This window comes from Tripterygium wilfordii, chromosome 11 (assembly GCF_013401445.1).
Source record: "Tripterygium wilfordii isolate XIE 37 chromosome 11, ASM1340144v1, whole genome shotgun sequence".
Lineage (NCBI taxonomy): Eukaryota > Viridiplantae > Streptophyta > Magnoliopsida > Celastrales > Celastraceae > Tripterygium > Tripterygium wilfordii.
Window position 1 is genome coordinate 4,512,391 of NC_052242.1, and position 72,089 is coordinate 4,584,479.

The 72,089-nt window shown below is 36.9% G+C and overlaps 3 protein-coding genes across 3 annotated transcripts; 2 read left to right on the plus strand and 1 right to left on the minus strand.

Moving 5' to 3' along the window:
* Positions 1–21,715: 21,715 nt before the first annotated feature.
* On the minus strand, positions 21,716–25,087 carry LOC120009001 (probable leucine-rich repeat receptor-like protein kinase At1g35710). Its single transcript, XM_038859421.1, has 2 exons — positions 22,355–25,087; positions 21,716–22,280 (listed from the first exon to the last, which is right to left on the minus strand). The coding sequence occupies exons 1-2, from the start codon at positions 25,020–25,022 to the stop codon at positions 21,985–21,987; spliced, it is 2,964 nt and encodes a 987-aa protein (XP_038715349.1). The 5' UTR covers positions 25,023–25,087; the 3' UTR covers positions 21,716–21,984.
* A 7,136-nt stretch (positions 25,088–32,223) lies between these two features.
* Positions 32,224–48,834, plus strand: LOC120008611 (probable leucine-rich repeat receptor-like protein kinase At1g35710). Its single transcript, XM_038858985.1, has 2 exons — positions 32,224–33,277; positions 48,579–48,834. Exon 1 carries the CDS (start codon positions 32,553–32,555, stop codon positions 33,255–33,257), a length of 705 nt encoding a protein of 234 aa, XP_038714913.1. The 5' UTR covers positions 32,224–32,552; the 3' UTR covers positions 33,258–33,277; positions 48,579–48,834.
* A 157-nt stretch (positions 48,835–48,991) lies between these two features.
* Positions 48,992–50,941, plus strand: LOC120008696 (MDIS1-interacting receptor like kinase 2-like). The gene is made up of 3 exons (XM_038859079.1): positions 48,992–49,105; positions 49,473–50,568; positions 50,643–50,941. Exons 1-3 carry the CDS (start codon positions 48,992–48,994, stop codon positions 50,939–50,941), a joined length of 1,509 nt encoding a protein of 502 aa, XP_038715007.1.
* The last annotated feature ends 21,148 nt before the right edge of the window (positions 50,942–72,089 follow it).

The window sequence follows — 72,089 nt, forward strand, 5'->3', positions numbered from 1 at the left end:
TCATCAAAGTTCTAACCGGGGCATTGCAAAAGTGAGACCCACCATCACTTATGATGGCTCGAGGCATCCCAAATCTTGAGAAAATGTTTTCTTTTAAAAATTTTATCACAACTTGGTGATCATTTGTTCGAGAAGGGATAGCCTCTACCCACTTTGACACATAATCCACACCAACCAAGATATACAAATAACCAAATGAATTAGGGAAAGGTCCCATGAAATCAATGGCCCAACAATCAAAAATTTCCAAGATGTTAATAGGTTGGAGGGGCATCATCTCACGTTTTCCTAAATTACCTAACCTTTGGCAATTGTCACAAGATAGGCAATAAGCATGGACATCTTTGTGCAAAGAAGGCCAATATAAGCCACTTTGAAGAATTTTGGCCGCGGTCTTTTTGGAGGAAAAATGGCCTCCACAAGCATATTTATGGCAAAAGGCCATGACACTTTCAAATTCATTATTGGGGATGCATCTCCGAATCACTTGATCGGAACAATACTTGAACAAATATGGGTCATCCCAAAAGAAGTTTCGCACATTGCGAAGGAATTTGGATCTATCAATCTTGCTCCAATGAGATGGCATTTTTCCGGACACCAAAAAGTTGGCGATGTCCGCATACCATGGAGTCAATTTGGATGAGATGGCATTGGTGAGGAAGAGTTGTTCATCCGGGAAATGTTCATTGATGGGTATGCCATGTGAAATCAAATTTTGTCCGGGAAGTCTAGATAAATGGTCGGCTACTACATTCTCCACTCCTTTCTTATCTTTAATTTCAAGGTCAAATTCTTGAAGTAAGAGAATCCATCTTAACAACCTAGGCTTGGCATTCGCTTTTGAAAGCAAATACTTCAAAGCCGCATGGTCGGTAAAGATGATGACTTTCGAGCCAACCAAATAAGATCTAAACTTGTCCAAAGCAAAGACTATAGCTAGTAATTCCTTTTCAGTGGTGGTATAATTCACTTGAGCATCATTCAAAGTCTTACTAGCATAGTATATAACATGAGCATTTTTTTCTTTTCTTTGTCCTAGGACCGCCCCAACCGCCACATCACTTGCATCACACATGAGTTCAAAGGGCATACTCCAATCGGGAGTTTGCATAATGGGTGCGGTGGTTAGGGCACCTTTCAAATCATCAAAGGCTTTTTGACATTGTGGTGTCCATTCAAAAGAGACTTCTTGAGCAAGCAAGTTACTTAAAGGTTTGGCAATGGCACTAAAAGAATTAATGAACCTTCTATAGAAACCCGCATGACCCAAAAAAGATCTCACATCTTTAACACATGTAGGGGGAGGTAACTTTTGAATTAATTCAATTTTTGCCTTGTCAACCTCTATCCCTTTGGATGACACAATGTGTCCCAATACAATTCCATGTGTCACCATGAAATGACACTTTTCCCAATTGAGAACCAATTGGCTCTCCTCACATCTTTTTAACACACTTGCCAAATTAGCAAGGCATTGATCATAGGTATCTCCATAAACCGAGAAATCATCCATAAAGACCTCCACAATTTTCTCAACCATGTCACTAAAGATACTCATCATGCACCTTTGAAAGGTAGCCGGAGCATTGCATAACCCAAAAGGCATGCGTCTATAAGCAAAAGTTCCAAATGGACATGTAAATGTGGTCTTGTCTTGGTCTTCTAAGGCTATCTCTATTTGATTATATCCGGAATACCCATCAAGGAAGCAATAATAGGCTCTACCCGCTACTCTCTCAAGGACTTGATCAAGGAAGGGTAAGGGGAAATGGTCTTTTCGAGTAACCATATTGAGTCTACGGTAGTCAATGCACATGCGCCACCCGGTTTGAATTCGAGTGGGAACCAATTCGTTCTTGTCATTCTTAACTACCGTAATTCCGGACTTTTTGGGGACCACTTGGGTAGGAGATACCCATTTGGAATCCGCAATGGGATAAACTATCCCCGGCAACGGCGCCAAAAACTTGACCGACACCAAAGTGTGTGTGTGTACTTACCCCAAGTGTAGGGTATCGTCAAGTAATAAACCGGTGAGTCCGGTATCGATCCACGAGGAAGCAATGCAAATTTGAAGTGAATGATATGCAAATGACTAGCTAACACTAATAAACACAATGAATATCAAATAAAAGCAAGTAAAAGAAATGGGCCGAATGACTCGGTAGCATGAGCGATTTTGTGATCAAAGTAAGCACAAATTGGACTTAAAACAATTAATTAAAAACCTAGTCTCTAGTCCGTCCCGGTGGTTACTCGGTTCTCATACTCAAGGTATTATTGCAAACACACACAACCATACACAATGCATTGTGTGATACTATCAATCATGCATATGCAAAGAGAATTGGGATATAAGACTTCAATTCATACATGTAGGCCATCGGGTCTCTTAATCTACGATGAACGCAAAGGGATAAGCACCTAATATTATGGATTAATGTTCCCCCTTGGGGCTTGGCTTGGCTAACACCCTAGTTTCACACTCAAAGATCAATTAACCATAACTCTCTCATGCACATTCCTAAATTAACCCAAAACTCCATCATCAATACACATAATTAATAGCTATGCTATGGAAAACTCAATTAATTAAGAAAATCATGCAATGGGTTTAACAATTCTCAATCAAACACATTAGATGCAATCCCTAGACTAGACAATCCAAAGATACAATCAAATATGTCATCTCCATAGATCCAATCACACAACCACGAAATTAAAAGAGCAAAATCAAAACTACAATTCCATGAACATACCTTGAGTAATTGAAACCAAGCACCCACCGTTTGGGACTAGAAACTAGAAAGAGAACTTAGCCACTCATCATAATGGGTATAAACATCAATTTTATAGATGAAAATCAATGTTTACAAACAAAATCACGAAAAACCAAGAAAAACTTAGAGAGAGAAGTAGAGAGAAAACAATGGAGGCAAGAACTTGGAGAAGATGAATTGTGTGAAGGAAGAAGAAATCTTAGGGTTTTCTCCTCCTTTTACCATTGAAAATACCTAACTGCCCTTATACAAACGTTCCCCATTGGTTATATACATGATTTACCCCAAATGCCCTTGAAATGTTGTGCAGAAAAGTTGCAGTTCCGCGGTGGTGTCCGGACAGGTGTCCGGACGGGTGTCCGGACGGGTGTCCGGACACTTCATGCTTCCATCAACTTTGAAGCCTCTGTCTCAATTTGTGAAGAAAGTGTCCGGACGGCACTTGAGGCGTCCGGACACACTGTCCGGACAGGTGTCCGGACACCTGCTGAGTCCCAGCTTCTTCTTTCAGCTCTAAAGGTGCCCAATTCAGTCATTTAAGCCCGATTTCCTGCAAAACCAACGGGAAACATGTATAAGGGTAAAATTACTTTATTTAAACACAAATGAATTACTATAAACACTAGAACCTCCTAATTAGATAGTATTAGGACCTCAAAATAGAGGTCCGGTCACACCCCCCAACTTAGACGTTGCTAGTCCCTAGCAATGCAAACACTTCTAAAAATAAAATCCTAACTCACTGACGTAGGCATCACGGTTGCATTTAGCATATGCAACAAGCCTTTAAACCCCTAGGTCATCCTAGTGGACGAGTTGTAGTCTCGTGAGGGCTTATCAGAGCGATACCCACAAACACTTGCCAAGGGATCCACTATTACTTTGAAAGCACCATAAATGATTCTTAAGTTCTTACATGCAAGAAATAGAGCTAATCCCCCAATTTCCCCGCTAGTTGAAGACATGCAAAATCTTTAGAAAATCAATCTCAAATCCCCTCAAAGATGACTAAGAACATTTTTATACTATGAAAAATATAAGTGCAATCAAGCAAGACAACTCAATACATTCACACAAGTAAAACCTTGTTACGGAACCTTTTGGTGTTCATAAATCCCCAATCCCAAATGTACACAAAAACATAAAAACATTGTGCTAAGTAAATGACTTACACAATTGAATTAAATATATGTGTTTATAAAAGATAATTTGGATGGGCATAGCTTTGAGAAAGAAATCACCTACAAGAGCAATTAATGCATCCGCCAACTCACTTGCTTACCTTGAATCAAATTCATCAAAAGGTTAAATGGTTTGTAATGTGGCTAAGGGACAAGGTAGGAAGAATTTGGAACTAGGTAACAAGTTGCAAGGTTAAGTTCAAACATGTGAGCTAAATTCTCATTTTGTCACCCCTTCCATTGCACCACAAATTCAAACACTTCTCATCCTTTACACACAAAGGATTAACTTTATTGCATACACCTCTTTTTGATTTCTTTCTATGCATTTTTTTTTCTTTTCTTCTCGAAAATGAACAACATTTGAACAACCACCCTCAATGTTTTTCAACATAAGAAAGGGTAATATCACTACCAACTTTTTTTTTTTTTTTTTTTTTTTTTTTTTTTTTTAAGCTCCTACTCAACCTTGCAACCAAAAGTGGGAAGTATTTAAGGAAGTGGTGCACACAAGGCTTGTAAGTGAAATAAAAAGGCTTAAAGAAATTTAGGCTTATAATCACTCACAAAGGAATAGGCTAAGCTCAAATCTCTCAACCTAATGAATTATTCAATCCTAAGTTCACAGGCAAGTGGCAAAATACAAAAATTACACTTCTCAGTAATCAAATGTAATGGATGCAAAGCTATTGAAGAACACGTACATAAGATGTCAAATGAATATCAATGAATAGCATCACCCAGAACCCAATGTATATCAAGGAAGAATGGCTCAAAAGATTGAGAAGGGATAAAAGGTAGTTTTCTAGACAAAAGGATCCAAAAACGTAGTCATACAAATGCTTCAATGCCAAGATGCCCACTTAATCATAGTTTTGATATCAAACTAGGTCCCAATCATCCCAAGAAAGATTGATCATAGTCATCCTACTCAATCACATGCTTCGACTTCACAAAAGAAATCAAGAAACCTACTCTACACTTGCACGTTCGAACAAGAATAAGAAATTAACGTTGAAATTGGTAGTGAATCCCAAAAGCATCTACCCTTCCCTTCCTAAAGTCCATTTAGCATGTATGAACAACAAAGCACAACACAATAGGATAGAGGGTAGGAAATCATACCATACTCTTCAAAAGTGATCGGAATCGTGAGAAACGAAGCGTATCCTGAAAAAGTTAATACCAACCACACTATCCAAGCATGACACAACAAGATTTTTTATTTTTTTTATTTTTTATTTTTAAATATTCACAAAAGCACACCAAAATAAAGCAAGTTTCACAATGAATTCACAATTCCCTCACCCCCCAACTTAAATGAGACATTGTCCTCAATGTCAAGCATGATAAACAAGGCAAGAACAAATTGTAAAATGCATTGTGAACATACAAAAACACACCAAAAATGAATGAAAAATAATCTAACACTACATATTTACAAGAGAGCTCTTTTCACGCACACTAGGAAGGGGTGGGATCCACAAGGTCCCATTCTTCGGCCAATTCATTAAAATTTTCCAAGTATGGTTTCAATCGTTGGCCATTAACCTTAAAAGTTTTTCCACTCCTAGGATCATCAATGTCAATGCTTCCATATGGGGAAACCTTGCGGACAATAAAAGGTCCGGTCCATTTGGTACGTAACTTCCCGGGAAACAAGTGTAACCGAGAGTTGTATAAAAGAACCTTTTGTCCCTCATGAAAAACTTTCCTCACAATGTGCTTGTCATGGTATCTTTTCATTTTGAGCTTAGCAATTTTGGCATTTTCGAAAGCATCATTCCTCAACTCCTCAATCTCTTGGATTTGGAGTTTGCGATGCCCCCCAACTTGATCGGTGGAGTCATTCAAAGTGCGAATGGCCCAATAGGCCTTGTGCTCCAATTCCACCGGCAAGTGGCAAGCCTTGCCATAGACAAGTCTATAAGGAGACATTCCAAGGGCAGTCTTATATGCAGTACGGTAAGCCCACAAAGCATCAATCAATTTGGAAGACCAATCTTTTCTATTGGGACCAACCGTTTTTTCAAGAATACGTTTAATCTCCCTATTTGCCAATTCCGCTTGGCCACTTGTTTGTGGATGATATGGGGTGCCAACTTTGTGCAAAATGCCATATCGTTTCATCAAAGTTCTAACCGGGGCATTGCAAAAGTGAGACCCACCATCACTTATGATGGCTCGAGGCATCCCAAATCTTGAGAAAATGTTTTCTTTTAAAAATTTTATCACAACTTGGTGATCATTTGTTCGAGAAGGGATAGCCTCTACCCACTTTGACACATAATCCACACCAACCAAGATATACAAATAACCAAATGAATTAGGGAAAGGTCCCATGAAATCAATGGCCCAACAATCAAAAATTTCCAAGATGTTAATAGGTTGGAGGGGCATCATCTCACGTTTTCCTAAATTACCTAACCTTTGGCAATTGTCACAAGATAGGCAATAAGCATGGACATCTTTGTGCAAAGAAGGCCAATATAAGCCACTTTGAAGAATTTTGGCCGCGGTCTTTTTGGAGGAAAAATGGCCTCCACAAGCATATTTATGGCAAAAGGCCATGACACTTTCAAAATCATTATTGGGGATGCATCTCCGAATCACTTGATCGGAACAATACTTGAACAAATATGGGTCATCCCAAAAGAAGTTTCGCACATTGCGAAGGAATTTGGATCTATCAATCTTGCTCCAATGAGATGGCATTTTTCCGGACACCAAAAAGTTGGCGATGTCCGCATACCATGGAGTCAATTTGGATGAGATGGCATTGGTGAGGAAGAGTTGTTCATCCGGGAAATGTTCATTGATGGGTATGCCATGTGAAATCAAATTTTGTCCGGGAAGTCTAGATAAATGGTCGGCTACTACATTCTCCACTCCTTTCTTATCTTTAATTTCAAGGTCAAATTCTTGAAGTAAGAGAATCCATCTTAACAACCTAGGCTTGGCATTCGCTTTTGAAAGCAAATACTTCAAAGCCGCATGGTCGGTAAAGATGATGACTTTCGAGCCAACCAAATAAGATCTAAACTTGTCCAAAGCAAAGACTATAGCTAGTAATTCCTTTTCAGTGGTGGTATAATTCACTTGAGCATCATTCAAAGTCTTACTAGCATAGTATATAACATGAGCATTTTTTTCTTTTCTTTGTCCTAGGACCGCCCCAACCGCCACATCACTTGCATCACACATGAGTTCAAAGGGCATACTCCAATCGGGAGTTTGCATAATGGGTGCGGTGGTTAGGGCACCTTTCAAATCATCAAAGGCTTTTTGACATTGTGGTGTCCATTCAAAAGAGACTTCTTGAGCAAGCAAGTTACTTAAAGGTTTGGCAATGGCACTAAAAGAATTAATGAACCTTCTATAGAAACCCGCATGACCCAAAAAAGATCTCACATCTTTAACACATGTAGGGGGAGGTAACTTTTGAATTAATTCAATTTTTGCCTTGTCAACCTCTATCCCTTTGGATGACACAATGTGTCCCAATACAATTCCATGTGTCACCATGAAATGACACTTTTCCCAATTGAGAACCAATTGGCTCTCCTCACATCTTTTTAACACACTTGCCAAATTAGCAAGGCATTGATCATAGGTATCTCCATAAACCGAGAAATCATCCATAAAGACCTCCACAATTTTCTCAACCATGTCACTAAAGATACTCATCATGCACCTTTGAAAGGTAGCCGGAGCATTGCATAACCCAAAAGGCATGCGTCTATAAGCAAAAGTTCCAAATGGACATGTAAATGTGGTCTTGTCTTGGTCTTCTAAGGCTATCTCTATTTGATTATATCCGGAATACCCATCAAGGAAGCAATAATAGGCTCTACCCGCTACTCTCTCAAGGACTTGATCAAGGAAGGGTAAGGGGAAATGGTCTTTTCGAGTAACCATATTGAGTCTACGGTAGTCAATGCACATGCGCCACCCGGTTTGAATTCGAGTGGGAACCAATTCGTTCTTGTCATTCTTAACTACCGTAATTCCGGACTTTTTGGGGACCACTTGGGTAGGAGATACCCATTTGGAATCCGCAATGGGATAAACTATCCCCGGCAACGGCGCCAAAAACTTGACCGACACCAAAGTGTGTGTGTGTACTTACCCCAAGTGTAGGGTATCGTCAAGTAATAAACCGGTGAGTCCGGTATCGATCCACGAGGAAGCAATGCAAATTTGAAGTGAATGATATGCAAATGACTAGCTAACACTAATAAACACAATGAATATCAAATAAAAGCAAGTAAAAGAAATGGGCCGAATGACTCGGTAGCATGAGCGATTTTGTGATCAAAGTAAGCACAAATTGGACTTAAAACAATTAATTAAAAACCTAGTCTCTAGTCCGTCCCGGTGGTTACTCGGTTCTCATACTCAAGGTATTATTGCAAACACACACAACCATACACAATGCATTGTGTGATACTATCAATCATGCATATGCAAAGAGAATTGGGATATAAGACTTCAATTCATACATGTAGGCCATCGGGTCTCTTAATCTACGATGAACGCAAAGGGATAAGCACCTAATATTATGGATTAATGTTCCCCCTTGGGGCTTGGCTTGGCTAACACCCTAGTTTCACACTCAAAGATCAATTAACCATAACTCTCTCATGCACATTCCTAAATTAACCCAAAACTCCATCATCAATACACATAATTAATAGCTATGCTATGGAAAACTCAATTAATTAAGAAAATCATGCAATGGGTTTAACAATTCTCAATCAAACACATTAGATGCAATCCCTAGACTAGACAATCCAAAGATACAATCAAATATGTCATCTCCATAGATCCAATCACACAACCACGAAATTAAAAGAGCAAAATCAAAACTACAATTCCATGAACATACCTTGAGTAATTGAAACCAAGCACCCACCGTTTGGGACTAGAAACTAGAAAGAGAACTTAGCCACTCATCATAATGGGTATAAACATCAATTTTATAGATGAAAATCAATGTTTACAAACAAAATCACGAAAAACCAAGAAAAACTTAGAGAGAGAAGTAGAGAGAAAACAATGGAGGCAAGAACTTGGAGAAGATGAATTGTGTGAAGGAAGAAGAAATCTTAGGGTTTTCTCCTCCTTTTACCATTGAAAATACCTAACTGCCCTTATACAAACGTTCCCCATTGGTTATATACATGATTTACCCCAAATGCCCTTGAAATGTTGTGCAGAAAAGTTGCAGTTCCGCGGTGGTGTCCGGACAGGTGTCCGGACGGGTGTCCGGACGGGTGTCCGGACACTTCATGCTTCCATCAACTTTGAAGCCTCTGTCTCAATTTGTGAAGAAAGTGTCCGGACGGCACTTGAGGCGTCCGGACACACTGTCCGGACAGGTGTCCGGACACCTGCTGAGTCCCAGCTTCTTCTTTCAGCTCTAAAGGTGCCCAATTCAGTCATTTAAGCCCGATTTCCTGCAAAACCAACGGGAAACATGTATAAGGGTAAAATTACTTTATTTAAACACAAATGAATTACTATAAACACTAGAACCTCCTAATTAGATAGTATTAGGACCTCAAAATAGAGGTCCGGTCACCCACCTGGAGCCCCCACCTGTTCTGCCGCAATCGACCTCTGTTCAGTTCCACCAACACCCACAGCAATAGTGAGACAAGAACCATGGGAGAAGATGAAGAATCGGTAGAGAAAATAAAGAGAGAAGCGACGAGTACCGTCCATGGGAGAAGAAAAATTTGGGGAAGAGATAAACATGCAAAATATATTACAATTTCAATATATTTAAACATAGTAGATAAATAATATTAAATATATGCCTTCTTTTAATTTCTATTTAATTAGTTTAATCTACATAAAAAATGTTTGTCATATTCCTTTTATTATTTTAAAAATCTAAATTTTTTATTTTCAGAATCATTTGTTATTTATTTTTGTATTTATTTATATTTGTTACAACTAAAATGCGTCATACCCCTGCACGTAATTTGTCACAATGTTACCCAGCATAAATGTTACCAACAAAAGTTGAACCAAACACTAGCAACCATTCATGTAGCATATCTGCTACTTAAATTGTCGAGCATTTCTGCTACCACCATTTCTGCTAGCATATCTGCTACTTTACAAATGATTTACCAAACTAGGTCGTTCTCTGTTTCGATTAATTTGACATCTATCATAATGTTATTTGTGTTGCTAAATGTTATTTATCTTGTTAAAATGTTATCTATCCTTAATGAAATGTTATCTATTTGAAGTTCCAAAAGGATCAAAATCGATAACATATCAGAACAGATCTAAAACAGATATAATATTTGCATATTCAGATTCGATTTCAAAGGAATATTTACAAATAAAAAACATATATAATATTGACAGATACAAAACAGATATAATATCATATACGAAACATATATAATATCTACAAATTCAGATCTGATTTCAGATGAAAAAAAATAGTTTGAAAAAGCAATAAAACTTCAAAGGTGATGCGTCTAAGTCCGTGGAGTTTATTGGTGGTGTTGATAGTCACCGAAGTTGGCTGTATTGGCCGGATTTAGTTCTTTTTCAAAGGTGGCCGTGATTTCAAAAAGCTTTTTCGACAAATCAAGTGATAATTGATGGCTGGTGATGACTAGGCTTTGATTGGACTGACCAAGAGCTTTACTTCGGTAGTTCGTTCGTCTAAAAGTATGGCCGGAAGGCCATTTTCCGGTGGTCGGTGTGAAGGAAGAAGAAGAGAGAGAAAAAAGGAGAAAGAAGAATCATAGCACGCGCATGACAATAAAATGGATCTTAGGGATATTTTTATCAACTTAACACAAATGTACTTTTTTGTAACGATTTTCCTGCTTTGTCATTTTTGAAATATATAAGTCTTAAAATGTCCTTTTACCTAATTTCCTCTTAATTGATTCCTATCTAAATTCCTAATCCCAATACAATTTGAATTATCTAGAGAAGAGATTAGTAATTCAAATCAATTAAAAGACTAATTGATATATTCTATTATAAGACTTAAGCCTTTCACTTAGCAATTTAAGTATATTTCTCAAGTAGGTGACACAAGGCCAACAAGCCTTTGGCCTCACTTCACTCAAGTGTATAAGATCAATGACATGGCATATGTAAAACATTTAAGTTAAGCACAAGCAATTATCACATGGATCATTTAGACAATAAGTAGTGCACATATATGATCATGAATCCAAGGCTTGTTATGAACAATTAAGATTAAACAATCAACATGTAGTTTAGCAAACAACCATAACTCTTAATCATTTTCTCTAGCATTTTAGCACATATTCAAGTCAAACATGCTCACACACATTTGACATACAATCATCATCAAAAGCACAATATTGACTTAGATACTAAGTCTTGGTCCAACATATAGTACCTGATGCGATGTGACCATGTCTTGTGCTAGAGTCTAAAAAATGAGATTCGTATTCCAAGTCTAGTAAAACATTTTTGCTCATATGTCTCGATGAATGATTAAGCGAACCTGTAGCCCAGTGGTAGAATTGCGGGTGCAACTTAAAAGTCATAGGTTCTATTATTCGAAACAGCCTCTCCACCAGATGCGGAGTCAGGAATTGATAATGTGGTGGGCTGATGCATTTTGATTTGTTCGAAAAAAAAATTTTGAACACTCAAATAAAATATATATAAATGTATAACTAGAGCACATTAGTATTGTTATGTATTATTGTTTAATATTAACAATAATATAATGTATAATTTCAAGGTTACTATTGTTATGTATTGTTCATTACTATTAAGTAAAAGGGAACTTTTCAAACATCATAATATAAATATATAAACATATATATACAATTACTAAAAGTTACACATAAAAAGATATATACACATAGATACACAAAGTACGTAGTATATCTTAAAAACCCCCTCCGCCCATGCTCTCCACATATTATGAAGGGTAAGGATTGAGTAAATCCTATCTATCACTGACCATCCATTGCAGGAGTCTTGTGCACGAGAGTTGGTTACCTTTCATGTCTCGATGAATAATTGGTGGTGACAAATCATGGTGCATGTAAGACAAGGCATGTGGGATACCTGACATTCACTCTTCTACACCAATTCAATTCTTTTTTGCTTAAATCATTGCTTAAAATTTTTGCCCAGCTCCCCTTTAGAAGATACCCCATAGATTAAGAGTGTATTTTGAATGCGTGCAAACTACAGAAGCCATAGAACATCACAATATTCTGATGCCTTATCTCTGTTAAATCCTTGACCCCGTTTTGAAATTCCTTTTAATATGTCATAATGTCAAAATCATATAACCGTGGAATCTCTTTAAAGCGACAATATCCAAAGCCGGCCCTAGTCATTTTAGTTCCCAAAGCAACAATGTATAGTGTTGATCTATTGTAAAAAAATTTTTGCAACTACATCAATCTTGAAATTCTCAATATCACAACAGCAACCTGGTGCCCCATGAGAATAATATTCAGTAGCTTTCACAATTTTCAACTAACATGCAAGATTGCAAATGGCATCTGTAATGGATTAACAGAGAATGTCCTATGCCCTCATAACCTACATATCAATACCCCTATCAGGTTCTGTTAATATGTAAACAGGGGGTTGGGGAACTTAAACATCTGTCCTGAAACAAAGCACATATCCTCCATTGACTAGGCTAATTTTTGGGTATACTAAAACAAATTTAGTTAATTGTGGTGTCCTTGGGCCGGTTGGTGCCCAAAGCCCTAACTTTGGTTGCTTTGGGCTAGGGCCGGCCTTGACAATATCATCTGATGGAAGCTTAACAAATATATCATTGGATCACATGTTTACCTATCATATTTCTAGTTCATTTTGTAAATTATATATATATGGAATGTGCTAGCAGCAAAGACCAAGAAGACTTGGAAAAGTCTACCACTTAGCTTTTCCTCATAATTTCCTAGAATACATGCCATAACTCCCTGCCACTACTTGCACTCTGCACCAATATTGTTAGTACATGTTGAACGAAAATGCATTAACAGAGTCAATAGTAGTAGAAAGTAAATGACCGGTGTGGATGGTGTATCCTCCAAGAAGGGAATTGCTAAATATGCACAAGCGTTTTTTTTTGTTAAATACACATAATAAAGTTGTGATGGGACATAATTAAATGATAACAATCGTTTTGATTATCCAAGCGCCTGTCAGTTCAGTCAATCAAAGATTTGGAAAAAGTATTCTTATAACGGCGCTTCTTTATACACCCACATTTTTTACTCGGCGCGACTATTTGCACCCACAGTTTTACATTTTACACCCCTAGTCTATAAAGAGACAAAACATGATTTATTATTACGTACTCTGCAAAGCTGTTGGGGAGAGAGAAATGGTGATGATGCAAATAGTGACCTCGAAAGATGCAAAAGCAGATTAAATTATTTGTGTTTGATTTGATATTGACGTATCAGTCAGTTATATTGTTTGAGTCAGATAATTTTGAGGCATATGGAGCCGAAATCCAAGTTGTTCTTATATCATGATATTCAAACTCAAATTATTTGTATTTGGTTTGATACGTTATTATTAATATTTTAAGTAATCATTTTAATTTTAAAATTATTTATAATAAAAATTATCTTTATTATATTAAATTTAATAACAAAATTTAGTATAACAATCATGAAATCTAATATTATAATATTTTAATTTATCGACATTTTCGCTAGCATGAAAAAATCAATCTTTCCGCTCTATCAAACGGATACATAAAAAGGCTACCCCAAACGCTGAGCACAAATGGACTAGTTTCATGCAATCTCACTCTCATTAAATGGGGAGTGGAAAACACGCACCAAAACCTAAGCCAAATTAGGTCCCGTGAAACTACAAGCACTATATACATAATTCATCCACATTACATTATTGAAGGGTCCCCAAGACTAATTTTTAATCTTTTTAATATCATGGTGTAAGATTACTGTTACAGCTATAATAAAATAATATAATGATCACCGGAATTTGAATGTCATGTCAGCATTTTTGTCGGAGTCAACATCGAAAAGCTGACTCAGGATAGAAAGGATGTGCAAAACAATAGTTTGAGGATAGAAGGAAGGAAAAAATTAGTTTAAGGACATAATTGAGAAAAATATAATAATCTAAGGACATATATAATAATTTAGCCGAAATTTATGTGCGCGCAAGTCTTACGATCAAAGTTTAAATCCATATCCAACCTCCCCACAAATCATGTAATAATAATTAAAATTTTCTATGCCAATGACTAAGGCTTAGCACACAAATGACTGTATCATGCCAGTCATGACTTTATGAATGAGACAAGAATGGATAGGATTTTGGACAAAAGGCAAAAATCAAAGGAAAATAAAGAGAGATTGCAAAAGCAAATTTTACCCAAAAAAAAAAAAAAAATTGGTTGAATTTTGGCTAATCAGATAACATTAATGTTCAATAAATCCTATCATAATATAATATTTCATAAAATAAAATAAAATGGTCTAATCAAATTATCTATAACTTTTGTGGGAATTTTACACTCTCATAATCTCACTTCTCAAAAATCCAATTTTAAACATCCGCGTTGCTATTTACCCCCTATCTCACTTCTCAAAATCGTATTTATAGCTCTGACTTACACTCTCTCATTTGTCATCATGTCAATCCTTTTAAAATAATGCTTGAGACCCCAAAAATTGACCCCTAAAAGACCCCCATTTAATGTGGAGTATTGGATGTGAAGTGGACCCTATATATGTGTTTTTAATCAATGACTATTTTAATGTCACATAAATTTGAGGGACTTTTGGGGGTCTCTAGCATTATCCATCATTTTATACATATATATGTTTTAATGCACTCATTGATTTCACTAATAAAATGACTCTCTTTGTCAAATATTCAACTAAAACACAAACAAATAACATTTCAATACTCAAACAAATGGTATTAGCTCAAATGGCTTTATCACACTCCACCACGAATGGTATTGGCTCAAATGGCTTAATGACTTGAGAAAGTTGAAAGCCGTGTGCTAGGCTTCAACTATCTTTAATTTTTAATTTTTGTATTTTTTTAATAGTATTATTGTATTTGGAGAAGTGTCACTGTCAAGATGCATCTTAGTCAATCGGCGGGGCCCATCTCAGAGAGGGATAAAATAGAATAAATATAAAATTGGGGACCACTTGTTTCGCTTTCTTTCTTCCTTCCTCGGGATCTGATAGATAACAACTGGACAAAACTTTCTTTTACCAGTTGGGTTTTTCACTTCAATTCCCAAAGATCTTTTTTGAAACACTGAAGGCTCCCATCCCAAGGACAGGGGGTGTGAAAAGTGATAATGGGAGTGCATATAGCAGCACCCTTTTTACTTCCTACACCCCTGTCAGATTGTTGTCTAATCGCAATCCATATGTCACCTTTATATGAAAAGAGGAGGTTCGAACGAAATGACCATTTGGCCCAAAAGTCAGAGAAAAGTTGACAAAAACGCAGAAACTTTCATATCAACTGTGAAAGCATTCATGTGCACAGAACCCCATAAAAACATCTATTTGAACAAATAACTTTTTGATTCTGGGTTGAAAAAGATAGTAAATATCACATTTAACATTTTTTTTTAACTTTTTTTTCCCTGTTTTCCTTTCACTATGACAGCCTTAAAAAAACATTTATTATGCAGTACACACACGGTATTTATGTTCTACTTTGGTTGTATTTGGAATCCGTATATGATAAAAAGAGTATAAAAATATTGTTTATTTTTTGATAATTAAATGTTTGTGTCAAAAATTTCCAAAAGGGTCAAAAACCATAGGAGGAAGTGCTGTTCCATTTAATGCAAAAGGCCTGACTGTCTGAGTCCCCCAATTATGAATGTGTGTCCTATACATATATATAGTCTACATACATAGTTTATACATACACACATATAGTCCACATACGTCCTCATCCTAATCTATGCAATTTGGTGTGTGGTTATAACTTATAAGCACACACAATGTATGACTGTAGATAACATTAAAATAGTTTCCCATTAAAATAGTTTCCTATTCAAATAAAACTCCCTCATTGTAATGGATGTGGACCAACTTGTCCCAATTACAGATAAGCTTTTGAAAGGAACATTTAGAAAAAATAATAGAGGGGGTTTATAAATATAATATCAAATTTAAAAATTATATTAATTTTTTTATCATTACATTTTATTTCATATGAGGTTATATTTAAGGTGTATTTTTAATTGTTTACAAATATTAAATTTAATTTTATATTTAAAGTGTATTTGTTTCAATAGTGGTTTAAATAGTAAAAATGAGAGTGTCAATAGCATTATCCTTTTTAAATCGTGGTATTTGTTTTAACAGCTACATACTTACAAACTTTATATTCATGCCTAAATCACTTGTTGTGTTTATATCTATGTGTCATCCAAAAGCAATTAATGTGATTTTTTTACAAAATTTTTGTTTAGATTGGGCTTATGCTAAATGTTGCAGCTCCACATTTTCTTTACCTTTTTGCCAATATTTTAAAAAATTCTCAAAAATATTATACATTTCAATGATTTTGAATCTAATTTTGTATTTTATGTTGAATAAAAAACTAAATTCATCAAAGAAGATGCATGAAAAACTTAAATGGACTATCAAATTAGAATTGGTGTCAAATTAGCTATAACAGATGAGAGTGAGTCATCAACAATGGTCTTTGAAGAAATATGCGAAAGATCCTAGAAACGCAAGAAGAAATCTTATAGTGCACCGAACCTACACCAATCAATATACTATAAACCCTGTCTATTTTGGGATTTATTCACAAATCATATTATTAGGCTAGCTAAAACAAAATTCTTCAAACACTACCAAAAAGAAGAAGAAAAAAAAAGGTCAGAGACCCTTCATTTTAAATAGCAAGACCCCAATAAATTATAAGACCGTCCATTACTTACACGTAAAAAAACTTTTTGGCATAGATTTTGTAATATATTTTTTGAAAAGAAAAATTCTCTTGTCTAGCACTTTATTAACACCTGACAGACACGTGGCATAATGGCCATTGGATTTGCTTGTTGTGTACCTTATCCCAATCCACACCCACCGTATTAGAAAGAAATTTGGCAATGTAATGTAAGGTTGTGATTGCATCAAAAGTATGTCAATCACTGACAATCAAATATCCACCTTTAATAAGTTATATTTCTCATGTGTTTATTTGTTATGTCATAATGCATTCATTTGTGAATGATTGCTTCCTTAAAGTTTGGGCTTGTCTTTTCAAAGGGGGTTTAAATAGAAAAAAAAGTGGTGCTCATAGCAGAACCCTTATAAGAATAATTTGACTGACAACTGACAATCACAGGACTATTATACAAAAATATCCTTGACCTTATTTCTTGACTACATGTTCCTGCACTAGAAAACCAAAAAATATTCAGATTTCTTAGTCCGATCTGGGAGCTCATCTCAACCTCATTGACTTATTTCTTCCACTATGTATTCATGTGCCTAGTCAAATTGAAAATTCTAAATTAATTCCAAACGTTCAATATAGTTGAATTAGGGCAAAAATAACATTTGATCCCTTAATTATACCATTGATTTCATTTTTTTCCTTAAAGGTTTTTTTCTCTTAAAGTCGTCCCTCGACTATTCAAAGGTATCTCGTTCATTCCTCAAATGATTTCGGCATCAGAAAAATCATATGTTGCATTCCAATTGACGTAATTTTTTACACCTGTCATCTCCCTTGATTTAAATTTTACACATGTCATCTCACAAAATCCTCAAAATATCTAACTCTTCAAAATCCCCAAACTATTTTGTTGTATAGTCTAAAAAAGGGCACATTAATAGTTTAGGGATATTATCATTCACATTTGTCAAAATTTATCAACTTGGATTACTTCGATACGCCAAATAGATGTCATGTTGGATTTCTACTCTCTCACTTGAAGGACGACATAAATATCTTTCAATAGTTGAAGGACGAAGTTAAGAGAAAAAAAGTTTAAGGACGAAAGTGAAACTAAGGGTATAGTTGAGGGATAAAATGTTATATTTTGGCGTTGAAGTAGTCCAATATGGCTTGATAATACATCAAATGAAAACGTTTCAAAGATGCTGAAATTAATTCTTTCTTATTATCATTATTATAATTATAATTATTATCAATTGGTGATTTAATTTTTACACATGATTTTTTCATGCGTTGAATGAGAAAATAAATATGTCTTTTTAGTGTTTATGCGTCATATTCATTGGATTTGAGAGAGTCTTTGTTACCTTGTTGCTTGGCATGGTAGGTAGGTTGGATATAATATACTAAATATAGAGCTTGTCATTTGTTTGCTACTTATAGTAATATATTTTTGTTGATGATGACTTAAGAAATTTTTTTAATATTAATTTCAAGGACTTTGCATGATCATTTAATTCAAACTAAATCTAATTAATTATAATATCTGCCTCAATTGACCTAAACAATAAAAATAATGTACAAAAAAATAAACAAAGGAAAATCTAGGGAAAAAGAGGTATGGGGTGAATGAATATATCTGCCTGTTTGGCAGAGCAAATAACGTAGCGTTTTCGCTTAGCGAAACGTTGGTGTCCGATGCTCTGTCAAACGGTAGAGCGATGACAGCGGATCTGCTAGCATCTAATAAGCTCCAAATAGGAGCTTATTTGATGCTACCGCCTTCGTTAAAGACGGAAATAAAAAAAATCTCACTCATTTGTTACATACTCTTCTCTCTCCTCTCTCTACACCCACCGGATGTCCATCTTTTTCATCTCTTTCGATCTAGTCAAGCGACGAGCTCCATCTTCCCAAGCCTCAATCAAGCTTCTTACTTGATTCGAGTTCTGTTTCATCTTCTGAAGAAACGTGTGGTTTCTTTCCTCCTCGCGAGTAAGGTAAGCGTCCCGATTATCTTTTCTTCGGTCAAATTCGATTTTTGGTTTTCTATTATCTCATACTGGATTTGATTGTATCTGTTATCCCATAATAGTTATCTCATTAGCAAAACTGCAATTGATTTCTAAAATTACTTGATCTGTGGCCATTTTGAGTTTATTAGGGTTATGCACGTACAGAAAGAACCTAGGCAAGAGTACTGCTCGTAAAGCCTGTGTTAGTAATTTGCAGTTCTATGTAAAATGTAATTGAGAAACCTAGTTTTGCTTGGAAAATAAAATATTATGATCCTTGGTTTTAGATTTGTATTAAGCAACCAAATGTGCCTCTGTTATGGGAGGTTTGCTATGGAAGTACTTTTTACTTCATAATTGCTTGGTAATATATGTATTTGATGCTTGGTATTGCTTTGGTAATAAGCCTATGTTATTGATGTTCAACTCAGTTGCAATGCCCATCTTTTGGTATTACAAAAAGTTAATTATAATGCATATTGAAGTCTGTTTGCTTCAAGCTAGTTAAGGGCATTTCTAACACATATTTTCTATTTTTGAAGAAGTAGTTGCATTCTTTATGACTATTATTTGGTTCATACAGTTATGGAAGAGCTAATATAAGGATTAGTGGTGGATAATGATCAAACCATTTGTATTGTTTGGTGTTGTTTAAACATAACTTTTGTTAAATATGTCTTTGGTTAAGCATAAATATTTTACTGCTTATTGAAATAGCTTTTCCTTCTCTGTAGATAAATTTATTGCATTCTTTGTTCACTACACAGAATGTGATGGCCGCGTGCGACTTTGAACTGTTGTACATTTTTGTCTTGGCTGGTTGGGAGGGATTTACGCACGATGCACGGGTATTTCAGGATGCAATTACAGATGAATCATTACACTTTCCGCATCCACTGCTTGGTACAACAAACTCATACTACTATAAAGTCGTTTAAAGCATAAATGAGTTTATTTTAATTATTTTAATTGTTGCAGGAAAGTATTATCTAGTAGATGCGGGATATCCTAACAGGATTAGTTATCTTGCCCCATATAGAGGTGAAAGATATCATTCGTCTCAATTTGAAAATGGCCGCAGAGCGTCGGGACCTCAGGAGGTATTCAACCATGCACACTCGAAATGTGATAGAAAGAACTTTTGGGGTAGCAAAAAATAGGTGGCCGATGCTGAGAAATATGCGGTCATTCCCGTTCCCGATTCAAGTGGAAATTGTGATAGCGTGCATGGCGCTTCACAATTTTATTCGATTAAGGGTGACAGATGATGAGGAGTTCGCGGACATAGATGAAGAACCAAGTTGTTCATATGAATAAGGTCCTAGTGACGCTACTGTAGCAGGGGATTCGGATTTACGTGACGACAATACAATGACGCGTGTTCGGGATCTTATTGCAAACAAACTTGTCAGTCGGAGGGAGGGTAATTGAGATTGTGGGCATATGTAAACAATATTTTAAGTGTTAAATATTTCGAGTTGTGAGATTGTAATATGATACTTACTATTATGTGTAATATCAAATATGCATTTAAATATGGTTAAATTAGTAATTATGTTTACATTAGGAAAATTATAGAAATTAATTTAAAAGAGAGATTATTTATATATTTGTTGGACTAAAATGCAAAATAAAATTAATTAAAGTTGTTAAGACTAAAATTAAATTCATTACAACAATTATTTACGTAGTTTTATTAATTAAACAGCATAACCGCTAGTGTCAGCTCTTTTGTGCACCAAACACCTCACAACATATTTCACAGCATAACCACTAGCGTCAGTTCTTTTGTGCACCAAACACCTCACAGCATATTTAACAGCTTAAAGCTCAACTTTTTTCCTACAACATTTCCGTTAGAATTGAAAATCAAATTTTTCGTTCTACTAAACAGAGCCTATGTGCGATACTTTTTCAATGAGAGGGAGAGGTTTGACGGGGTTTTGATATATATATTTGTGTGTATACTTATATAGAGAGAGGGGGGAGAGAGAGATGGAGAGACATGACACGCCCACACATCACATCCATGTAAGGCAACGACCAAAGACACAAAGTATTGGCCTCTCTCTCATCTCTTCTCTCTCTATATCTGATTCGGAATTCCGGATTATGTGTGCATTTAGCAAAAAAGCTTGTGCATTTAGATATACCCCTCCAACAAATGGCAATCCGTTGTCACTGTCACTGTCACTGTTTAAAACTTGACGTTGTTAACTTTATTATTTTGATCGTGAGGATCATTTGTAGTCCATATACACATTCGTTAATCGTGAGTATCATTTTCAGTCCATATACACATCAACAATATTGTCGGCTTTGGATTATCCGGTTTCGGTGGATACAATGAGTCTGCATGACTTTGCCTTCCAGAAGGTCACCCATCCCAATAGTGCTCTTCTTGTCAAATTATTAGTGATGACTTTTGAAGTTTTATTGAAGACCTTTTCTTGTTACTGAATCTCCGTTTTCTTGTAATACCTCGCTAGCAATAATCATTTCTGATTGCCAGAACTACCTGCCACCACTTGAACTCTGCACCAACACTGTTAATGCATTGATAGTGTATCCTCCAACCAATGGCACTCACGTTGTCACTCTCATTGTTTAAAACATCATGTTGTTTACTTCATTCTTTTGATCTATATAAGAAGATACGAAATTCGTGAGCATCATCTACATCAAGTGAAAGAGGGATGGCTCAAGTTTAGCTGAGATGCTTATTATGAGAGTATCAATAGGATTTTTAATATTATTATTAGAGAGAACAAATGACTTATTTTGACAAAAATTTATCTGCAAACAATGCGAAACAGGCTAATAGCGACTTTTACGTTCACTTAAACATTGATTGATGGAGTTACAATTATTTTGTTTTTAATTATAGATCACATGTCAAAGTACAAATTTATTCACTCATTACTCATTGATCATACACTATTATAGTCCCCAGCATCATTAATTTGGAGATGGAGATATTATTACATGTTATCTCATAATTTTGCTTCCTTAAACTGCACAAGACTTGAGTACAATTTTCAGAAGACAAACCTTTCACAAGCCATGATGACCTTCAAATATTCAGTTGGATAGTAACTTAGAAACGAGTTGCATCGTCGGCCTACGTTGTGGATTCACATCTATGCATAAAATGGCCACCTCTAAGATGCGGTTCAGTTTATCAAGAACCTTGTACCGTGGAGGTGAAAGGCGCTGGTCTAACAAATCATTAAGTTTAACTTGTAGAGTGGCAGAAGATGAAGATGATGCACTTGACATGATATCGCCTGGATGACTCCCTTTGAGAATTTCTAGTGTCAACACTCCAAAGCTATATACGTCACATTTTTCAGTCACTTTCATTGTATAAGCAAGCTCTGTAGATTAAAACAAAATGATGAATATGATTCTATACATTTAAAATCAAAACAATAGAAGGATGTAAATTTACCTGGTGCGATGTATCCATATGTTCCAGCTAGTTTTGACCAATTAGATGAGTCCTGCTTGAGAAGCTTAGCGGTGCCAAAGTCGGAAACATGAGCTTCGTATTCCAGGTCTAGCAAAATATTTTTGCTCGAAATGTCTCGATGAATGATTGGCAATGACAAATCATGGTGCATGTAAGACAAGGCATGCGAGACACCTTTGATGACATTCATCCTCCTATACCAATCCAATTCTTTCGCTTCCTCATCATTGCTTAGAGTTTTCGCCAGGCTACCTCTCTGAAGATAATCATAGACTAAGAATGTGTATTTTGAATGTATGCAGAAGCCATAGAGTTTCACAATATTTCGATGCTTTATCACTGTTAAGGCCTTGACCTCATTGAAAAACTCTTTTTGATATGCTGAATTGCTACTGTCAAGTAAACAGTGGAATCTCTTGACAGCTGCAATATCACCTGATGGAAGGTCAGCTTTATAGACAATTCCATGAACTCCTTCCCCAATGCAATACATGACATCAAAGTTGTTGGTTGCTTCCAAGATGTCTTCAAATTTCACTACGCTATCAAGAATAGATAATGTAAGTGATTGCTTGTTGTTCTCAGGGTCGCCCTTCCTTCGTCTTTGGAAATTACAAAACGCAATAATTATCACAAAGGATATAGCAAGTGCTCCCAAGAGAGGAAACACAACTATAAACACAATCTTATAGCTCTTCTTTGAACCATGTTTATCTTCCTTGTGTGGCAGCTGGCATGGTTGCAATTCACTCGCATTGCCACACAATCCTTTGTTTCCTTGGAATGCTTCCGTCGGAACACCTTGAAATACTTTGGTGTTTGGAATAGGACCCGAAAGATTATTGAAGGAAAGATTTAGGGTCACCAGGTCTTCCAACTTGGTGAATAGTGATGGTATTTCTCCGATAAGCATGTTATGACTCAAATCAAGTTGAGAAAGGTGAATTATTTTAGAAATTTGAATTGGAATTCTTTGGCTGAATTTGTTGCAGCTCAAATTCAAGTAATGAAGATTCGACAAAGCTCCAATGCTATCTGGCATAAAGCTCAATATGTTCCTTGATAAGTCAAGAACTTGGAGATCGGTAAGTGATTCGAGCTCAGGAGGAATACGACCAGAAAGATGATTTCCATTCAACCTCAGATTCAACAAATTAGTCAACTTTCCCAACTCTATCGGAATCTCCCCGACCATATGTTTCATAGAAAAATCAAGATCATGTAGCTGTGTCGAATTTCCAATCTCTGGAGGTATCTTACCACTAATGTTATTCCCAGTAATCCATAGAGTGGCTAGTTGTGAGCATAGACCCCATTTAGGTGAGATTTCTCCAGAAAATCGATTGCGACTCATATCAATAAAGATCAAGTTTGGATAGACTCCAAAGTCAGCATCTATATTTCCTTCTAGTTGGTTGTCATTAAGACGGACTCTAGTCAAGCTTGTGCAGTTTTTAATGTCTTTGGGTACTGAGCCTACCAAGTGGTTGTTGCTTATGCCAAAACGCTGGAGTGATCTACCGCTACAAATAATTTCCGGTAACTGACCAGAGAGCAGATTGTCAAACAAATTAAGAAATGTCAACTTCGTCAAGTTACCTATTTCTATAGGAATGGACCCAGAAAATAAATTTTGACTGAGCTGCAAATTGTCTAACCTGCTCAACTTTCCAAGAGAAGCTGGAAGTGAACCACTAAGTTGATTACTACTCAACTGCAAGTGAACAAGAGCCGTCAAGTTTCCAATCTCTTTAGGTATGCTGCCAGATAGATTGTTACCGTACAGGTAAAGATAACCGATACTTTTTAGACCATCAAATGATGTTGGAATTTGACCACTGAGTTGATTATTGCTCAGATCTAGATAATAAACAGAGCTCAGATTTCCTATTTCCCGAGGAATCGAACCGTTTAGCTGATTTTGATACAATTGAAGGAAGAAAAGCTTGGAGAGCTCGCCAAGTTCTGGTGGAATTGAACCGGATAGTGAATTATTGAAAAGATTCAAGTTAGTCAAGTTACTCATGCTACCCAAAGAATTTGGAATGGGTCCAACTAGAAAGTTATTGTGGAGGTGAAGCTCAATGAGGGACTTTAGCTCATGACCTATCTCTTGAGGAATTGAGCCATCTAGTTGATTATCATTGAGCGCAAGAGCCTCAAGATGAGTTAGCTGGACAAGTGTAGGTGGGATTTGCCCTGACAATCGATTGTGATGTAAGTGAAGGCCCTTAAGAGTACTCAACAACCAAATTGTAGGTGGAATTAACCCTGAAAGTCTATTGATTGACAACTTAAGGAAGACAAGCTTGGGGAGCTGACCAAGTTCTGGTGGGATGGAACCGGATAGTGAATTATTGTGGAGATTCAAACTAATCAACTGACTCATATTACCCAAAGAAGTTGGAATGGCTCCACCTAGAAAGTTGTTCAACAGGTCAAGCCAATTGAGGGACTTTAGCTGACCTATTTCTGGAGGAATTGAGCCGTTTAGTTGATTATCATTGAGCACAAGAGTCTCCAGATGAGTTAGCTGGGCAAGTGTAGGTGGGATCTGCCCTGAAAACTGATTCCTCGACAAATCAAGGTGGATGAGGTTGGAGAGATGATTGAGTTCAGGAGGGATGAAACCATGGAATGCATTCATGCTAAGATTAAAAGATGAGAGATTGGAAAAAGATGAGAATGAAAAGTTATAGAGCGTACCAAGTATGCCACAATTGGTAAGGTTAATCACAGTGATACTTCCAGCACTGTTGCAAGAGACACCGAACCAAGTACAATGACTCACTTTGGTTGAATTGAGAATGGACCATGAATACAAGAGAGGCTGAGTTTGATTTTGAAAACTGGCTTTCCATCTAAGAAGAGCATGTGCTTCATCTGTAGAATCAGAAGCAACAATCACAAGCAAAGTAATCAAAAGGAAAATGGAGAGGGAAACAAGTGAGAAGGCAATAGACTTCATTGTCAATGTTTTCTGAGTAATAGTTTCTTGTGTACACATATAAATAGGATGGGTTAGCACTAAAGATGATAAAGATTTGGAAAAGTCTGGCTACCTAACTACAGTTGCCCATAATTTCCCTGCCATTTTGCAGAAATTTCCCTGCCACTTACACTCTGAATTGACAGGACTGGTAGTCATCAAGATGTATAATTCTTTATACATCTTCATGACTGTAAACATTAGTGTGTCCGACACACTAATGGGCCTTTATACACAATACAAGATACATCTAATCAAAATGGATTGTTGGAATTCCATAACAGTTTTTTGATTATAGTAATCAAGTACTTATTAAGCATATAATACTAACACGCTTATCTCGTGGAATCTTGGGGATCACTGCTAATGGGCCTAATCTAGAAGGTTACGGTTCTCATGGACGACCAGTTAGAGCCCTAAAATCATAGATTTGGAAATAAAAAACTGCCCACCTAGCTTAAGCCAAGCACTTTGGATTGAGGGAGTGGTGGTGACACGTACGTCCTAAAAACAGAAACTCTTGAAGGTCTTTGTCGATTGGAATTCCCCATCCCTTCGACAATATCTTTACAAAAACAAAATTATAATTATTAAGTAGAACTAGTGGTAGATCCGCACTTTGCGCGTCTTTTATTTTGTAATTCGTTGGAACAATTCTGAAATTCGAAATCTGAAATATGGTTCATTCTTTAAATCTTTTTATGTAAATGTCAATATGATTTTGACCAACATAAACATGCATCAATGTGCCATGTAAATAAAAAATTAAGGACAATAATATATTCATTTTATATCTATTCATGAATTAACTTTGTTAAAATTTTATTTTGTTAAAAACAAAAAATGGCAGATGTCAATTTACAATAACTTGAAGAGAATAATATGGCATGAAAATACCTGAAAATTTCTCTAAGCTTCCACTTATCTATATTGTATAGAAGTGTAAAAACAAAAATGTTGGTGAATGTTCAAACAAATTCATGATTTGCAGTAGTTACTCTCGTACTTTTTTGGTGTTTTGGGACATGGGCTTCTACAAGACTACAACAAAAACAAGAAATGAATTCAATTAATCAAGCTTAATACAATCAATCAAACATTATATGATATTGATTTTGATGCATTGTTTGATTATAATGCCAGTGAATTGAATGCAACTACAATTGATGTGATTGATAAAGTTTGAGAGTCAAGTCCACGTATGATTTTTCAAAAAAAAATTCATTAATTATTTTTTTTGTGAAATGTGACTATTTTTCTTGAGTAGGATAATTAAAAAAATTTATGAGCTCACATCGAGCATGCCACCTGGATGAGGTTTAATAGTTTCCCTTTAAATAAGTTTCAGGTTAATTATACTTTTAGTCACCGAAAGATAGACGTCGTTCATTTTTAGCATCGAAAGATTTTTTTGTTACAAAGTCGTCACCCAATATTCCAAAATGAGACTTTTAAAGTGCTCAGGCAGAATTTCGCTGACATGACATTAAGTTCGGTTAGGAATTCTGTTGACGTGACATTTAATTAAAAGTCATTGACTCACTTGTGGAAAAAAATAAAAATAAATCCTTATGTATTGCCACATAAGTCTCCAAAGTATAAGATTAAAAATCTTAAAGTATAAATATTTTATTTGTATTTTTAATTATTAATTATTTTATTTCAATACTAAACTTATTGTTATAATAATTATAAATACATAAATATAATTAATTTATACTTTTTATTAAAATATAATTATATTTAAATCATTAAATAATAATACTTTATATAAAGGTATGGGACCCACACATTAAATAAGGGAGTCTCTTGATCCGCTGGTTTCGTTGTGCTGTTTGGCACAGCGGAAGTCGGTCCACTTCTGCTGCTGTGCCAAACAGGGAGAATATGTGACATGTTTATGTTGCGGTAGATCTGCCATCCAGTACACAACTGTCGGTGAAGTAGCAAGCAATGGTGTTCTGCCGCGGTGGTGTTTTCTGTGAATCTGACATCGACGAAGATTGGTTAGAAAATGTGATGCTTCATTAAAGATCGTAGAGAGAGAGACGACCTGGTGAATGGGTTTTTCAATTGTTCCTAATCTATCGAAGAGAAAGATTAGGGAGTTGAGGTCCGTGGAGAGAGAGAGACAACCTGGTTATTGGTTTCGAATATTCACAGTTTTTCAACTTTCATTGAATCATTAATGATGTTGCAGGGTATGGCACTGCAGTGGATTCATGAGAGGTATTCTTCGGAGACGATGGAATTCTTCATTATTTTTTAAATTTATTTTTAATTTCTGGTTTTTTCATACCGGATATTCCAACTCATTTTCATTAATTTTGTAAATGACGTGTAATTGTTATTATGAATCTCACATCAGCTATTAAGGTTCCACCGTGGCGAAATTATGACATGTAAGCAATTTTTGCCTGAAAATTAACCGGAGTTAAGTGATCTAACTGAAAAAGTTTTTCAAACAGTGACCCAATTGCAAATGTCTTCAGTGACCTATCCGTCCTTTACTCCGATGATGAATGCGTCATACTTTGTTTCTATTCAATGGTAGTTGATGATCAATGTCAAAAAAAAAAGGATTGACCTAAGTGACGAATCAATTGGTCAGGCCATCTTTCTTGGATATTGTTTGGCTGCCTGCATATATAGTAGAAAACGTAAACTATAGGGGGCTCGAGGATGTGCTCAGAAGAACCTTTCCAACGCTCAAGTTAGTATGAGATGTCGTTGAGAAGTGCTCAGTGTTCGAAGCGCTCTCTTTCTCCAAACTAGCAATTGAAAGTTCAGAGTTCATAATTAATTTATCGATAATTTATCGACCATTTGAGGTCCCCTATTAAATGAGCAAGAAAGTTCTAATAGTAGTAAGAGTAGATCTCTCTCCTTCTGATCTTTAAGAGGATTTTTTGAATACCTGATTTTAACGAGGAGCATCCTCAATCTATTACCAAGGTGTTTCCTTGGGTTGGTACCGAAGTGTCTCTTCGGGTGCCTCGATTCGAATATACGTTTGTTAGAATTTTGGTGAGAATTATTCGGTCTTTGGTACTCCCTCATCTTTGGCATCTTATGTGTCACGTATTATTATTTTATTGGAGGAGTTATTTTGATATTATCCGTGGTAGTATTTTATTTGATCGCTATCAAATTGAATTTATAATTGGATGATGAATGCATCATACTTGGTTTGTATTCAATGGTGATAGTATTTTATGGGTCCTGCTATACACACCCCCTTTTTTGCTTCATAAACCCCCTTATTATTCCTCTAATCAAATCACTTATCATTCACACTCTTCTGTCACTCCATCAGACACTAAAATGGGTACTAGGCTAACAATTATTCACTGTCAGCAATTAAAGATTAGGCCAGAGATATAAAGTGGGACATATAAACCACGTAAGCATACAACTATAGTCAACGGAGAGTGAAGTCATGGTATGCCCATGTCACATCATTCTGGCTTTTGTCTTTGATTTGTCCCCTAGTAAAATACGTCGTCGTTTTAAATGTCAGTTGATGCAGTTATGTCAGTTCTTAAAATAATTTAACCTCCTATGGTAACATCTTATTGTAACTGCTCTTGCCTAATTGTAATTGTAGGATAATTGATCTGTCTTGGAACTGCTTGAACTGTAGGATAAATTACTTTTGAATAAAGCTCTTTTGTCTGAGAGTTACCAATATTCTGGAATCGTATTGACATGTATATGAAATAAATTATTTTTATTCATCAATAATAATTAATACAATCAAAATAAATTATTTTTATTTGACGTTATTATTTTATTTTTACTCAATAGCTTTTTCAATGCGATGAGTTTGAAAATGAAGTTATAGGGAGCTCATTTCACTCTCAATGCAACGCGAAAGGGTAAGACCCATTTGGTTGGACTTTGATCCGCTTTTTTTGAGTTTTCCTACTTGTGGAGTACCTACCTACTCATCCTTACTCTCTCTAGCCATAACTACAGCTAAAACAATCTAAGTTAATATTTTTTAATCTATCACTCTAAGCCTATGTGGCAAACTAACCCTGAATACTTGTCTACTTTTCACTCAAATATCACACTAACTTAAATGTTTATGTACCATTTGTACTTGACTCATGAGACTTACATAAATTTGTCTTGTCAGACTTTTAGTCTCTCTCTAAAATGATTGTGATTTCATATCATATAAATGTTTACATAAAAAAATGAAAGCTTTTGAAACAAAGTATCCAAAAGAAATTAATTGATTATCCTTACTTTACATTTTAAATTAAATATAAATAAGATATAATTAAATGACAGCCCAATACCACTAAGGCCGGTTTGGGCAACAATTTTACATAACAATATATTGTTTTAGTACAATATATTGTTTTGACTCACCGAACAGTAATTATTGGTTTAGAATTCCTAGACAATTTTTTAGTATTCCAAGACCATTTTATTGTCCTTTTGAAATTGTTCCAAATTGAACAATTCTCAAACCATTTTGAGTGTGTTTTCCTATTATGTCCTTATGTTATTTGGACTTTTATTATTAATATTATTAAAATTTTATTATTAATATTATAAATTAATAAATTAATGTTAGAGCATCCACAATGGAATGATTTTAGAGTACTTGAGATGTTACTTTCTTGATAAATTAAGTGCAGATTGTGGTAATTGATGAATAGTGAAGAGAGATGATGAAAAAGGAAGAAAGATGTGATGAAAAGTAAGAGAGAGATGATGGAAAGAAAGAGAGAAGATGAAAAGGAAGAGAGAGGTGATGGAAAATAAAAGATAGATGATGAAAAGGAGAGAGAAAATAAAGAAAATGAGTATAGAGTATTGAAATATATAGAATGTTGATGAATCTTGCAGATTGTGGGACCCACTCATCTAATTAAATTGTGCCACCTAAGAGAGAGGAGAAGAGAGAGAATATAATTTAGGGAAATTTGGAGTATGTGCACAAGTTTTATCACTGTGGATGCTCTTATGTCCTCACCTAGATAATGGGACTTTTATTATTAATATTATAAATAAAAATTAATTAATAAATGAATATTATGTCCTCGGTGAGATAATGGTACTTTTATTATTAGTATTATAAATAAAAATCTTAAAATTAATTTCATTGTTTTTATTAATATAATAAATTATTTGTTATGTATTTTCCTATTTATTTGAAAATGTTACCACTTCATTGTATAATACCCCTACACGTAATTTGTCACAACAATTTTAACACTAATATGGTACCAGCAAAAACACAACCAAACACCCATCAGCATTACATGAACCATATATGTCACTATTTTTTACCAGCATATATTGTAGACAATATATACTATAATATATGCTACTGTCAAAATTGTTTACCAAACGGACCCTAAATAGTCTTTAGTTATTAATCATTCTACATAATATTTATAAGGAAAATGTTATCTAGTGCCCTTAGACATTGGATAAATGACGTAAAGGTGCTTTAGAGTTTTAAAAAAATTTATTGGATTATGTATTTTAAGTTTAAAAAATTATGTGATAGAGTGTTGATCACATATGAGATGATGTGGTGAATTTTTAACCATTGCATTGCCGTTAGAGCATTGATTAAGAAATTTTAATTTTAATTTTGTTTTTGAATATACATATTGTCAAAGGGGTCTAGAATTCTATACATGCTCTAGAGCCTAGATGATGATGGATGAGAATAGGGGTGGCAAAAATCCGGTTCCGGATCGGTTTCAGGTCAGACAATGCTACATGTTTATGAAATATTTACATGTTCGGACCCTAACCCGGATTGAAATTCGGACGTATTTAATTGACCAAACCCACATTGATTTAAATCCAAACAACTAAATCGGACAATAACCTAATCCGGGTTAGGGTCCGGACAAGTAAATTAGACAAAATTTATGTGTTTGGACCCTAACCTTATTTTAAATTGGAGAAAAAATTTGTGTTTGGACTCAGATTTCGGACATATAACTTATATCTAAACTTGATTTAATCCGGATCGGACAAATTTGGTCATCCGGTTCGGACAGAGTATTGTCACCCCTAGATGAGAACCGTTACTAGGCCCATTGGGGGTGGTCCCAAGAATTATACATCTTGAATGGTCTTGATGACTTCCTCGCTTCTATCCTCATTAATTAACAAATATTAAATATGTAAGTCCTATTGTATCCAATTAATTGTAATATTTACTTACGTCTTGATGACTTACTGGCTTCCTAGTTGAATATAATTCATTCAATGATTAGACAATTCAATTATTTTTTTAAATACAGGAGAACGGGATGGGGAGATTCAAACTCGAAACCTCTATGAGATATCACAATCATGAGTTCTATCTGAACTACTCATAGTTCTCTAGACAATTCAATAATAACGGCACTAACCACCTAATTATAAGAATAAGGATGTGTTTGGTGAATATTTTTACACTACAATATATGCTATTAGTAGTATGAGGGCGCCAAACAACAATATATGGGCGCAAATTACTAGACAATATTAGAGCAATAATATAACACTGTCAATATGATGTTTCATTGGACAATTCTGTAACATTTTTACCACAAATTTTCACTTATGTGTAACAATTTAGTTGATTGTTCCATTTTACCCTTATTAATACGTTCAAGAAATTGACCCATGCTGCATACAAAGTAAATGATGTTTACTTTGACATTTTTTAAAGTGCTAATGACTTTGCTGGACAAAAACCATCAGTTCTGGCAAATCCACAGTGCAAGTGGCAGGGGAGTTTCCGCAAGGATATTGTGGGCGGACTTTTCCAAATCTTTAGGACCATTAGTTCTAACACATTCTATTTATATGAGAACACAATGAACTAACAATATCATATACTTGAGTTATTCACAAAAAACATACACAACGAAATCTATTGCCTTCTTACTTGTTTCCTTCTCCATTTTCTTTTTGATTGTTGCTTCCGACTCCACAGAGGAAGCACATGCTCTTCTTAGATGGAAAGCCAGTTTTCAAAATCATACTCAGCCTCTCTTGTCTTCATGGTCCATTCTCAATTCAACCCATTGCACTTGGTTCGGTGTTTCTTGCAACACTGCTGGAAGTGTCACTGTGATTAACCTTACCAGTTGTGGCATACTTGGCACGCTCTATAACTTTTCGTTCTCATCTTTTTCCAATCTCTCATCTTTTAATCTTAGCATGAATGCATTCCATGGTTTCATCCCTCCTGAACTCAATCATCTCTCCAACCTCATCCACCTTGATTTGTCGAGGAATCAGTTTTCAGGGCAAATCCCACCTACACTTGCCCAGCTAACTCATCTGGAGACTCTTGTGCTCAATGATAATCAACTAAACGGCTCAATTCCTCCAGAAATAGGTCAGCTAAAGTCCCTCAATTGGCTTGACCTGTTGAACAACTTTCTAGGTGGAGCCATTCCAACTTCTTTGGGTAATATAAGTCAGTTGATTAGTTTGAATCTCCACAATAATTCACTATCCGGTTCCATCCCACCAGAACTTGGTCAGCTCTCCAAGCTTGTCTTCCTTAAGTTGTTAATCAATAGACTTTCAGGGTTAATTCCACCTACAATTTGGTTGTTGAGTACTCTTAAGGGCCTTCACTTACATCACAATCGATTGTCAGGGCAAATCCCACCTACAATTGTCCAGCTAACTCATCTTGAATCTCTTTTCCTCAATGATAATCGACTAAATGGCTCAATTCCTCAAGAAATAGGTCATATAAAGTCCCTCTTTGAGATTCACCTGCAAACTAACTTTCTAGGTGGAGCCATTCCAACTTCTGTGTGTAATTTGAGTAACTTGACTAACTTGAATCTCTTCAATAATTTACCATCCGGTTCTATGATAAGTCACCAACGTGATATGCTGCAAGAGTAGTGCCACAATCACTTCCCTAAATTGTGGCACTCAATATATTCTTTCCACAATCACTTCCTTGATTTGTGGCACTCAATATATTAGTAGTGTCACAATCACTTCCCTAAATTGTGGCACTCAATATATTCTTTCCTTACTTAAACTCTTGTAACTCATGTATATATAGGAGTGTAATATTGAGAATCAAATACAACAATTTTATTCACTCTCTCTATTTCTTCATGGTATCGGAGCCCTAGACTCCACTCTCATCTAATCTTCCAATTTTTATCTCCGGCCATGGCTGAAACAAATACAGTCACGGTTATGACCAATGGCACAAACTCTTCTTCACCGGTCTTCTCAATCAACACAAACTCCATCATCTCTCAAAAACTGTCCAAAGGTGGAAATTATTCAATGTGGAACTCGCAGATGACGAATCTTCTCCTCGGATATGATCTTATGAAATTCTTAGATGGAACTCATCCAAGTCCACCAACCAATGATCCAGAGTACAAAGCTTGGGCTCGGCAAGATCGACTACTTCTCTTAGCCATTCAAACGGCTGTCACTGGACCAGCGGAACCGCTGGTATCTCGATGCAAAAGTGCAAAGGAGGCTTGGTGCAAACTCAAAACTACCTTTGCCAACAAATCCAACACTCGGATGGTTGGACTTATCGATTCTCTCACTAAAGTCAGTCAAGAAGGTAAGAGCATATCTGAGTATATGCAATCTGTTAAAACCATTATTGACGATCTTGCTATGATTGGACATGACTTGAGTGATGGAGAAATAGTAGTTCACACACTCAATGGACTAACTGCTGACTACAAAGAGATTAAAGCTGCTCTACGTGCAAGAGAGTCTCCCATCTCCTTTGAAGAATTGATGGAAAAACTTATAGACTATGAAACTAGTCTTAAGCACTCGGATTCAACAAAAGAAAGACCCTACATCACTGCTCAATTCTTACAGAAACAATACAACAAAAAAAGGTAGAAACAACTACTCTCAGAAAGTGTCACACTATGGAGGCAATGGTGGCAATCAATTCCAACAAAACTCATTTGGAAATCGTGGGAACCAGATTCACACTAATGGTTTCTCATCAAACCAATCCAATCGTAATTGGCGGTCCACTGCTAATGGGATTCAAACCAGAATTGTTTGTCAATTGTGTGACAAACCAGGACATGTCGCTAAAGTATGTCGATCATCCCCTCGACCATTCAACTGGCCGCAAGCCAATCTCACAACTCATGATACTCAGAGCAATCAGTCAGGATGGATAGTTGACTTTGGAGCCTCTCATCACATCACTTCTGACTTGCAGAACTTATCAATCCACTCTGAGTATGGTGGTAATGAAGATATCGTGGTTGGGATGGTAATAACGTACCTATTACTCATATTGGATCTGGTACTCTTAAATCTAGTGATTCCATTTTTAAACTTAATAATGTTTTGTGTGCACCTCACATAAAAAAGAATCTTCTTTCTGTCTCGCAATTTTGTTCTCAAAATAATACCTCCGTTGAATTTTTTCCTACTTTCTTTCTTGTGAAGGATCTAGCTACGGGGGCATCCTTGGTGCGAGGCCGGAGTAGAGGAAACGTGTACGAGTGGCCAACCTCAGTGACCAGACCATTTTCCTCACCACAATACACAGCTCACCTGGCAACCACACCAAGTTCCTCCTTTCCAACTGTCACTTGTTGGCATAGTCGACTTGGTCACCCGTCCTCAAAAATTCTTCATCAAGTCATTGCTTCTCATCAACTACCAGTATCTAAGTCTAGTCCTTCTTCTAATTCCTGCAATGCATGCTTATGTAACAAAAGCCACAAACTTCCATTTGGTGTTTCTTCTTTAAAATGCTCTAGACCTCTGGAAATTCTCTTTATGGATGTTTGGGGTCCTGCCCCTCTTATTTCATTTGATAATTTTCGGTATTATGTTATTTTTGTGGATCATTTTACAAAATATACTTGGCTTTATCCACTCCAAAGAAAATCTGATGTCACTTCCATATTTGAATGTTTCAAATCTCTTGTTGAAAATTATTTTTCCACAATGATTAAAACAGTATATACAGATGGAAGTGGCGAAGCAACCACCCTCGGTCATTGTCTCTCTCGGGTTGGAATTCAACACCTCAAATCTCCTCCTCATACACCTGAACATGTTGGGACAGCTGAGCGTAAACATCGTCATATAGTTGAAACTGCTCTCACTATGCTTCATCATGCCTCAATTCCACTCAAATATTGGTCCCTAGCATTTCAAGCTGCGGTCTACCTCATTAACCGAATGCCATCACCAGTCACACGTAATAAATCTCCGTTTTTTCATCTTTTTAAACAGTCACCAAATTATTTATCATTAAAATCTTTTGGTTGTCTATGCTATCCGTGGTTACGACCTTACACCTCTCACAAACTTGAATCTCGATCTCGTCCGTGTGTGTTCGTAGGCTACTCAATTCCCCATCATGCATACTTATGTCTTGATCCATCCACAACTAAAATCTTCATGTCTAGACATGTTCTTTTTGTGGAAACCAAGTTCCCTTTTCACACCAAACCTTTACCTATAGAGTATTCCTATACACTACCATCCTTAGACACGTGGTTATCCAAACCACTTCATGAACCCATTCCCGTCATTCGTCTCACACCAACATCTACATTAACGCCACCCATCTCACAAATTACTCAACCTGAATCTGTATCTTCTTCCCTCCCCACTCCTAAGTCAAACACCCAAACAACATCTCCTTCTCGCAGATCTGTTTCTCTGAACCAGGACAACTTCGGCTCGGACTCCTCCTCTCCGTCTCACTCTCAGGATACCTCCAATCCTTCACATGTAAGTCTTCTTTCTCCTCTTTCATCTTCTCCTTCTCCCACCATCCATCCACCTCACCCTTACAACACCAGATTGCGTAATAACATCACCAAACCCAGGCGCCCACTTAATCTTCACACCACCACTACCTCTTCCACTGTTGAACCCTCTACCTTCAAACAACCCCACCAACATCATGCCTGACGTCAAGCCATGAGTGATGAATATACCGCTCTTCTTTCTAACCAAACATGGACTCTCGTTCCTCGTACTCCCACACAAAACGTTATTGGGTGCAAATGGGTCTACCGGATTAAGAAAAATCCTGATGGGTCAATAGCTCGTCACAAAGCTCGTTTAGTGGCCAAAGGGTTTCATCAACGACCAGGCATTGATTTTTCAGAAACCTATAGTCCTGTTGTCAAGCCTGCCACTGTTCGCTTATTACTTACTCTTGCTGTGACTAACGGTTGTGTTGGACCTATGGTCCTATATGTCTAATTTTGATGATATTAAATCATTTATAAATGATAATGAAACATTAAAACAATATTTGATTTATATGAATTGAATTTAAATGACTATATATTTTTGAGATAGTGCTGGAAATTAAGTTTTGAAAACAAACATACATGGACTAAGTTAGAGCATCAATTTTCCAATTATCATATCTTAACCAACTTAGGTCCAAATGACTTGAAACTTGAACCACATGCACATGAAGGTTTAATATATGTTCTAGGACTATAATCATGAGAAATTAAGTGCATCACATATATATTTGGTCATATGCTTAAATTCCGCCAAAACTAGGTTTTACCTAATTTTGTGCATATGTGTTCTTTGTGAACGTGGTGAACCAAATGAACTCCGATTTAAATGAAATTTCGTGTGCATCTTAGTTTCATCACTATGAACATATTTGATTTAGTAAAGTTCAAGAGAAAAGGTCATTTACACTGAGTTTGCAAAATGACTTTGAATTTACACTTAGAATTTATCGGTTTCACTATTAGTGATCTAATTGCTTGGTTGAGTGACCAAACGATTTCCGATTGTTATGAAATTTTACATGGACATTCTAATACATATAAAATGATTTATCATGCAGTAATATGAATTTTCTGGGTTGTTGTTCTAATGTAATTAACCTATGCGCTCTATATGAAGCTCTTTGAGCTTACATGCAATTGGGGAGTTCTACCTCCTATTTCCTTGTAGGTTAATCATCATTGTGGTCTCATATGGCTCAGAATTCAGTATGTTCAAAGAGTGGTCGAAATCATGTTTCTAAGAATGAGCTTGGAGCTCTAGGAAACTATGAAAAATCCTATATTTGCCAACTTTCCACTAAGGCACTTAATCAAGTTGAATGAATCAAACATTGAGGCTATTGGTTGTGGTCTTCATGGAGATACAACTCTTTTCAAACATGTGGGACAAACCTTGTCCTCTCTATCATTAGTGATATATTCTTGTTTGACATTTTCACTCAAGACATGTGCTACCAAGAAAGTTAGAATTGGTGCAATCAAACAAGATCCTTGACATTTTCACTCAAGACATGTGCTACCAAGAAAGTTAGGTTGGTGCAATCAAACAAGATCCTTGACTAAGAGATCACTTTTGAAGTCTTTGATTCAAAATGAAGGGACAAGATGGCATAGTACAATCTACATCCATGGTTGAGAATTAAAGAGAGTTTGAATGGTCAAGATTTGAAGACATACATTGATCAAAGGGTTGTGCTTGTGACAACACTTATGGAAGAAAGGTACAACTTGACTTCTCTCAAGCTTCCAACGTCTATATGCTCTATGGTGGAGATTTGTTTGCTCAAATCATCAATGACCAAGATTAGGAGCTGCAATGGATGGTAGAGATCAACTCTTGAAGTTTGATCCAATGGCTGCAAGCATAGGAGAGAATTGCCTTTAAAAGAGGATCTTCCCTTTCATACAACTTGGAGAAGCAAATTGAAAATTATCCTTGAGAGAAACCTCTTGCTATCAAGTACATCAATCATCAAGCTTTCTTGCTATTTGCTACAACAATCTTCTCCAATACAAGCCTCTACAATCAAGGACTTCTCACTACTCTTGCTTTTGCAAAAGGGAAGTTCCTATATCCTTTAGGCTTTGTTTACTTACAATCTAAACCTCTCTTGTTCTTAAAATCCTATCTTTGAGAGTGTTGCTGTAATCTTGAGAGTTCCACACCAAATACCTTTGAGGTAACCTGTGAGAACCTTGGCTGAAAATCCCATTGAGAAATTCCCTTTGTTAGGGGAAATTGTAAACATTGAAGTTTGAGGGAGTTCTTAGAAACCCTTGGTGTAAGGAGTTTTGTGGGTCTCTTAAAACCACACCTTAGTGGAGTTGGGAAAATCCTAGGTTGGTGAATCTAGGTAGTAGACGTAGGAGAAGGGTCTCCGAACTACTATAAATCGCTGTGTTGATTTCTTTGTTTACTTGTTTATATTTACTACTTGTTTCAAACTGCAGGATTTTCAAAACCCTAATCTGTCCGAGATTAGCAGACTGCCTTAAACTTTGAATTTTGATCTGAAATTTTGATATAGTGTTTATTAAGGTGTTGTGACATTGCATATAAAATTTCGTTGCATTTCGACATCATTTGATAGGTAAAATCTGAGTTGAAAAATCTGTGTGCAGTGTGTTGCTTGAAAATCTGTTTTGTACAATTCTTGATTATTTGATATTTGGTCATTCACTATATTGTATCACATCTTGCATTGGATTGAATATTGATTAGGAAAATCATTAGAGTCCAAATTTGTGTGCTACTTGTTAATTGCCATTAATTTGTTTAAATTGAAAAAGGGATTCCAATTGGAATTTGGGGACACAATTCACCCCCCCCTCTTGTGTTAAACTCGATCCGTCAATTGGTATCGGAGCAGGTTAGCTAAGACTAGGAGTTATATCCTATTTGGCATATTTATGGCAAATATAAATTCTTATGGTGAGGCCGAAGGCCTATCCATGAATAGACCACCATTTTTCAATGGCTTGCAATACGGTTTTTGGAAAAATAGGATGAAAATTTTTATAAATTCCATTGATTATGATTTGTGGGAAGTTGTAGAGAATGGTCCTTATGTTCCTAAGAAACTTTTGGGTGATGAGATGGTAGATAAGGAAAAGAGTGAGTTTACTAAGGAAGATAAGAGATTACTTAGCCTAAATAATAAGGCAATCAACACTTTGCACATTGCACTTATTAGGAGTGAGTTTGATTACATAGCTCAATGTAAGAGTGCAAAGGAGATTTGGGATATGTTAGAATTGAAGCATGAAGGAACAAGTCAAGTGAAGGACTCTAAGATAAACATGCTAGTCACCGAGTTTGAGACCTTTAGAATGAAGAAGGGTGAGAGCATTAGGGAGATGTTTTCTAGACTTACTTGCATATGTAATGAATTAGAAGCCTTGAACAAACCATATGAGGAAGTTGATAAGGTCCAAAAGATCCTTAGGAGTTTACCTAGGATTTGGAAAGATAAGGTAGTAGCCATTAAAGAGGCTAAAGACCTTAGGAAGCTTAAGATAGAGGAATTAATAGGAAGTCTAATGACACATGAGTTGGAGATGTCAAGATTAGATGAGGAAGATGCACCACCTAAGAAAAATGGCTTAGCTCTTAGGATCAATAGTGACACTAGTTCGGATTCTAGTGATGATGATAGTGAAATAGGGGCAGCCCTATTAGCTAAGCATTTCAAGAAGTTCTTGAAGATGAACAAACGTGGAGGATTCAAGAATATAAAGGCTTTTAAAGAAAAGAGAGAGGAGAAAGAGAAAGAAAAGAGTACTTGCTTTAAGTGTGGCAAAGTAGGTCACTTTATGGCCGATTGCCCTAAGCTTCAAAAGAAGAAGCATAAGGAATATAGAGAGAAAGAGAAGAAGAAGGAAAAAGGGAAGAAGGAGAAGAAGGCATTCAAGGCCACTTGGGATGATTCTTCATCATCATCTTCAAGTGATAGTGAAGAGGAACTCCAAGCCAACTTGTGTCTCATGGCAAATGAGGAAGAGGAAGTGTCCTCATCAAATTCGGATGAGATGGTAACATCTTCTAAACCTTCTTATGATGAGCTCTCTTGTGTTTATGATGAACTTTATATTGCTTATGAGAAATTGATGCATAAACACAAGCATGCTAAGAAAGAAGTTAGTAGACTTTCTAAAGTAGAAAAAATGCATCTAAGTGAGTGTTGTGATTTGAAATCTAAATATGATCATGTATGTTTTTCACTTGATGCATTAGTTCAAGAAAATGAGAATTTAAAAGATCAATTGAAAACATGTGTTAATTCTAGTAACATTGCATCATCTAGCAATTCACATGACTTAGATGCTTTGCATGCTAGGATTCATGAGCTAGAAGGTGAGTTGGATACATGGGATGATCATGAGTGCATTATTATGCCTAACTCTTCTTCTCTACAAAAGGAGCTTGATATGGCCAATGAGAAATACAATATGCTTGAGAAACAATTTTCAAAATTTTCTATGAGTTCTTCTAAATTGGATGAACTTCTTGCATCTCAAAGACATTATCTTGACAAGAGTGGATTAGGATATGATCCTATGAAACTTAAGGACACCCTAGAGGCTAAGGAGGCCACGGTCAACGTGAACAAAAATGGTACCTACCCTAAGGGTAAGGCTAATGTTCCTAAGGGAACTACACCTAGGAAGAGGAAAGTTTATGTGAAGAAGGTTTGGGTGCCTAAAGGGTTGAATGACTTTGAAAAGAAAGCATATGTGATGAGAACTTTCAAAATTGATGCATATGCCTTTATTGCTACTAACCCCAAAGGATCCAAAGTTTGGATACCTAAGGTATATTAAACATGTGTTTATCTAGGTGTGCTTAAAATCCAAATCCGAGTCATGCAAATGGTATTTGGATAGTGGTTGTTCTAGACACATGACGGGAGATGCTTCATTATTCACATCCTTTGAAGCAAAGAAGAATGGAGGATTTGTGACCTTTGGAGACAAGGTCAAAGGTAAGATCCTAGGCTTGGGATCCATAGGTAACTCTTCTTTCTCCCTTAGTGAAGTAAGATTGGTTGAAAATTTATCTTTTAATTTATTGAGTGTTAGTCATTTAGCTGATAAAGGTTTTGATATTCTTTTCAAAAATGATAAATGTTATGTGTTTGATGTTTATGGTAATGTTGTGAAATTAGGAAGTAGAAATGGTGATATGTATGTAATGCATTTTGATGCTATGAAAAATTCTAAAATATCTTGCTTGCTTGCTAAGAATGATGATGCTTTGCATTGGCATAGAAGATTAGGTCATATCGGAATGTCTACATTGAAAAAGTTGTGTGCCAATGAACTTATTAGAGGATTGCCTAAGTTAAATTTCAATGTTGAACATGTTTGTGATGTTTGTGTTAGGGGTAAACAAACTAAAGAGTCTTTTAAGCCTAAACTTGATATTAGTACTTTTAGGCCTCTAGAATTGTTACATATGGATTTATTTGGTCCTAGTAGAGTTAGGAGTCTAGGTGGAAAATACTATGCATTTGTTATTGTGGATGATTATACTAGATTTACATGGTGTTTGTTTCTTGTGCATAAAAGTGATGCATTGCATGTTTTTGAAAACTTACTTAGGAGATTGCAAAATGAGCATAACTTAAAGGTTTCAAAAATTAGAAGTGACCATGGAGGTGAATTTGAAAATGCTAATTTTGATTCTTTGTGTGCTTCTTTTGGTATTAAACATGAGTTTAGTGCTCCTAGGACACCTCAACAAAATGGGGTTGTAGAAAGGAAGAATAGAACTTTACAAGAACTAGGAAGAACCATGCTTCTAGAATATAATCTTCCTAAATATTTTTGGGCCGAAGCTACTAGTAATGCATGTTATGTGAGTAATAGACTTAGCATTAGAAAAGGATTAAAGAAAACTCCTTATGAACTCTTGTATGGCAAGAAATCTAAAGTAGATTACTTTAAGGTTTTTGGTGCTAAATGTTTTATTTTAAATACCAAAGACAATTTGGATAAATTTGATGCAAAGAGTGACATTGGAATATTTTTAGGATATTCATCATCATCTAAAGCATATAGAGTATTTAACTCTAGAACTAAAATTGTGGAAGAAAGTGTAAATGTTAAATTCGATGATATGACCACACTTGCTCCAAATGTGCGTGTAGAAAATAAATTTTCAGATTTGGAACATCCTTTGAAGCACAAAAATGAAGGTACACATGGAGTACAATTGTTAGAAGAAGATGAAGATGATGTCCCTTTGGTGGAGAACTTAAGGGAGATGAATATCTCAAATGAAGAAACACCACCAAATGAAGAAAGTGAAGGTGAACCCGAGGGAAATGAAGAACCAAAAGAAGCTGAAAATGCTATGGAACAACCGGGTGTTCACAAATACAAGGTGATGAAGTCTCATCCAAAAGAACTAATTATTGGAGACTTGCATCAAGGAAGGCAACTAAGAGCCAAAAGGGACTCTACGGTCAATTCTAATCCTTTAAACTCTTTTGCCATGCTTTCTTTAGTAGAGCCTAAAAATGTACGTGATGCTTTGCATGATGATGATTGGGTGTATGCCATGCAAGAGGAGTTAGAACAATTTGAGAGAAGTAAGGTTTGGACTCTTTGTCCTAAACCTAAAGACCACACCATCATAGGAACAAAATGGGTCTATAGGAATAAGATGGATGAAAATGGTAATGTAACTAGGAACAAAGCTAGATTAGTGGCCCAAGGATATTGCCAAGAAGAGGGCATTGACTTTGATGAAACCTTTGCACCGGTTGCAAGGTTAGAGGCTATTAGATTATTGCTTGCATTTGCATGTTACAAAAATATCAAACTTTTTCAAATGGATGTGAAAAGTGCATTTTTAAATGGTGTGATAAATGAGGAAGTTTATGTTAAACAACCTCCCGGATTTGAGAGTAAGAAATTTCCAAACCATGTTTACAAACTAGACAAGGCTTTATATGGTTTAAAACAAGCTCCTAGAGCTTGGTATGAAAGATTGTCTAAGTTCTTGCTTGAAAATGGTTTTCAATGTGGTAGTATTGATGATACTTTGTTTATTAAATACAAAGGTCTTGATATGTTAATTGTGCAAATATATGTTGATGATATTGTGTTTGGTGCTACATTAGAATCTATGTGTGAAGATTTTGCATTATGCATGAAGAATGAATTTGAAATGAGTATGATGGGTGAGTTGACTTACTTTCTAGGTTTACAAATTAAACAAACCCCACTTGGCACTCACATTAGTCAAACTAAGTATACAAATGAGATATTAAAAAGGTTTGGCATGGATATTTCTAAAGGTTCATCCACACCTATGGGAGTGGGAACCAAATTAGAACCCGACCTAGATGGTAATGATGTTGATCAAAAGAGATATAGGTCAATGATTGGTAGTTTACTTTACTTGACCGCATCTAGGCCCGATATTATGTTTAGTGTTTGCATGTGTGCAAGATTTCAATCTAATCCTAAGCAAACACATCTCATGGCCATAAAGAAGATTCTTAGGTACTTAAAGGACACACCTTCCCTAGGGTTGTGGTATGATAAGAAATCTTCATTTGACTTGCATTCATTTGTAGATGCCGACTTTGCGGGTTGCAAAATAAATAGGAAAAGTACTAGTGGTACTTGTCAATACCTAGGAAATATGCTCATATCTTGGTTCTCCAAGAAGCAAACTTGTGTTGCTTTGAGCACTACCGAAGCCGAATATATGGCTATTGGTAGTTGTACTTGCCAATTGCTTTGGATTAAACAACAAATGCTTGATTTTAATATGGAATTTTCAAACATTCCAATTCTTTGTGATAACATAAGTGCCATACATTTGTCTAAAAATCCTAGATATCATGGTAAAGCTAAGCATATAGACATTAGACATCATTTCATTAGAGATCATGTTGCTAAAAAGAACATTGTGCTTGAACATGTAGAAGGGGAATATAATATTGCCGATTTGTTCACTAAGCCTTTAGCTAAGGATAGATTCATAAAACTAAGAAATGCATTGGGTTTGTGTGAAGCACCTTGAGTGCATATTACTTGAATGCATATCCTTGTTTGATTGATATCCCAAGTTTGAAGTTGAATGCTTATTATATTTTCTTGGTGATATATGCTTATAAGCTAAATATATAAATTGGTATGCATGATTGAAAGGGGGAGTAACCTAGTGTCATTAGAAGGCCATGGGTCACTTAGTGTGATAGGTTCCAAATTGGATCACTTAGGCTCTATTAGTTCAATTGGTGTGTTGCCATGACTATTTGTTGATGAGAACTAGTTTTGATATTATTTGAAGCATGTTTATGGTCTTAAATCACTTTTGTGATAAAATCTCAAAAAAAAAAAAAAAAATTAATAAATCTTTTACAAAACTTGCATCAACCCCTTAGTTCTCCACTTTTTGAATTATTACAAAAAGGGGGAGAGACATGATGATAAATTGCATTAAAATCATTTGCCAAAATGCATATATAGGCATAACTTAAGGGGGAGTGTATATGCCATGATTGGGAGAGAATAGATGTTAAAGTAAGGGGGAGCTAAGCTTACTTAACTAAAGTTGTATATGAGTTTCAAAATTGTTTTAAATTGATATCATTAAACTTTTTAATGCACTTTGAATTGATATTAAATTCAATTACAATCAAATAGACATTTATATCATGCATGTTTTGTAATCATCAAAAAGGGGGAGATTGTTGGACCTATGGTCCTATATGTCTAATTTTGATGATATTAAATCATTTATAAATGATAATGAAACATTAAAACAATATTTGATTTATATGAATTGAATTTAAATGACTATATATTTTTGAGATAGTGCTGGAAATTAAGTTTTGAAAACAAACATACATGGACTAAGTTAGAGCATCAATTTTCCAATTATCATATCTTAACCAACTTAGGTCCAAATGACTTGAAACTTGAACCACATGCACATGAAGGTTTAATATATGTTCTAGGACTATAATCATGAGAAATTAAGTGCATCACATATATATTTGGTCATATGCTTAAATTCCGCCAAAACTAGGTTTTACCTAATTTTGTGCATATGTGTTCTTTGTGAACGTGGTGAACCAAATGAACTCCGATTTAAATGAAATTTCGTGTGCATCTTAGTTTCATCACTATGAACATATTTGATTTAGTAAAGTTCAAGAGAAAAGGTCATTTACACTGAGTTTGCAAAATGACTTTGAATTTACACTTAGAATTTATCGGTTTCACTATTAGTGATCTAATTGCTTGGTTGAGTGACCAAACGATTTCCGATTGTTATGAAATTTTACATGGACATTCTAATACATATAAAATGATTTATCATGCAGTAATATGAATTTTCTGGGTTGTTGTTCTAATGTAATTAACCTATGCGCTCTATATGAAGCTCTTTGAGCTTACATGCAATTGGGGAGTTCTACCTCCTATTTCCTTGTAGGTTAATCATCATTGTGGTCTCATATGGCTCAGAATTCAGTATGTTCAAAGAGTGGTCGAAATCATGTTTCTAAGAATGAGCTTGGAGCTCTAGGAAACTATGAAAAATCCTATATTTGCCAACTTTCCACTAAGGCACTTAATCAAGTTGAATGAATCAAACATTGAGGCTATTGGTTGTGGTCTTCATGGAGATACAACTCTTTTCAAACATGTGGGACAAACCTTGTCCTCTCTATCATTAGTGATATATTCTTGTTTGACATTTTCACTCAAGACATGTGCTACCAAGAAAGTTAGAATTGGTGCAATCAAACAAGATCCTTGACATTTTCACTCAAGACATGTGCTACCAAGAAAGTTAGGTTGGTGCAATCAAACAAGATCCTTGACTAAGAGATCACTTTTGAAGTCTTTGATTCAAAATGAAGGGACAAGATGGCATAGTACAATCTACATCCATGGTTGAGAATTAAAGAGAGTTTGAATGGTCAAGATTTGAAGACATACATTGATCAAAGGGTTGTGCTTGTGACAACACTTATGGAAGAAAGGTACAACTTGACTTCTCTCAAGCTTCCAACGTCTATATGCTCTATGGTGGAGATTTGTTTGCTCAAATCATCAATGACCAAGATTAGGAGCTGCAATGGATGGTAGAGATCAACTCTTGAAGTTTGATCCAATGGCTGCAAGCATAGGAGAGAATTGCCTTTAAAAGAGGATCTTCCCTTTCATACAACTTGGAGAAGCAAATTGAAAATTATCCTTGAGAGAAACCTCTTGCTATCAAGTACATCAATCATCAAGCTTTCTTGCTATTTGCTACAACAATCTTCTCCAATACAAGCCTCTACAATCAAGGACTTCTCACTACTCTTGCTTTTGCAAAAGGGAAGTTCCTATATCCTTTAGGCTTTGTTTACTTACAATCTAAACCTCTCTTGTTCTTAAAATCCTATCTTTGAGAGTGTTGCTGTAATCTTGAGAGTTCCACACCAAATACCTTTGAGGTAACCTGTGAGAACCTTGGCTGAAAATCCCATTGAGAAATTCCCTTTGTTAGGGGAAATTGTAAACATTGAAGTTTGAGGGAGTTCTTAGAAACCCTTGGTGTAAGGAGTTTTGTGGGTCTCTTAAAACCACACCTTAGTGGAGTTGGGAAAATCCTAGGTTGGTGAATCTAGGTAGTAGACGTAGGAGAAGGGTCTCCGAACTACTATAAATCGCTGTGTTGATTTCTTTGTTTACTTGTTTATATTTACTACTTGTTTCAAACTGCAGGATTTTCAAAACCCTAATCTGTCCGAGATTAGCAGACTGCCTTAAACTTTGAATTTTGATCTGAAATTTTGATATAGTGTTTATTAAGGTGTTGTGACATTGCATATAAAATTTCGTTGCATTTCGACATCATTTGATAGGTAAAATCTGAGTTGAAAAATCTGTGTGCAGTGTGTTGCTTGAAAATCTGTTTTGTACAATTCTTGATTATTTGATATTTGGTCATTCACTATATTGTATCACATCTTGCATTGGATTGAATATTGATTAGGAAAATCATTAGAGTCCAAATTTGTGTGCTACTTGTTAATTGCCATTAATTTGTTTAAATTGAAAAAGGGATTCCAATTGGAATTTGGGGACACAATTCACCCCCCCCTCTTGTGTTAAACTCGATCCGTCAGGTTGGTCCATTCGCCAACTCGATGTGAATAACGCTTTCTTGCAAGGCTCTTTATCTGATGTAGTGTTCATGGATCAGCCTCCTGGTTTTACAGATTTCAAATTCCCAAATCATGTGTGCCGACTACGGAAAGTCATCTATGGTCTTCGTCAAGCACCACGTGCTTGGTACCATGAACTTCGTACATTTCTCCTATCTGAAGGGTTTACCAATTCTCATTCGGATACATCACTGTTTATGCTACACACTACTCATTCCATCCTTTATCTCTTGGTATATGTTGACGACATCATCATCACTGGTTCATCCGCTGCTCATGTGGCAAACTTCATCACTACTCTTGCCCGTAGATTCTCACTCAAGGATCTTGGTACACTTTCATATTTTCTTGGGATTGAAGCTCACTTTACCTCTAATGGTCTGTTTTTATCTCAGAGAAAATATATAAGAGATCTACTTCATCGAGCAAAAATGTCTGATGCCAAGCCTGTCTCTACACCCCTAGCTACAACTGCCGTGCTCAAGCTATTTGATGGTTCCCCACCAGTTGATGCCACCTTGTATCGCCAAACTCTTGGGTCATTGCAATATCTTTCACTTACCAGACCTGATGTCTCCTTTGCCATCAACAAGTTATCTCAATTCATGCATTGTCCTTCCACACTCCACTGGTCAGCAGTAAAACGTTTACTTCGCTATTTGGTTGGCACACTTGATCATGGTTTAATGATTCGCAAGCACTCACCTCGGACACTTCATGCATTTGCTGATGCCGACTGGGCAGGTAACCCTAATGATCGGACATCAACCTCTGCCTATATAGTCTTTCTTGGTGCCAATCCCATCTCGTGGAGTTCTAAAAAGCAAAAGACTGTAGCTCGTTCTTCGACTGAGGCGGAATATCGGGCAATTGCGTCTACTGCAGCTGAGGTTAATTGGGTAATGAATTTACTTCAAGAATTACGAGTGCCTACTTCTCAAGTTCCGGTAATCTACTGTGACAATGTAAGTGCTACATATGTCTGCACCAATCCAGTTTTTCATTCTCGTATGAAGCATATTGCCATCGTTTTTCATTTCGTTCAGGATCAAGTTGCTTCAGCTCGTCTACCTGTATCTCATGTTCATACATCTGATCAACTAGCTGACTCTCTCACCAAGCCGCTACCTCGTTCACATTTCCTTAGTCATCGGTCCAAGATTGGTGTCCTGAACGGCCAGTCAATCTTGCGGGGGCATGATAAGTCACCAACGTGATATGCTGCAAGAGTAGTGCCACAATCACTTCCCTAAATTGTGGCACTCAATATATTCTTTCCACAATCACTTCCTTGATTTGTGGCACTCAATATATTAGTAGTGCCACAATCACTTCCCTAAATTGTGGCACTCAATATATTCTTTCCACAATCACTTCCCTAAATTGTGGCACTCAATATATTCTTTCCTTACTTAAACTCTTGTAACTCATGTATATATAGGAGTGTAATATTGAGAATCAAATACAACAATTTTATTCACTCTCTCTATTTCTTCATTCTATCCCACCACAACTTGGTCAGCTCTCCGAGCTTGTCTTCCTTCAATTGTATAACAACAGACTTTCAGGGTTAATTCCAAGTTCATTGGGGAATCTAAGCAACTTGGACATTTTCAACATAGGCCAAAATCAACTCTCTGGATCCATTCCTATAGGAATAGGAAACATGACGAAGTTGACATCTCTTACTTTGTATGACAACATGCTCACTGGTCACTTACCCGAAAATGTTTGTAGCGATAGATTAGTCCAGTATTTCGGCATAAGCAATAACCATTTGGTAGGCTCAGTACCCAAAGACATTAGAAATTGCACAAGCTTGACTAGAGTTCGTCTTAATGACAACCAACTAGAAGGAAATACAGATGCAGACTTTGGAGTCTATCCAAACTTGACCTTTATTGATATGAGCCACAATCAATTTTCCGGAGAAATTTCACCTAAGTGGGGTCGATGCACACAATTAGCCACTCTATGGATTGCCGGGATAACATGAGTGGTAAGATACCTTTGGAGATTGGAAATTGGACTCAGCTATATCGTCTTGATTTTTCTATGAATCATTTGGTTGAGATGATCAAATTTGAGTTTGAACAACAATCATTTTTCTGGTGGTATTCCTCATGAGATCACTTACCAATCTCCAGATTCTCGACTTATCGGGGAACAAATTGAGCTCTATGCCAGACAGCATTGGAGCTTTGAAGAATCTCCATTACTTGAATATGAGCTGCAACAAATTCAGCCAAAGAATTCCAATTCCAATTGGTGAAATGGTTCACCTTTCTCAACTTGATTTGAGTAATAATTTGCTTATCGGAGAAATACCAGCACAAGTCACCAAGTTGCAAGACCTGGTGACCCTAAATTTCTCCTTCAATAATCTTTCGGGTCCTATTCCAAACAACAAAGCATTTCAAGGTGCTCCGGCAGAAGCATTCCAAGGAAACAAAGGATTGTGTGGCAATGTGAGTGGATTGCAAGCATGTCAACTGTTACACAAGGAAAATAAACATGGCTCAAAAAAGAGATATATGATTGTGTTTATAGTTGTGTTTCCTCTCTTAGGAGCACTTGCTATATCCTTTGTGATAATTCTCGTGTTTTGTAATTTCCAAAGACGAAGGAAGGGCGACCCTGAGAACAACAAGCAATCACTTTCACTATCTATTTTTGATAGGATAGTGAAATTTGAAGACATCATGGATGCAACCAACAACTTTGATGCCATGTATTGCATTGGGGAAGGGGGTCATGGAACTGTCTATAAAGCTGACCTTCCATCAGGTGATATTGTAGCTATCAAGAGATTTCACTGTTTACTTGACAATGTCACTTCAATAGATCAAAAGGAGTTTTTCAATGAGGTCAAGGCATTAACAGAGATAAAGCATCGGAATATTGTGAAACTTTATGGCTTCTGCACACATTCAAAATACACATTTTTAGTCTATGATTATCTCCAAAGAGGTAGCCTGGCTAAAATTCTAAGCAACGACAAGGAAGCGAAAGAATTGGATTGGTGTAGGCGGGTGAATGTCATCAAAGGGGTCTTTCACGCCTTGTCTTACATGCACCGTGATTTGTCGTTGCCAATCATTCATCGAGACAGATCGAGCAAAAATATTTTGCTAGACTTGGAATACGAAGCTCATGTTTCTGACTTTGGTACTGCTAAGCTTCTCAAGCAAGACTCATCTAATCGGTCAAAACTAGCTGGAACACATGGATACATTGCCCCAGGTAAATTGACATCCTTCAATTATATTGATTTTAAATGTATAGAATCATATTCATCATTTTGTTTTAATCTATAGAACTTGCTTATACGATGAAGGTGACTAAAAAATGTGACGTATATAGCTTTGGAGTGTTAACACTAGAAATTCTCAAAGGGAGTCATCCAGGCGATATCATGTCAAGTACATCATCTTCATCTTCATTTGCTACACTACAAATTAAACTTGATGATTTGTTAGACCAACGCCTTTCACCTCCACGGTACAAGGTTCTTGATAAACTGAACTGCATCATGGAGGTGGCGGTTTCATGCTTGGATGTGAATCTACAATGTAGGCCGGCGATGCAACTCGTTTCTAAGTTACTATCCGACTGAAAATTTGAAGATCATCATGGCTGGTGAAAGGTTTGTTTTACGCCTAGTTAGTATTTTCTAAGTCATGTATTGCTTGTAATGTTGTTGGAAAATGATTAAAGCTCATCTGCTTTTTTTATTGTTAATTGAGATTTTTGAGGACGCTAGAGTATGGATTGGTAAAACAGAACCTTTGTTTAAGCATTTGTGGAAACTGTCAAGTTCGGAAAAGTGGAGTACAATATGTACAAAGATGAAACCTTACGCTCACTTATTGAGATGTTAATTTTGTTTATGTAAATAAGGTTAGTTAATTACTATAATAGTGTATGATCAATGAGTAATTAATGAGTGAATAAATTTGTACTTTGACATGTGATCTATAATTAAAAAGAAAATAATTGTAACAACATCAATCAAATTTAAGTGAACGTAGAAGTCACTATTAGCCTGTTTTGCTTTGCTTTGCTTTGTTTGCAGATACATTTTTGTCAAAATAACTAATGATGGGACTAGTTATACCCCCGAGTTAACTAAGTGCACCCGAAAATAAAAATAAAAAACCTCAATCTAACAACACCCTAATTGACCCTACCAAATTCCCCTAAATCAAATTCCCCCAAATTCTTTCATTCTCAAGTTATCCTTCCCTCCTTCCCTTCTCCTCCTTCTCCTCCTTCCCTTACATGAAGACATGCCTTCGCTGTCAATTATGTGAAGGATGAGTCACCAACACCATAAACATCAGAAGTTCAGTGGCCGAAGCGCTGCCTCCAGCACCACGATAGAGACAGAGAAGGTTTTTGATGGCAAGGAAGAGGTTGTTGTGGTCGAGATTGTGAAGGATAAAGATGAAGAGACGCAGATTCAGGAGAAAAAGATTCCTCAGACTCTGATTTCGTTCGAGGAGGAGGTCAACGAAGTGTCCAATATGATTTCGTTGCTTGAATTGAAGCAGTTGTACAATGATGCTTGAAAATTAGGGTTTAAATGAAGAATATGAATAGTATTTATTTATTTTTTTTTAATTTTCTTTAATCTCAACCGTTAGTGAGATCTAACGTTTGAAATTATAGGGTATAGATTGTTAAATGTGAAAAAACTGAAATTGGGGTGTACTCATAATATTTTGCTGATGTTTATTTTAGAATGGGGTGTGCTTAGTTAAATAAGAGGTGCAAATAGTCCTCATCATAAGTAATTTGTTCTCACTAACTAGAATAAATTAAATCCTATTGATACTCACATAATAAGCATCTCAGGTATCAATGGTTTGTTGACTTGTTCAACTAATGGTTCAATGAACACACGTCTAACCAAAAATAAAGTAGTGATCAAAATGAAAATTAACAAGAGTTATAGAATTTGTACAGATATACTTGAATGTAATTTGTTACAAGTTGTTTAATTTGTTATAACTTGTATACTATACAATTGTGCCTTTGAGCAATACAAATATAACTTCGATCTTGTCTTCCTTTCTTATATGGTATCGGAGCAGTAGCACACTCCAACGAGTTTTTCTTTCTTTCTGTTTTCGTCATTCACTATGGCCATTGAGAGCACAGCTGTCTCTGTCACTATTCCAGCCACCTCTGTCACCGTCCCAGCCACCTATACCCAAACCACCCTAGTAGCCCTCAATTCCAATCAACTGTCCTTGAAACTCACCTCCTCCAACTACCTTTCATGGAAAGCACAATTTGATGCCCTTCTCTTTGGGTATGATCTCCTTCACTTTATCAATGGCAGCAAATCCCCACCATCTGAAAGCAACAGTGATAATACGCCAAACCCTGAACATTCTCTTTGGCTGAGACAAGACAAACTTATCCTCCATGGAATTATGGCTTCTCTATCCGATAAAATCATCCCTCTCATTAGTTCCTCCAAAACCTCCGCAAAAGCCTAGGAGCTTTTAGCAACGAGCTTTGCCAATGCCTCCTCTTCTAGAATTATAGGTCTCACAAACCAATTATCCAACACCGTTCGTGGTACTGAATCTATGTCTGATTTCTTGAGCAAGGTCTGCTTTCTGTCTGATGATCTGGCGTGCATAGGGGCACCAGTTTCTAAACACCAACTCATTCTTCATATTCTGAATGGGGTTGGCACTGAATACAAAGAACTCGCAGCAGCAATTCGTGCAAGAGACTCTGTCATCACTTTTGAGGAACTTCATGATAAACTCATTGAGTATGAGTCCTTCCTTAAACTGGAGGAGACTCGTGCCACTGCAGGTGGCTTTACTGCAAATCCTACTCATCATCAATCTTCCACACCAAGCCGGCTTCAGCAACATCCGAAGAAAAAACCATTCTCCCCCCATGGTCCATTATCTCGGTTCAAAAGTACTGAAAATCAGCCTTCCCATAACACCTGAAAATCCACCATCACCTGCCAGTTTTGTGGCAAATAGGGCCATGGTTTCCGTGACTGCTTTGCTGCCAAGCGTCTTATGGGGCTTCCAGTACCTCCCAAAGCCAACTACACCACTACCTCAACACCTCACACCTCCTCTCCCAATTGGCTCCTTGACACTAGTGCTTCTCACCATGTCACAACTGATCTCAACAACCTCTTCGTCTACTCTCCATATGAAGGTCTGGATGATATTGTTATTGGTGATGGTACAGGTTTGCCTATTGATATGAATTTAATTGCAAGCGCACAAATCGTACAAGTAATAAAGAGATGAATAAATTATCGTTTCCACTAGGGATATGTTGGCAATCAAGATCAATGTCAAACTAGTAACAACTATGCAAATTAGGGAAACGGATTCGAGATTGATTTTGTTTTTAAACTAAACTAAAGCAAAAGAACAAAGACAAATCAAACACAAGTATGAAACCAAGGACGGAAAGCACTAGGGTACTAGGGTACTTAACGCCACCTCACCTATCCAATTCAATTCCCTTGGTCCCTTAATCCCTAATTCCTCTCTCTATAATGACAATCGATTTCCCAACCTATTCAATGTTCTATTCCTAGATACATCAAACGTATTTTCAACATAAATCCTTGTTTTTCCTAACAATCGGATTAATATATCGAAAACCCATTAAAAACTATGGAAATCATTTAGTGATTGCATAAGTCACAAACCTATATTCCTATGGTTCATGCACCCTATGTCATCTATGGCTTGAGGCAAACCCTAGATATCTCCTTCCGGTCTCAATCTAGGCAACAAATCAATTGAATGATGGCCAAACATTCAAAAGCATTAATCACACCCATAGACAATCAAGAGAGAGAGAGAAATCAAGAAATAAGGAAACCAAGTTTATTGAATCTTCAAGGTTTGGTTACATTAAGTCCCTAGTAAGAAATCTAGCCACTCATGGAAGCAAAATACATCATTAAACAAAGGAAATCAACCATAGAAACTAGGATAGAAAAGGAGAGAGAAAACCCCCTTGTAGACCCTCTTATTCCCCAAGCTCCAATGGTGGCTCCAAGCTCTCCAATGGTGGTAGAATGAAACCCCCTCCAAGAACTCCCCCACAACCCTATTTTTCTGCCCTTTTATACTTCCCCAAATTCTTATGTCGTTTTCAAAACAAGTTGGGGGCGTTTTGGCTTAAAAACAAGTGAATTCAGAACTTTTTCGCAAACTGCGCGTGCTATGAATAGTACCTCCGATCGATCGGGAATATTTCCTATCGATCGGAAATACAATCTGCCTTCACTAGTTTTTTTAGTGTTTTGGCACGTCCGATCGATCAGGAATGGCTCCGATCGATCGGAAATCAGTTCTGGAGTCCAAATCTTCATTTTGCACTCTTTTCCTCCCTTTTTTGCCTTGGCACCTACAATATGCAAATATAGTTTTCTTAGGCAATATCAACTCTTAATCAACTCAAAATGGGATGAACTTATGTGTAAAGGATGCAAAAATGTATGTATATATTCTGCACATCACCTATCTCTCACACTGGTTGTGTTCAATTGTCCTCTTCTCGTACTCCATTTCAATTATCAAATGTCTTATGTGTTCCTTCCATGAAGCAAAACTTAATATCTGTTTCTCAATTTTGTCGTACTAACCATGCCTCTATTGAATTTTTTTCCTGATTTTTTTCATGTGAAGGACATAGCCACGGGAATGCCTCTGGTTCGAGGCCTAAGTAGAAATCATGTTTATGAATGGCCGAATATGCATCATCATTCATTGGTAACAAACCAGGCCTCTACCTCTCTTGTTAAACCGACTCTTCAACTATGGCATGATCGCCTCGTCCATCCAACTTCACGTATTGTCAATCATCTGGTGTCTACTCATAGTCTTCCTATTAGTAGAAAAAGTTCTTTTTCATTTTGTGATTCTTGCAAGTGTAATAAAAGTCATAAGCTTCCTTTCGGAGCTTCAACTATTAGTAGTCGTGGTCCTCTTGATGTCATTTACACTGATGTCTGGGGTCCATCCCCAATCAGATCTATCAATGGTTATTCCTACTATGTTTTATTTGTTGATTACTTCACCAAGTACATGTGGTTTTTTCCAATGGCACACAAATCTGACGTTTTTTCCATCTTTCGAAAATTCAAGACAATGGTAGAAAAATATTTCAAGACTACAATAACTACCATCTACTCTGATGGAGGCACTGAATTTAAGGGTCTCAAATCTGTCTTTGAAAAATTTGGCATTCAACATCTTGTGTCACCACCATACACTCCACAACATATAGCCACAGTCGAACGACGCCATCGACACATCGTTGAAACTAGTCTTGCCTTGCTTCATCGAGCAGCTCTTCCCCTTTCATTTTGGACATATGCCTTCACCACTGCTGTCTATCTCATAAATCGTCTGCCCACCCCCGTACTTGCACTCAAGTCACCCTTTGAGAGTCTATTCCATTCTTCGCCAAATTATTCCAAAACTCGTGCCTTCGGATGTCTATGCTATCCTTGGCTTAGGCCATATACTCAGCATAAATTACAACAACGGTCTCAACCTTGCTTGTTCCTTGGCTACTCAAACATTCATAATGCCTATCTTTGCTTTGACCCAACCTCTCATCGCATGTACATCTCCAGACATGTCGATTTTGTCGAAAACACTTTTCCCTCAATCTCCGGTTACGAATCTATACATCACTTTAACTCCTCCACTCTTTCCAAATGGGCTGCCACTACGAACTCTCAAACTTCCACTCCACTGTCCCACTGTACCACACCATCCCATCCCGCTGATTCCTCCCCTCACTTCATCCATGTTAGTCCACAATCTCCTCTATTACAAAATCCCACACATTCCATCACACCTATTCCACCCGTGGAGGTCTCTGCTGCGTCACCTATGAATGATCCTGCACATGAGGTCGCTTCATCAACCGCATGCTCTCCTTTGGCTTCCCCACAGGCAATCCCTTCCCCTCCTTCCAATACTCACCAAATGGTCACCCGGTCAAAAAATGCCATCCACAAGCCAAACCCAAAATATGCCAACTCCATCACCAAACACCCACTTCCCTCTCCCATCGAACCCACTTGTGCCACCCAAGCTCTCAAAGAACCTCAATGGAAGGTTGCCATGTGTGATGAGTAACAAGCTCTCTTGCGTAACAACACTTGGGAACTTGTCCCAAAACAACCACACTACAATATTGTTGGTTGTAAATGGGTATTCCGGATCAAAAGACACTCTGATGGAAGTGTCTCACGTTTTAAAGCACGTTTAGTTGCCAAGGGTTTCCATCAAAGGCCGATGTGGATTATCACGAAACTTTCATCCTGTGATAAAACCCACAACTGTCAGAATTGTTCTCTCCGTTGCTGTAACAAATGATTGGCCCACTCGAAAACTCGATGTTAATAATGCATTTTTGCATGGGCATCTCACTGAAGAGGTTTACATGGATCAACCTCCTGGTTTTTGTGATTCCTCTAAACCTGATTTTGTTTGTAAATTACGTAGGTCTCTCTACAGCTTAGAACAAGCCCCACGGGCCTGGTTTCAAGAACTTAGAAACTTCATTGTCTCACTTGGTTTTCAGCCATCTCGATCAGATGCCTCCTTATTTATTCTCACTACTGGTTCCCTACAAATATTCATACTTGTCTACATGGATGATTTACTAATTACTGGAAGTTCCCAATCTGCTGTTCAAAACTTGATCTCCTTACTTGCAGCCAAGTTTTCTATCAAAGATCTTGGTCTCATTCATTTTTTTCTTGGCATTGAGGCATGCCCAACATCTGAAGGCTTATTCTTGACTTAACAGCAATATATTCGGGACATCTTGCAACGGTTTCACATGACTGGTGTGAAGGGATGCTCGACGCCAATGAGCTCTTCTGCTGGCCTCTCCCTTCATGATGGCTCACTATCCACTGATGCCACACAGTACAGGAGTTTAATTGGTGCTCTTCAATATCTTTCATTCACTCGACCAGATATTGCCTTTCCTGTCAACAAACTTGCACAATTTCTTCAGTCACCATCGATCTCTCACTGGACTGCTGCCAAGAGGATATTAAGATACCTGAAAGACACAATCTCTCACGGTCTTCTACTTCAAAAAACAGCCTCCCTCAACTTAACGGCATACTCCGTGTTCGCTCCAAGCTGGGCCTGTCCGATGGACATTCCATCTTGCGGGGACATATTAGAGATAAGCCTACAACAGACAAGTTGAAAGATCAACGGGCACCAGCTTAATCACCTTTGTTATTTCTGTTTGCATAGATAATGATAGAATTTGTACAGATATACTTGAATGTATTTTGTTACAAGTTGTTTAATTTTTTATAACTTGTATACTATATAATTGTGCCTTTGAGCAATACAAAGATAACTTCGATCCTGTCTTCCTCTCTTATAAAGAGTATCAATGGTTTCATCATTACACACTTGAGCACACAGCGACCACACTGGTATGGATTTTGACATTGCATGGAAAGATCAGAAAAATCTCATTTGTTGCTCGACTAAAAAAACAAGCAAATCATCCTGGACTGAAGGGAAATGTAAGCATCGTACTTATATTTGCACAAGTTGCAAGGTATGGATTTTGACATTGCAAGAAAAAGGTGAAAGGTTTGGCCTTAGCATCCCTTTGTCAATATTGTTGAAGATGGCAAACAAATAATTCTCGACTTGATCAAACATTATCCATATCAAAAGCTTATGTATAATTATTTTGAGAACCGGTGATCTAACAATAAATAATGATCTAAAATTTAACAAAAATGGTTGAAACAACTTTTGATTTAAAAATGCTATGTGTCATATAGGTCAAGATGGTAGAGTGAACTAAAAATATGACAGGCAAATATGTGACCCAGTGGTAGATTTGCTGAGGTTCCATCATATGATATTGTAGCTATAAAGAGATTCCACAGTTACATGATTTCAACAATATGACAGATTAAAAGGGAATTTCAAACGAGGTCAAGGATTTAGCAGAGATAAGGTATCATAATTTTGTGATGTTCTATGGCTTCTGCAGTCTGCACACATTCAAAATACACTCTTAATCTATGGGTTATCTTCTAAAGAGGGAGTTTGGCCAAAATTCTAAGCAATGATGAGGAAGCAAAAGAATTGAATTGGTGTAGAAGGGTGAATGTCATCCAATAGACTTTCAGGGATAATTCCACCTGGAATTGGCTTATTGACTCAAATTACGACACTTTACTTGGATCAAAATCAGCTAAACGGTTCCATTCCTCTGGAAATAGGAAATATGAGCTATGTTTCTGATCTAGATGTGAGCAATACTCAACTCAGTGGTCATATTCCGACATCATTTGATGGTCTAACAAGTATCACTTATCTTTACCTATATAATAACACTATATCTGGCAGCATACCTAAAGAGATTGGAAACTTGATGGCTCTTATTCACTTGCAGTTGAGTGGTGTAATTGTGGAATGTGGCTCAAATAGGAACAGGTTACTGTAGCAGTTTCAAGAATTTCAGAGTTGAATCCCGATCGATCGGGATACGGTGCCCATCGATCGGGGTACTGTAGCAGATTGAGAATTAAGGTTTTTAAAGCCTATTTGGTAGCTATAGAATATAGAACTCTTTTAGGTTTTTCGTCAGAAAAGCAGAGAGAAGAGAGAAAGTGAGCGTGGGTGCTGAAAAACTTGTAATCTTCTTCTTGTAATCTCTTGCAAAGATCATAGTGGACTGATTGCTAGATGTAGGGACTCGTATTGAGGCCGAACCAGGGTAAATCTGTGTTGTTTCTTCTCCTGTATATTTTGTTTGTTATCTTTTGGATTTCTTAGAATTGCTGAATTGATTGCTCTAGATACATCATATACTTGTGTTATTCCGTGTATTTCACTACAGTCATCAACATAGTGGTTCACTTCCGGCTTTCATCGGGTGATATTGTAGTTGTTTAGAGATTCCATTCTTTACTTGACAACATCAATTCAGCAGATCAAAAGGAGTTTTTCAATGAGGTCAGGGCCTTAACAGAGATAAAGCATCAAAATATTGTGAAACTCCATGGCTTCTGTAGACATTCAAAATACACATTCCTAGTCTATGATTAACTTCAGAGAGGTAGCGTGGCCAAAATTCTAAACAACGACAACAAAGCGAAAGAATTGGATTGCTATAGGAGGGTGAATGTCATCAAAGGTGTCTCACACGCCTTGTCTTACATGCACCATGATTTGTCATTGCCAATCATTCATCAGGACATATTGAGCAAAAATATTTTGCTAGACTTGGAATACGAAGCTCATGTTTCCAACTTAGGCATCGCTAATCTTCTCAAGCAGGACTCATCTACTTGGTCAAAACTAGCTAAAACATATGGACACATCACACCAGGTAAATTTACATCCTTCTATTTTGTTGATTTTAAATGTATAGAATCATATTCATCATTTTGTTTTAATCTACAGAGCTTGCTTATACGATGAAGGTGACTAAAAAATGTGACGTATATAGCTTTGAAGTGTTGACACTACAGTTCTCAAAGGGAGTCATTGATGTGATATATTTGCAAACGTGCAAATCGCACAAGTAATAAAATGATGAGAGAGTAGCGTTCCCACGAAGATGTGTTGGTAATCAAAATTAATGTCAAATTAAACAACAACTATGCAAATTGGGAAAAATGATTTTTGGTTGGTTTTGTTTTTAAATCAAATATCAAAAGAGCAATTGAGAAGGCAACTAAGAGAACAATCTAAACACAATTGTAAAACAAGGATGAAGAACACTAAGGTACTTAATTTCACCGTCCCTACTCACTTGACCCCTTAATCCCTAATTACTCTCTTTCAATTGACAATTGGTTTCCCTAACCTATCCATTGCTCCATGTCTGGTCACACCGGAAGTGCCTCTATTTCTAATCCCTGTTATGTCTAACAATCGAATTCAAAAGACAAAGACCCATTAAGATTTGTGGATTAACCATTTAACGATTGCATAGGTCATGTTATTATATTTATATGGTTCATGCACCCTATGTCGTCTATGGCTAGAGGCAAATCCTAGAAATCTCCTTTCGATTTCAAACTAGGCAACAAATCATTTAGATGGTGATCAAAGATCCAAAAGCATTAAGCACACCCTTAAACAATCAATTAGAGAGAGAATCAAGAAATAAGAAAACCAAGTTTACTGAATCTTCAAAGTTAGTTTGCATTAAGATCCTAGCAAGAGAATCTTGTCACTCATGGAGTTAAGATACATCATCAAGAAATGAAAATCAACCATAAAAGCCACGAAAAAAGATGAGAGAAGAAACCCCTTTGTGAACCCTCTTCTTCTCCAAGCTCTAATGGTAGCCTCCAAGCTCTCCCTCTTTCCTCAAAAGTTATAGAATGACAAAAACCCTAAAAATTTACCTATTTATAGCCCCTTAAGCCCATATGTCGTTTATAATACCCATTGGTGTCATTTTGAGTTAGTCCCACATGAGTTTAGGGTATCTTCGGAAAGTCAAAAAGTTGTAGAATCGCGATCTGGGCTAGTTCGATCAATCGGGCTTGACCTCCTATCGATTGGAAATTCCCTCTGCTATTCCTAAAGTAAAATGGTCCGATCGATCAGAGCTATGGCCGATCGATCAGAGTTTTGCTCTGCCATTTTCTACAATTTCTTCAATCTTCGATTCAATTTGTCTCCTTTTATTCTGATATGCTCCTAGGCACATGTAATGTGCAAATATACATTTCCCAGGCAGCATCGATCCTAAATTGCTCAAAGTAACATAAAATACAAGTGAAAGGGTGCTCAATTGTATATAAATAATTCTGCACATCAAACACCACCACACTAAACTTTTGCTCACCCTCGAGCAAATAAGGAATGACGAAAGGATTTTCATTGAAGCTCAAATGAAAAAGAAAACACTAAGACTAATGTAAAAATATGAAACTAATCTACGCCACTTTCGTAGGGCTCACGATGACACTTAGCATGTTCCACAAACCTTTAAACCCCTAGGTTACCCTAGTAGGAGGAGTTGTGTCTCCTGAGGGTTTACCAAAATGATACCCACAAACATTAAAAAACTTCAATGCGAAAATTGATGTCATCAACAAGAATATACAATGAACTCACAATTGCAATCTTATCCACATTAACAAACCAAGCATTCGGGCATTCAAGCCAATAAAAGCATTCCTTCAAGAATCTTATCTCATCCACCTTGCTTCTAATTTCAAGAATTTATGCACATAATGGATTACACTTGATATTTGGCTTCAAAGTGACATAAACAAAGGCCATGTAGTCTTCCAAGAATAAAAAGAATCAAAAGGCAAATACAATGAGCATTTATTCAAACTTCATTTTTATTCATATTCTTTTTCCTTTTCTTTTCCTTTTCTCTCTTCTTTTTTTTCAAAGGTGACTTGTGCAATGCTCAACCCCTTTTAGCTTTCTAAATGACCCATGTAATGAGCTTTTGACCAATGACTCCCAATCTTGTTGGCTTAGGGCACTAGGTGTTAAGACATCCCAAAGGATCTAATTACTCGAGTCAAAAAGGGTACGAGGTTAAACTAATCACCAAGGTACTCTAACATTCATTTCCTACCTTTTTATGTGAAATTCATTGTTTGCTAGGCAAGAGGCCCGGTTACTCAGCAGAAAATTCATGAAATAAACCATTTATTCATAGACACAACTTTTTATTATTTTTTTCTTTTCTTCTTCTATATATTTTTTTCTTTTTCATTGCTCAAGTAGTGCTACTTAGAATCAAATTGATCTCAAACAGCCACAATTGGCCAAAGTCAAGTCATATTTCATACCCCACAAACAAATGTTCCATATTCACAAAAGCATATAATGGACAAAATAAATTTCAAGATAGGAAAACTCAATTGGGAAGAGTGTCCATAGCAAGATCTCTCAATGCATCAAAGATCACAAAATTCATCCAAAAATACACTCAAGAATGATATGGCATAAAGCATTTGAAGTCAAAATTTTTTTACAAGCATAAACTAGAAACCTAAATTTCCACCCCCACACTTAAAATATGCAATGTCCTCAATGCATGGAATAGGTGAAAATAGAAATAAAAATAAAGAGAGAGATAGAACAATAAAACATGGGGTGCCTCTCACAAGCGCTTGGTTTATAGTCTTCAGCCCGACTTCCCTATGTGAATTCATCTTGGATCCTTGAGGGTTGTGGTGTAAACTCCCCTTGATGGCTTCTTGGGATTGACATTTGATTGCTTGGGTACCATGCAAGGAGCACAAGCCTTCATCACCACCTCTTCTTTAGGGAAAACATTTTTCTTCATTTTCTTTGGCTTCTTTTTCTTGATTTTCTTTTTCTTCTCCTTGGATTCTCCAACTTGAGGTTTCCATTTACATGACCAATGCTATAAGTTTACAACATAGATGATATTTCCATGCTAAATTTACAATAGAGGATGCACACCTCATTAAGCTAACCCTATAATCGGCGAAGATAGAAATTTGACTCAGATTCAACTATACCCGGGGGTAGTCTCTCAGCCCCTCGAGGATTTTTTTTAACCCATATCTGCATCAGAAATATGAAAAACTGTTAGTCGAAACGAGAAAGTCAATAAAGAGACAGAAACATGTCATTGATTTAGGTACATAAATAACAAAATTAACCAAAATATAAAATTTAGGAATTAGATTGATTTTTCTTTTGCCTCTTCCTAATCCAATGAATTCATGAATTATTTTCAAATTCTTCCAGTTCAAGATAACATGCAAACATGTGGCCCAGATGCCCAGTGGTGGAGTTGTAAGGATGCAACCTACTGGTCATTTGTTCGATTCCTTGAAACAGACTCAGTATGGTCTGTGTACATCTTGTATGTTCTTGACCTCGCCCACTGCAAGAGCCTTGTACATGGGCGTTGTTTATCTTACCAGTTGAAGATAACTAGCATGGGAAATGGACTTCCCAAAATCTCTGCACTTGAAGCCATCATATTAAGTAGAACTATGCTTCAATAACCTAAAATGCTTCATCTAGTTTAACAAACTCATGTTGACAAAAACAGTTATCGGCGTAGATAAGCGGAGTGAAAAGGGTTTTCCATCTATGGCTTTACTGTCTTCTGTGTTTCCTAAAGTTTAATTCCAATACCCTAGGGGCGTTTTAGTGATAGGTTCTATAGGAGCTGAATGATCCTATTCGGTCAAATACCTAGTGGAAAATCGATCAGACATAGTTTATATACATATAAATATAACCTTTTTCAATGTGTACATATATATAAATAGATGTGTAAGCACTGAAGATCATAAGATTTAGTTGTGTAATAACACAAAAACAGAAGCTTTTGAAGGTCTTGGTGTAGTCAAAGTCATTAGTACTAAAAAACAAAATCAAGGTAAGCATGTCGTTTGGCGATTAGGGCAAATGCAATGGGAATGAATTTGCTGGGCCAACATTTTTGTTGGCCCGGTCCCATCTCTATTACACAAAAAGTCAAGTCAAACACGTATTCTAATACAGCCACATCAGCAAAACACAAATTTCTATACACTTTTTCTTCCCACACATTTTCTCTTTCCATCCAACCCAACAACATTCCATTCCTCCATATTATCCACAACAAAACTACACCAAAACATCAAATATCAATACATCCACATCAGCAAAACACTTATCCCAATACAACCACATAAGCAAAACTCATTTTACAATACAGCCACATCAGCAAAAGACAACATCTTTATTGGCCCAATACTACTTCACCATTGCATTTGCCCTTAGGGGGCTGTGGAATTCGCTAGGAATTCCAGAGTGTCAAATTTAAATCAAACGGTGATGGTGGTGGCAAACTCAAGAGTGATTGTAAATCAGATGGCCTTATGAGGCAAGAGGGAGAGAGAATAAACAATGAGTTAATGGCCCTTGGATGGAAATGAGTGCTAGATGATGTGTCATTTAATTTGATCCTTGGATTTGAAATTTGAGAGTCTAGAATTGCTATCAAATTTAAGAGCCCCAAATCCGTTTTAGGGGCCATAGCTTTACATATTTAATATTAGTTAATTAATGAGAAGGATGCCAGGAAGTCCTTTAATGGGCCATTTAGATTAGGTATGGAATTCCCGTCCCCTTTGACAATATAAATAGAAAAATTTATATATTCAAAATCATCACAGAAAACTCTTTCTAATGAAACCCTCTGTTATGATTGAAATTTCCCTGTTGATATAATTTTCACAATTTTCTAGACTTTTCCCTCAGTATCTTCGATTTTTATCCCTAATATATCACTTTCCTATGATTTTTCAATTCTCTACAAGACTCTCATATTTATGCGAGAGCCTCATTGTTTTTAACCCAAAAAACTACTCGTTCCCATACAAGACGGACATTATCCGAGATTTTCAAAAAAAACGAATCATTATTTTTTCTTCCATAAAAAGCTGCCACACATCCAAACCTTCTTCAATATATTCCCATTCGTCTAAAAAATGCAAATCTCGGAAAAATGAACCAAAAACCTCAAAGAAAACAAAAAAAAAAGAGAGAGAGAAACTTATGATTTGAAAATAAAATAGAGTGAGGGAGTCGAATCTTGGGGAAAGAGAGATGTGTGAGGTATAGAGAGATAGAGAGAGAGACATGAGGTAGAGAGATAAGAGAGAACATGATTTTAGGGATAGAAAGGAGAGAGGCTTGGGGTAGGAGACGATATATATAAAGTGTATTAGGATTATATTACATATAAGGGCATTTTTGTCCGAGAAAAAGTCAATGACCTATTAGTGTAATATGTTTGGCGGGTTAATAGAACTTATGGCCACTGAAAGATGGTTTGTATTCCAATTTAGTCCCTGATTGTCAAATTGTTTCAATTTGATCACTGAATCTTCAATGTGTGTCAATTTAGCTACTCGAGCAGAAATTGTCTATTTCGGTAAATTTTTCTCAATTTTCACAACACATGGAAGGGGCTCCAATTCTTCCTCAAAAATCATGTTAAATGATGATTTTTTTGTGAAAATGACATATTAGAGTTTAGAATTTAAGGTTTAGGATTAAGGGTTTAAGTTTTGAAATTTAGTTTTTAGAATTTTTTTCCCCCAAAATCTATTATATTATAACGTTATGAATACCAAAATACTCAATCACATATTTTAATTCATGATTTAACATAGTTTTGGGGGAGATTTGGAACCGGAATTGGAGCCCCACTATCCCCTCCACAATGCACCCCCATTTAGAGTTTTCTGTCCGAATTTGACCACTGGGTGTCATTGTTGGTCAAATCTAGATCAAAAGCAAACTTCAAATTTCCTATTCCCATAGGAATAGAACGATCTAGCAGATTTTTATACAACCTGCCAATTTCAGGCGGAATTTGCACCGATAGTTTATTAATTACAAATCAAGGTAGAATCAATCTAGGAAGAGCACTTGAATCCTCAGTAGAATCAAAGGCAACAACAAGAAACGAAGTAAGCACAAGGAAAATGGATTGTGAAACAAGGGAGGACCCTCTCGCAGGCATCTGTTCAGAGATCCAAAACACAAATCATAAGAATCTAAAAATATAATTAAACCATATAACCTGAAAGCTGAAATAATAATTTCACCTTATTAAGTACGTACACAAATTACCTTCTCGATCAATAAGTGAGCGTAACGTTTCTTCTTTCTTTCCATCAGCAGCTTTACACACAAACCAACACTAAACATCACTACCAACAATAGTAAATCCATTTCAACGGGCAATAGTAAATCTAAAGTTTCCACAAATCTTTAAATGAGGATTAAACCCCTACTCCATATGAGTTGGAGTCACAGAGTTTAGTTTTACCAATCCATACTCCGGCCTCCAGGGTCCCCAGAAAACTAAGTCATCTATTGGATAAAATGTCAAACAGTAACATGTGTGGTCCTCAGAAAACTAATTCATAGGTTGCTATGAATATATAACAACTATCGATGCTAAATATGCACCGAGATAAAAAATATGTATAAAGTAGAAAGATTCAAGAGAATGACAACACAGAATTAACGTGGTTCAGCAACTTGCCTAGGTCCACGGAGCCTGACTTTTTATTAGAGTTGATTGTCGATGAATGCCTACAAATGTGAAATGAAACGTATTTATAAGCTTGGGATTTGTCAGTTAACTGCCTCTGGTAACCTCTCTTGTAACTGCTCAAGAGCAACCGTCGGTAATTGACTGTCAGATGAAACTGCTTCTGGATAAGGTTCTTTCGTCTGGGAGAACCGTACATACGGAGTGTATTTATTTACTCCACAAATACCCTCAGCCTTTTAATTTACCTAAATAAATTTAGGATAAATTTAAAGGCTTTTTCATGCTTATCAGGAAGTAGTTTCCTAGCTGGATTAAAATGCTCTTAGCAAGTAATCTCCTTCTCCTAGTTGGATTAGGAGTCTCGACATCCTTTATAAATAGCTGCATTGTGAAAATCTTTTTTTTTTCTTTTCTGAACTTCGTATGCTTCAAATGTCGTCTTTTTTCTGCCCTTCAAGAGGTAATTCTTTTCGCTGTTTATTTTTTTTATTCTTACAATTTTTCTTTTTGTAATCCATTTGTTTGGAATAAACGCTCTAGAAATATCCAAAGAATTACCCTGGATGGGGACTCGGGGTCTGGCTCCCTTGCCAGATCCCCTTGCCGAACCCATGGGGGATTTTGGCCCTTACCCCCTCATCGGGGGTTGGGAGTCCGGCCAACCCCCATGTGGGGGTTCGGCCCCAACCCCCTCATTGGGGGTTGGGGGTTCGGCCAACCCCTATGTGGGGGACTCGACCGACCCCATGTGGGGGATTCGGACCCAACCCCCAATGGGGGTTCGGCCAACCCCCATGTGGGGGACTCGGCCGAACCCCATGTTGGGGGTTCTGCCCTAACCCCCTCATTGGGGGTTGGGGGTTCGACCAATCCCCATGTGGGGCAATCGGCCGACCCCCACTTGGGGGGTTCGACGCCGACCCCAGGTTGAGGGTTCAACTGACCCCCTCATGGGGATCGACCCCAACCCTGGGGGTTCGGTCGACCCCAGATAATAATTTTTTTAAAATTTATATATTTTGGATCTTACAGGTTTCATCATGGGTAAGCTCAAGGATTTGATTTCTTCTCCAAAGAACTTAGCTGCATTCAAAGCGAAGCATCAGATTTTACCTCCGTTCGACATTCGGGTTCCCTTTAATGACAATAGGGATTCTAATCCTGAGTACATTAAAGTTTCCGTGTTCTTAGTATTGGAGTGCAAAATCCATATTCCATTCTCGCCTCTCTTTCAAGAATTCTTTATCTATACGGATCTTCATGCTTCGAAATTAGCTCCGAATGCTTATCGGATCATCGGTGGTGTGATACAAATGAATTCATTCTTGAAGAAAAAACTTGCTACTATCGATCTTCTCTGCTGCTATTTAGTGCTCAAGAACAAGAGTTCTGATGGCAAGTATTACTTATCTCCAAAGTGTGATTCTGCATTAATCCATTGTCTTCCAAATTCCAATAAAGACGTGGATTACATGCTCGTCTCTGGGCATTGGAGAGGCTTTACCTCCCGTAAAGGGGAACCCCTAGGTATGCCTTTGTTCTGATCTTTCATGTTCTTGTGATATGTCTATATACTTTTTTATTGATTTCTTTTTATTGCAGGTCGCATGCCTGCACTCCCAGATGTGCTTAGTGAAGTTGTGCAAGAGGTCCTAGATGATTCGTATGCTACCTCCAGGCCTGGTGGTAAATTTTGGAGATCTGCCCCAGTGTTATTTGGCTGTAAACCCTCTTATCGTGGTTTTGCTTTTCTCCCTCATGGCGTATCCATTGAAGAAGCCTGTGAATACTTCAAGTTACCCCCAGTCCGACAGCGATAACAGAAACGTAAGAGGAAGTGTTCTTCAACTATAATTACTCTTCCCGTCACTTCTTCTCCTACGTGGTTGGATCAGATTCTGAAGGTGAAAATGAGGAATACGAGGATGATGATGAACTTCAAGATACTTCCAGCGAGCATTCCTTCTCTTTAGGTGTGTTTTCCTTTGCTTAATTTAGTTGTTATTATATATATATGTTTTTATATAGGTACTTTTATATACATACCATTTACGTATGATTGCAGAAGTTCTTCCAGGTGGATCTTCAGGATCTCTGAAAAGTGTCTCCATTCCTGATCTTCCTAAGACCAAATTTAGTCCCTGGGCGAACATCTTTGGAGCTCCTAAACCTATTGGAGGATCCTCAACCTCATTTACGAGCTCTTCTTTAGTTAAGTCGACGTTGTCTTTTTCGTCTCCAGGAACTCATCCTAGTATGCCTTCCTTCAGAGTGTCCAGAGGTGCCGATAACTCTTCTTCTCAAAGTAGTGGCACTACGTTTGCTCCCTTTACTCTTGGCAGAACCGCCTTGAGTCCTTCATCTTGGAAGAATGCCGACAGTATGTTTAAAGGTTTTGTGGATAATCCCTTGTCTCTGCAAATCGAATATTCACCTTTCTGCATTGAGAAACTTTGTTCTACCATCTCCAACGAGGATAAAGAATTCTTTAACAAACTTCCCAAAGGCGAAGACCTTGGCTTGCAGATGCTCCTCGGGGTTTTCCTCTTACTTACTCTTATTCATTAAATACATGTGTACGTGGATTAAGTCATACTAACCTTCTCTTTTTCTTTGTTTGAATAAGGGATCTCAAATGTGCCTTCACTACATAATTGATTTGAAACATCAACTCGTTGACGCAAAGGCAGAACTAGTGAAATCAAAGACGATGCAAACTGAATTTGAGAAGATCGTTCAAGAAAAATTCATTCTTGAAGCGAAACTTGTCGAAGCCAACGAAGAGATAGAGAAGACCCGGAGTAAACTTTCCAAAGCCAAAAGCCAATTGTCCAGAGCTGAGGCAGAAAAGACGAAAGCGGTTGAAGAAAGCATAGCCTAGTGTTGCAAGAAATATACGGAAAGTCTTGCTGTTGAATCCAATGAAAACTTTGGACTTGGGCGTGGTTGTACACTTCTCGCACTCAAGATTCCTCCAGAACATGAAGTTTGGTAGGAGGACTTCTTCCAGTGGCCCGCCCCCAACCATCCTAGCCCAAGTCTAAAGAAACTTCGTGAAAATGGCATTGGCCTGGGCACCAATGCTCCTGGGACTACTTCGGCCACTGATCCTGGACAATAGGAATATGTTTCTTCTTAATAACTGTTGTCACCAAAATGTGGCCCAAGGTGATGATGATTTGCAGGTGTGCCAAGGCTTATAGTTTCCTACACTAATGTGAATGAAATGCACCGAATGTAAATAAGACTTCTATCTAGACGATTGAACGAACTATCTTGGGACCTCAATAGTTCTAGGTTCCCCAACTCCACTGAAGTGCGCTTTGTTGAGATTGAAATGAAGAAACATAAATAGACACCAAGAGCAATTTACACAACGACATTGAAACTTGACAGGAAATAAATACAAGAAAATTTGGAATGAATGACATAGCTTGAAATTGACAAGGATTTGGAAATGTAATTGAAATGCTAGACTGCTAGGAAGCTTGAAAGTTGAAATTGCCTTTGGGCTTGAGTAGTTTGTTTGTTTGATTGGTTGTGTGTCCTCTGTCTATCTACCATTTTATATATCTTCTGTCTTGCACGAAAATCTCTCCCATAAACCATGATTCTACTGTAGTTATCCTTGATTTGTGTCATTTTCTGTCAGTTTGAAACCATTACCACATTACCACCTTTTCATGTTAGTTTTCCCTTAAATCTCTCACAAGCTGCCACCTAGACCATCTTGTTATAATTGCCACCACTTCTTCCTCTTTTTATGGATCATTCTTAGCACAACTGCACCTGGCAGTTACTCACCATCTGGGCTTCATTTCTTCAATAATATGGGCTTATTGGCCATAACAATCCAAATCATAATATGTAGCACAATGGGCCTTGCACATGTTCTAAGCCCATTTGGCCCAACATATTTTTGGTGCGAACAATTGCCCCCCCAGCTTGAATTTCAACTGTTCAAAGTTGGATTTCAAGCTGATTTTTCGTGCCTCCTTCTCCACATCCTTCTCAAATGCTAGTTACCACCAAAAAAAATCCATTTAAAATTCAAACACTTCTCTTACCTTATTTAATTTGATCAGCCGCTGCTTCTAAGATTTCTCCCACTCCCGCACGCCTTTTCATTCACACAATAGTTTGAGAAAACTCTCACATTTTCTTTTGTGTGGCCCATGGCCATCTAATTTCTTTATTTTTAATACGCGGCCACTAAGGCCAGCTCGTGGCTGCGGCTGAATAGCCTGCTTTTACATTCTTTATGCCATTACAGATGTGAATTCCCAAATGCTTTGGAAATATGGCTTTAAGTATTTTCCATTAATAAATCTACAATTTAATTGTTCAGTTACTTGTCCCACAGATAACAGGTTACTGGAGAGTGCAGGAACAAGTAAACAATTTTGTAGGGAGAGGGTATTAGTGAGTGTTACAGAACCCGCTCCACAAACCGGGATGACACTGCCATTGGTCGTGATAATATCGTCTTTTGGAGAAGGCACTATAGATTTAAGCAAAGTTTGATCATATGTCATGTGGTCTGTGGCACCAGAATCGATGATCCATCCCTTATCGTGACCTGCAGACACATTTAAAGCCTTGCCTATATTACCTGTGTCTCCAATATTTTCGTAGGACGAGATTAGATTAAGAAGGGAGAGCTGGTTGCTGAGCCCACCATGGTCTTGGTTCGCGGACAAAGTTCCATTGCAGTGGGTACACCGAAGCTTATCTTTGTCAACTTCCATAGATAAATACGGTTTGCTGATCATAGCCATAGAGGGATTATTGTCGGCGCTTTTTCCGCCCAACATAGTAATCTGTCATTGTGCTTCGCGCCGAATTGTGTTAAAGCATTCCTCTATTCCTGGGACAGGCTTCATTCGAAGAATCTCACTCCTGGTTGCATCAAAGATGTCATCAAGGCCTGCGAGGAAGTCATATACTCGATCTTGTTGAAGATTATCACTCTGGATCTTGACATAAGCAGCACATACCATCCGGTTTTGACATCGTTTGTCCATCTCATGCCAAACGCTTTTTAGTTCTGCAAAATACAGATTTACTGGACATCCGTTCTGCTTCGTCCTTGTTGCCTTACACCGCAACTCGTAATATTGAGACTCATCGACCCCATCATAAAACATCTGCGTAACACTACTCCAGATTTCTTTTGCCGTCGGTAGATCAATGAACAATTCAAGTAATTCCCTCTCCATGGTTTTCAACATCCAACCGCGCACCATAGCGTCTTCGGCTGCCCACTTTGAGTATTCATGGAACATTTTCTTCTTCACTTTCTTGTCATAGGCCTTTGCTATCTTCTTCTTTTGGGCTATCATTTTGTTCAGAGCCTCCATCCTACTTTCATGCAACTGTTCCAGCTCCATGTTCATGGCTTCTGAATATTCTCCAGCAGATAGACCATGTTGTTTCATGACCCTCAAAGATGGAACTACCAACTCCATAGGTAGTACTGCATCATGCCCATAAGTGAGAGCAAAAGGACTAGTTGCAGTAGTTGTTCTTTTGGATATGCGGTAAGCCCATAATGTCTCTTGTAGTATTTTGTGCCATGCTCTAGGATTATCCTCAATAGTTTTCTGCAAAATAGAAATGATCACCTTATTTGAAGCCTCTGCATGCCCATTGGCCTGAGCATAGTATGGAGG

What these genes read in the sequence shown, in the direction of transcription:
- LOC120009001 (XM_038859421.1), bottom strand. Translation starts at nt 25,022, where the DNA reads ATGAATGCATTCCATGGTTTCATCCCTCCTGAACTCAATCATCTCTCC. An exon ending in ATATGGATACATCGCACCAG is followed by an intron (nt 22,281 to 22,354) that starts GTAAATTTACAT and finishes TTTAATCTACAG; the next exon opens with AGCTTGCTTATACAATGAAA.
- LOC120008611 (XM_038858985.1), top strand. Translation starts at nt 32,553, where the DNA reads ATGAATGCATTCCATGGTTTCATCCCTCCTGAACTCAATCATCTCTCC.
- LOC120008696 (XM_038859079.1), top strand. Translation starts at nt 48,992, where the DNA reads ATGACGAAGTTGACATCTCTTACTTTGTATGACAACATGCTCACTGGT. An exon ending in GCATAAGCAATAACCATTTG is followed by an intron (nt 49,106 to 49,472) that starts GTAGGCTCAGTA and finishes ACCAATCTCCAG; the next exon opens with ATTCTCGACTTATCGGGGAA. An exon ending in ACATGGATACATTGCCCCAG is followed by an intron (nt 50,569 to 50,642) that starts GTAAATTGACAT and finishes TTTAATCTATAG; the next exon opens with AACTTGCTTATACGATGAAG.